General features: G+C 60.0%; 6 protein-coding genes across 15 annotated transcripts; 3 read left to right on the plus strand and 3 right to left on the minus strand.

Annotated features, from left to right (window-relative positions):
- The first annotated feature begins 1419 nt into the window (after positions 1–1419).
- ASPSCR1 (ASPSCR1 tether for SLC2A4, UBX domain containing) lies at positions 1420–31687 on the plus strand. Of its 4 annotated transcripts, none has more exons than XR_014014030.1 (17): positions 1420–1563; positions 2453–2508; positions 5439–5553; positions 6835–6935; positions 14862–14919; positions 15866–15939; positions 16292–16724; positions 25496–25635; positions 25873–25954; positions 26320–26386; positions 26831–26893; positions 27455–27507; positions 28563–28687; positions 30894–30945; positions 31182–31251; positions 31327–31502; positions 31587–31687. XR_014014030.1 is itself a non-coding variant. In XM_081219896.1 (16 exons), exons 1-16 carry the CDS (start codon positions 1462–1464, stop codon positions 31598–31600), a joined length of 1656 nt encoding a protein of 551 aa, XP_081076022.1. In that variant the 5' UTR covers positions 1420–1461; the 3' UTR covers positions 31601–31687. The 4 variants fall into 4 exon arrangements, 1 of the variants encoding a protein (XP_081076022.1); XR_014014031.1 differs by having other exon boundaries at positions 28584–28687; XR_014014032.1 differs by lacking the exon at positions 1420–1563 and adding an exon at positions 1747–2047.
- A 1149-nt stretch (positions 31688–32836) lies between these two features.
- Positions 32837–36843, minus strand: CENPX (centromere protein X). The gene is made up of 5 exons (XM_081219962.1): positions 36778–36843; positions 34109–34160; positions 33839–33892; positions 33451–33539; positions 32837–33352 (listed from the first exon to the last, which is right to left on the minus strand). Exons 1-5 carry the CDS (start codon positions 36805–36807, stop codon positions 33338–33340), a joined length of 240 nt encoding a protein of 79 aa, XP_081076088.1. The 5' UTR covers positions 36808–36843; the 3' UTR covers positions 32837–33337.
- A 125-nt stretch (positions 36844–36968) lies between these two features.
- LRRC45 (leucine rich repeat containing 45) lies at positions 36969–44839 on the plus strand. 3 transcript variants are annotated; one of them, XM_081219884.1, is made up of 17 exons: positions 36970–37719; positions 38201–38262; positions 38637–38707; positions 38983–39161; positions 39436–39564; positions 40405–40517; positions 40888–40946; positions 41238–41315; positions 41587–41722; positions 41825–41902; positions 42000–42111; positions 42198–42268; positions 42692–42784; positions 42894–42986; positions 43545–43715; positions 43798–43945; positions 44214–44839. In XM_081219884.1, the coding sequence occupies exons 1-17, from the start codon at positions 37500–37502 to the stop codon at positions 44408–44410; spliced, it is 2010 nt and encodes a 669-aa protein (XP_081076010.1). In that variant the 5' UTR covers positions 36970–37499; the 3' UTR covers positions 44411–44839. The 3 variants fall into 3 exon arrangements, with proteins under 3 accessions (XP_081076011.1, XP_081076010.1, XP_081076009.1); XM_081219883.1 differs by having other exon boundaries at positions 36972–37719; positions 43542–43715; XM_081219885.1 differs by lacking the exon at positions 43545–43715 and having other exon boundaries at positions 36969–37719.
- Positions 44840–45226: 387 nt separating this feature from the next.
- Positions 45227–47980, plus strand: RAC3 (Rac family small GTPase 3). 5 transcript variants are annotated; one of them, XM_081219933.1, is made up of 6 exons: positions 45227–45538; positions 46102–46211; positions 46377–46494; positions 46674–46736; positions 47173–47332; positions 47461–47980. In XM_081219933.1, exons 1-6 carry the CDS (start codon positions 45347–45349, stop codon positions 47589–47591), a joined length of 774 nt encoding a protein of 257 aa, XP_081076059.1. In that variant the 5' UTR covers positions 45227–45346; the 3' UTR covers positions 47592–47980. The 5 variants fall into 5 exon arrangements, with proteins under 5 accessions (XP_081076059.1, XP_081076058.1, XP_081076061.1 ...); XM_081219935.1 differs by having other exon boundaries at positions 45383–45538; positions 46102–46173; positions 46377–46566; XM_081219936.1 differs by having other exon boundaries at positions 45383–45538; positions 46102–46173; positions 47173–47336.
- A 1397-nt stretch (positions 47981–49377) lies between these two features.
- LOC308607729 (L-xylulose reductase) lies at positions 49378–51354 on the minus strand. Its single transcript, XM_081219942.1, has 8 exons — positions 51237–51354; positions 51057–51154; positions 50383–50537; positions 50239–50281; positions 50063–50162; positions 49907–49971; positions 49697–49814; positions 49378–49577 (listed from the first exon to the last, which is right to left on the minus strand). Exons 1-8 carry the CDS (start codon positions 51286–51288, stop codon positions 49474–49476), a joined length of 735 nt encoding a protein of 244 aa, XP_081076068.1. The 5' UTR covers positions 51289–51354; the 3' UTR covers positions 49378–49473.
- A 2445-nt stretch (positions 51355–53799) lies between these two features.
- On the minus strand, positions 53800–55716 carry LOC308607734 (carbonyl reductase [NADPH] 2-like; the record flags this gene model as incomplete). The annotated part of the gene is given in 9 exon segments (XM_081219947.1): positions 53800–53903; positions 54000–54117; positions 54343–54407; positions 54530–54629; positions 54702–54720; positions 54722–54742; positions 54839–54993; positions 55098–55195; positions 55662–55716. Coding segments are annotated over 9 exon segments (735 nt in total).
- Between the last annotated feature and the right edge of the window lie 8289 nt (positions 55717–64005).

Here is a 64005-nt window from a genome sequence, read left to right on the forward strand (position 1 = left end):
GGGCCCAGCCAGGCCACTAAGGGAGGCGGGTCTGTTCTGCCCCTCCCACCTCCTAGTGCCAGTGCCAGGACACAGACCCCACTGAGCCTGGGGCACCCTGCCCCTGCCAGGTGAGTGGCAGCAGAAGGAGAAGGCACATGTGGGGGGACTGTGCATTCGTTTGTCCCCCCATCGAGAGTCATTCCTCTCACAGATGTCTGCAGAGCACCCACCCCGTGCCAGGCTCCGCTCTGCGTGCCTGCTGGCGGAGGGCCAGACAGACGGGGCTGCGCTGGGACAGCCAGTAAACAAGTGAGCAGGCACGAAAGGCCTGTCCCAGTGCAGATGAGGCTCTGAGGAAACCCCACAGTGCTGAAGAGGCCAGGTTGGGGGCAACTTGGGGCCTGGCTGCCGCAGAACTGCATGTGGGGCCCTGCTGGGCTGAAGGGTGGGTTTGAGAGCTTGCAGGCAGTGGTCACAAATGCCCCACAGGTGTCTGCTCCAAGGCCTCGTTTACTCGGCTACACATAGATGATGAGACCCATGTGAGCAGGTAGGAGGGGGTGGGGTAGGTCAGCAGAAGCTGTCTCTGAGCCAGAAAACTTCTCTGTCCTGTGTCCTGTGGTGTTCCCCGGCCTCAGGAGAGGGGACTGGCCGATGGTGACCAGGAAGTGTGTGTGGCTTGGTGAGGCACTGAGGTTGCAGAGTGCTAGACAGGCCCTCTGGACTGTGAGGCAAACTGTGAGGGGTGGCCGTGGAGCTGTGGCTACCGAGGCTTTCCCGTTTTCTCGCATAAGCATGCAGTCGTCTGTTTGTCAGTATGAAGCTGCTTGTGAGACAGATGTGTCAGCTACACCAAGGCGTGACAGCACCCACACCAGAGAGGTGGCAGGATCCCACATGCCCCTCCTCCCGGCCCTTCCACTGACTTGGGCGGGTGGAATTGGGGGACAAGTTCTGTCACAGAGTTTAGCTGCTGGCAGAGTGAGAGCACGGACAGGCAGAATGCTCGTCACAGACTTTCATTGAATCTGCTCTCTGGTTTGGAGTTTCTGGCGGGCCTTTCCTGGCAGCTGCTCCCTGACCTTGACACCACCCCACGGCCGGCAGGCATTCACGCCGCAGGGGTACCGGGCCTGACCCTACCCCTCGGGACCAGAGGGGGCAGGAAGGGGGTCAGTGGGACCGAGGACGGGCCGGCGGGGACAGGGAGCCGAGGCCTAGGCGCACTCGCTGCCCGCACTGCCGGCCCAGAACCGGGTCCACGTGGCCGCGCTGGAGTGACCGCGCCTATCTAACGTCGGGTGCGCGGGCGCGGGCCCAGCGAAAGCACCGGGGGCGTGGCCAGGCGGGGGCGCGCCCGGAGGCGCGCTGGCCCCGCCCCGCCCCAGGGCCCGCCCCCGAGACCGTAAGGCTGTGCGTCCGGCTGTTGCGGATAAAGTTTGACGCTGGGCGGGCGGCGGGGGGTCACGTGAGCAGAAGATGGCGGCCCCGGCGGGCAGCCGGGGCTCTGCGGTGTCGGTGCTGGCCCCGAACGGGCGGCGCCACACGGTGAAGGTGACGCCGAGCACAGTGCTACTGCAGGTGCGGCCGCGGACGGGCGGCGGACCGCAAGCGGGGACGCGGCGGCGGCGGCGACTCGGCGCCGGCCGCTCCTGCGGTTGCTGCGAGGGCCGCGGGGGCGGGGCCGGGCGGGACCCTCGGGGCGGGGTCTGCGACGGCCAATGATCGGCTTCCTGGCGCAGCGGGCCCGCCCACTTCTGCGCCGGGCTCCGGGTCCATGGGGCGGGGGTGCTGCACTTAGGGGCTGGCGGGGGTCGCGGCCTCTGCCACCCCCACCCGAGCTCGCGGTGCTCCGAGCCCGCCTCCGAGGGCCCCCGAACCTTGTCCCCACCCCGGGGTCGCCCTTCGTCTCGGTGTGCTGTGGCTGGGTGTGCTGAGTCATTCTCAGCACTTCACCGGGCAGCTGGCGGACGTCGATTGCTTTACGTTGGAAATGCTTGTTGGGACCTGATGTGTAGGGGACGGTGCACATACACGGTGGTGCAGGGGGCTGAGACGATGAATGGTAACTCAGTGTGTGTAGGGTAGGGACTGGGGCTCCCGCCCAGCGGGGCACCTAGGACCCACTCGAGCTGACTCTCTGTGGAGTTTAAACTTTATTCTCTGTGGGGGGGGGTCCCCGAGTGTAGGAAGATGTCTGTGGTGACAGGTTTGTTGGGGACCCGGTTTGTTGGGTTGACAAAGCAGGCCCAGTGAGGAGGAGGAGAGTGAGTAGGATTTGCAGGTGAGGCGTGTGGAGCTGTTGAGTGGACAGTCCATCACCTGGCTTGTATTAGGCTTAGTCCTACAGAGCCGACCGGCTCTCCAAGAGGTGGACTCTGTGCCCTTGGCTGCCTCAGTGGCACTTGCCTACCCCCGCCGGGGCCCACCAGGCCAGATACAGTGGCTCATGCCCTCATCTCACCCCTAGGTCCTGGAGGACACGTGCCATCGGCAGGACTTCAACCCCAACGAGTACGACCTGAAGTGAGTTTGCTTTGGCCGGGCCTCGGGCTCCAAATCCATCCACCCTTCCCGCAGGGCCCTGCTGAGGCTTAAACCCACAAGGTTTTTTATTCTCTCACGCTCTGGAGGCTAGAAGCCCCTAATGATGGTGTTGGTGGGGCCGCACTCCCACCAGAGGTCTAGGGGAGGAACCTGTCTTGCTTCTTCCAGCTTTTGGGGGCTCCAGGCGTCCCTGGGCTTGTGGCCGCCTCCCTCCAGTCTCTGCCTCCCTGCTTCCTGTGTGTTTGTGTCTCTCCTCTTTTGTCTCTTATAAGGCTACTTGTCTTTGAATTTAGGGGCTACCATGTAATCCAGGATGATCTCATCTCAAGATCCTTAATTACATCTGCAAAGGCCTTGTTTCCAAATAAGGCACATTCATGAGTTCTGGGTGTTAGGATGTGGATATATCTCTTTAGGGGCCACCATTCTACCCACTGCAGAGGGCTTTTGTGCATTTGGTTGTGTAAGTTCCTGGTGGAGCTCTGAGGGCAAGAGGAGGTGGTCATGGAGAAATGGGAAGAAACCTACAAACTGTAGGTGGGTTCTGGTGGGCTCACAGCCCCTGGAGTTGTGTGCACGGGTCTTTGTGTGCAGGCATTTTTCCAAAGAGAGGGCTTTTACCAGATTCTTGTGGGGTCTAAGGCAATGAAAGGGTCAAAACCCCGCACCGGTGGGTATGGATTTCTGTCCCGTATGGGGAGCTTCCCATCTTAGCAGCAGCGTGTCCTTCACTGTTTGGCTGTCCTCACGTTCAGGGGTAAAGAGGAGCCCAAGGGGTGGGAGCTTGCTCTGCTAGACCTGGCCCATGCTGCCTCTCATGTAGGGCTCTGCAGAGGAGGTGTGAGTGGAGATGCCCTCACGTCATCCCAGAGAATCCCAGGGCTGTCCCCTGGCATCCTGTCACAGAGCTGTGTGCCCTTTCTTTGCTCTCCCTGAACCTGCCTGAGACCTCCATGTGGTGCCTGGTTGGACTGTTACAACATGTATTGATTTTTCTCGTCTCCTTTGTATCCACCGACTGTGTCATTTGTTTAAAAACTGCTGCCACTGCCATGGAAGGCAGCGTTTTGCACACGCATGTGTGTGCACATGTGTGAGACCCCTTCCTCTCATCTCCAGGGCTCTGAGCGCCCCCCTTCTCGGGTTTTCCTTAGGTCTTCTGTCCTGTCTTGCACTTGACGTTGAGGTTGTTATCAGGCAGTTTCCAGTCAGTGTTGAAGATGGGTATCAAAGTTGTTTCTTTCCCAAGTCTTCTAAACGCCCTATTCATGTTCAGAAAGCCATTGTTTCCAAAGGCATCTTGGCATTCATGCCATCGGGTGACCACTTTGTGTGTATTCAAAGCTCACATTCTCTCACTAGTGCTGTAGTTTTCCCCCTAAACTTTCATTGAAAATAGAGCTCACAGTCTGATTTCTGAGAGGCATAAATAAGTTCTCTTTTTCACTCTCCTGGTGATTTATCCTGGCTGCTGTCTGTCTCTTGTAAAATCAAGGCTACACGGCAGAACTATTTTCTGCTGTGAGCAGGAGCTTTTCTGAGACCCAAGTGATCTATAGGGTTAACAGTGGTGGTTCTCCTTCCTGTAGGGTTCCTGGGAGCTAAGGGGGTCAGGAGGAGAGGGCCCAGGGTCACTCAGGCTCCAGGGCCACCTGCCCGCCACCCTCCCTGCCCACGGGTGAGGCAGTGTCCAGGCCTCCAAGGCCCACGCCCCTTCCTCTCTCTCCCCTTCTCAGGAGTGGGTATCTGACTCCCTGTCAGTCCACCAAAGAGGTATGATCTGAGCTGGATATCAGGAGCTGCAGATTGTGGTCCCAGCACTGCCTTTGGGTGGCCTGGGCTACCTACTGGCACTTCTCATCTGAGTTTCCTGTTTGTGAAGTAGGGTGACCACGACCCTGACTGTGCTTCTCGGGAGGGCAGGCTGTCAGTAGAGAGTATCAGGCGTCTCAGAGGTCCCTGGCTTCTCCACCTGCCCTCCTCTCCTGGCTGTGGATATTTCTGCCCTGGATCACCAGTTCACTTTGCTCCCCTGAGTTCCTTCCAAGAACCATCCCTCCTTGGATCCAGGAGCTCTATGCAGAGGGTCAGAGGAGACTGCAGGCCCATGTGGGCCTCTTCCTCATCTGTTGGAAGCTCTAAGCTGCCAGGTCCCTGTGCAGTGGCTAAAACATGCAGGACGTAGGCAGAGAGACTGAAGGGCTGCTCCAGGGTTGGAGGACCTGGCTTTGTGAGCTAGGAATGGTGGTCTCAGCCCTTCACCTGTGAACCTCAGCCACCGTGAGGGCCTGGCTCTCCATGGAGACTTCAGGCCCGGTCATTCCATTTGTGGTTCTCTAGAACTTTTGCCTCTCTCACTGGTCTTTGGGGTTGTGGCCCTGCTTCTAAGGGTAGCAGGAAGCAGGGGTGACAGGAGCGGGTCATTTTGGCTGATAGCCAGCAGCACAGGGAGAGTGGCCGCAGTGGCCAGACTGCTGCAGCTCCGAGCAGTGGCGACAGGGCATCGTTCTGTTAGAACTTTTCTGCGCAGAGCATGGTGCACACCCCTTAGTCATGCCCACGTGCGCTTTTATCTTCTGAGTTTGTACTTGGGCTGGTTGCTGCTTCACAGTCTGAAGGAGCAGGCCCTCGGTTTGCCCCAGGGGTGACCTGTCTGTGTTCTGTCTGTTCTTGCCCGAACCGGATCAATGCTCGCTCTCTCTTTTCCTTTGGAAGACCCACTGCTGGAGTCAGGGACCCACCCTGTCTCCACAGGCTTGCCGGCCGTCACTCTGTTCCTGCAGCCTTGGCGCCATGGGCTGTGGAATTGCTAGCCAGACGTGGGCGTCACTCTGCTTGTACGGTGCTCCCGGCAGGGCTGGGCTGTGTTCGGGTCGGCGGGCAGCCTGTGGCTTTGGTCTGTTTTGCAGGTTTCAGAGGAATGTGCTTGACCTCTCTCTCCAGTGGAGATTCGCCAATCTGCCCAATAACGCCAAGCTGGAGATGGTGCCCATCTCCCGGAGCCGCGAAGGGCCCGAGAACATGGTAGGTGGCTCTCAAGGAGGCACTGGCGGCACTGTTCCTCCCGGCTCTTCCATTCAGACCACTTGGGCCACAGGATGTATCAGCAGGCCGAGCAGATGGGGTGGGGAGCGTGGGCTGTTTCAGAGGGTTGTGCAGGCGAGGCACTTGTCCTCGTCCTTGGGTGAGATTGCCTTCTCTAGGTTAGGCCAGAGCCACTTTTCTACTCCAAAAGCTGATGATTGGAAATGAGACTTCTCATTCTTTGTGCTGAATGTTTTTTGGGGGTGGTGGGTGGAGAGGCGGTTAATTGTGCTGTGTCCATATCAGCGTGCTGGCAGCATTCGCCATACGACCTGATGTTTCTGGTCAGAAAATCACCAAGAGTCTTAGAGCCCACAGGACTCTGTGCGGTGTCCAGTGCAGCCTCACTTCTGGGACGAGGACACCCAGCTCAGGGGCGCAGGCTTCCTCTGACCAGTCTCGGCTAGACCACAGCCTGAGTCTTCTGACTGCAGCCCACTGCTTTCTACCAAATCAGTAACTTTTATGTCCTAGGGATTTAGCGAATGACACTAGGGTTACTGTGGATAGAGACAAGAATCATGGTGATAGCTGCTCTCTTGTGCACAGGCGGCTCCTTTCCATACGAAACTGCAAATTCTCCCAACGCTGCAGGGAAGTGGTTTTCATCCATGTCGAGAGGCAAGGAGGCTCAGGCCCTGGGGTGTTAGTTCTCTGTCCAGAGCCCAGCAGGAGTCAGGCGCCTGGGGCTGAGCTTATTAATACAGCTCTTTTTCCATTACAGTTGTGGTTCTCAGCCTTTCACATGGAAGCACCCTGACTTCCCTTGTGGGTTCCTTGGGTGTGCTGGAGACCCCCTCGCAGTTTCCTACAGAACAGTTCCTCCTTTGTTTGTTATTGGGATTTAATGTAAATAAACGTGCCCTTGAGGAGTCCCTTGGCCAGAAGGGCAGGAGTAGCAATGACCTAGAGAGTCACGCGCTGGGCTGGGACAGGTGGGGCTGTGCAAGGTCCTTACCTAGGGTCTCTGCACTCGTGCTTTAGTGTGTCTGTTGTTCAATAGAGGGACCAGAGGAGAATTTCCCCCCTTGTGGGTTATAGACTTGTGTCACTATTTAGGGAGATAATTGTTAAAATTATCCTGTAAGGCAGTGTGCTCACTTACTAAAATTCAGCAAACACAATGCCCTCTGCCTGTGCCCTAAGGATCAGACCTGGTCTGGGGTCCAGCTGGGATAGCTGCTCCTCTTCCTGACTTGGTTCCCGTATCTCGCCCCTCAGGTGCGCATTGCTCTGCAGTTGGATGATGGCTCCAGGTTGCAAGACACTTTCTGCTCAGGCCAGACACTCTGGGAGCTTCTGTGCCATTTTGCCCAGATCAGGTAAGTGTCGGTGAGCAGGTCTGGGGCTCTGCCTCCCTCTGCCCTGGCGATGCTGCCACGGTCACTGGGGCTAGTCCAGAGCCACAAGCCTGAGCTTTGCTTTGGCCTCATACCAGCAGGTGCTGGTCACCAGTAGCTCATCTTTTTTACTCAGTGTCCTGGTATGACAGCCAGGCCGTGCCCTTCTGGAAGAGCTTGTGGGGAACCCAAGAGGTCCCCACCTGTGTGGTGAGCAGTCAGGGGAGAAGTGGGGTGCTGGGCTTCTCAGCTGACAAATGCTGCAGGTGTAAAACTTCCTTGTCATGAGAATGGGCTGTATTTAAAGAAAACTTCTTGATGACAGTTGACATGTGTCAGTTTCTATCTGGTGATTAATTGTTTAAACTTTTATTTCTGAGTGTGTCAAAATGGTAGTCTTCTAAGTTTTGGTTTTTCATTGTGGGATGGAAGACTTTGTCCACTTTTAAAGGTCTCAACCAACAGAATGGAAGGGACCGTGGGAGGGTGTAGTGGTTGCTGTGTGGCCGTGGGAAAGTTGCTTGCCCTCTCTGGGCCTCCCAGGGGTGATGATGTGAGGATGAGATGAGTTAATGTGTCTCAAGTGCCGAGAACAGGACCTGGCCCACTGTTTGTCTGTGCAGAAGAGGGGACTCTGGGTAGGGCCATCATGGTGACAGGGCCTCTAGGAAAGTCTGCTCTGATCCGATGTGGCACCCAGTGCCCCTGGTGTCCCAGCATCCAGATTCCTGCTCTCCCACCTCAGCCGCTCCCATGGAACTCCTCTCCCCGTATCTGATGTGCTGGTGTCCCCCTGTTGCCAGTTCTTTCTATGACGAGGCCACGGTGCGCTGCTGAGCCAAGACCGGCTGGCCCCTTCCCCTCCTACGAGCCTGGTCCTGGGTAGCCGGGGATGCTGCCCCTGCAGCCAGCTTCTGCTTCCTACCCAGATGCTCTCCTGAGAGAACTCTGTGTGCCCCCACTCAGGTGACCTCTGACAGTATTAGTGCTTCTAAGATGAGTACACAGGCTGCCACCTCACTCTACTGCTCTTGACACCTGTTGTCTGACTGGTTCCTCTGTCAGCTGGGGGGATCAGGCTGCTGTTACCCTTGTTTTCAGAAGAAGAAACAGAGACCCAGGGGAGGAGGGGGCTCCTCAAAGCCCAGGGCCTGCGATGCCAGCACCTACCTTCTCAGCTGCTGAAAAGATGGGGCCTCTGCCTCTGTTTCTACTTCGTTCTTTCATTTATTCAGCACAGGCTGGGCTGGGGCTCTAGTAGGAAGTTGGTCCTGGTCTCCCATAGCTAATAGGCAGGTATACAGAGGTACCAGAAAAAACTATCAGAAGCTGTCACAAAGAAGAAGGGAAGGTGCCTTGGGAGGTGGTGGGGAAGGTCGTGGAGGAGCCAGCTGCACTAGAATCTGAGAAGGAGCCATCTGGGCCAAAGGGGCAGCAAGTGCAAAGGCCCTGGGGCAGGAATAAGGAGAGGAGAAACACATGGAACACAGCGTGTGATTCTTCTCCCTCCCAAAAGGCAACTAAAACGCCATTAAAGGACTTTATAGAGATACAGCCTGGAGGATGGAGAGAGCAGGAGCTGAGGCAGTGACAGCACCTGGATGTGGGTGGGGAGGGTGACAAGGGGCCAGGGGTGGTGGGGGGGGGTGGCCAGGGCAGGTGCTGGATGATGTGGGGTCCTAGATCCCCTCGCACTCCATGCTGCTGGTGCCGGAGGTGGTTCCCTGGATAGGGTGGGGCTCTCTGGACTGGGATGCCCTTGCTGTCCTGAGAACCGGGGTAGGTGAGCGTGAGCCCCCCATGTGGCTCCCAAAATGGTGGAAGCTCCCAATGTTGGGGGCATGGGTGGCTCCCCAGATTACCACCTGGATACTGATAGCCAGCTGCACTGCGGCCAGAGCCCTGGGCATAAACAGGAGCTCACAGCCAAAGGTGCCCAGACATTTGAGCAAGGCTGACGTGAGAGACCAATGCAGACAGACAGGAAGAGATGGCAGCTGTCAGGACGGGTGACAGCATTTGTTCCTGTTCTCCGAGGATGGAGAGGCTGTTGGAACTGGAGCTGGATGCTATTAAAAAGGAACATTCAGGGCTTCCCTGGTGGCGCAGTGGTTGAGAGTCCGCCTGCCGATGCAGGGGACGCGGGTTCGTGCCCCGGTCCGGGAGGATCCCATATGCCACGGAGCGGCTGGGCCCACGAGCCATGGCCGCTGAGCCTGCGCGTCTGGAGCCTGTGCTCTGCAATGGGAGAGGCCACAACGGTGAGAGGCCCGCGTACCGCAAAAAAAAAAAAAAAAAGGAACATTCAAAGATAAGGAAGAGCCCTTGGAAGCGGATCAGAAAGCTGCAGTAGAAGGTGCAGGAGTCAGCCACAGCTGTGGATCAAACGGCACAATCCCTGTCACACATGACAAGGTGCCGCGTGCCTGGGAGTGGCCGGTGGCCTGAGGATATGCCGTTCTACTCACGTGCCTGAGGGTTAGCCGGTGTGACTAGCTGGTCTGCGGCCTGACTGAGCGCATTCTTTCCGAGGTGGCAAATGCCTGAGGGCACGTGGGGTCGGCCACTCGAGGCTTGGGAGCCGATGCTTGGACCTGGGGTGCAGGGTCCCTGCCATCCCTCTTCCTGGGAGGAGCCACAGAGCCAGGCGGCCAAGCACAAGGACGGAGGCCAGAGGAAGGGGACTCGGGACAGGCCAGGCCGCTGGTTCCTGATACTGCATCTCTAGAAGGAAAACAGAAGCACAGGAGGAAGCTGGTGAAGATGGTGGGAAACCGTCCTGGAACCGAAGGGCATGCGTTTCCAGAGCGACAGGCCGGCTATGCCTGTACCAGTGGGGCCTCATCTGGTGGCATCACTGTAACTCCTCAGGAGCTGGAGATGATAGGGTGGCTCCCCATGCTCAGGGAGGGACAGCAGGCCTGCACGAAGGCCTTAGGCTCCCCGTGGCACCACCAGGAAGGTGGCCAAGCAGTGCCGTTAGAATACTGTAGGAAATTCATTTGTTCTAGAATTCTGTATTTTGCTAGATTGTTGAGGGGTGAGGATGAAACAAAGCCATTTTTAGACACAAAGGTCACCCATTTACCACACACACCCTCTGAGCAAGCTGCTAACTGCTCCACCAAAGGGCAGGCAGGCAGGTCCACCCAGGAGCAGGCAGACGAGGGGCGTGGGGGGCTGACGAGGGCCTCCTGAGTGTCAGTGGGCCCCAGACACAGGCGCGGTGGGAGCCCATGTTGCCAGGCCCCCCGCTTAGGCTGTGACCACCAAAAGGAGGAGTAACCTAGAGGGAGGAGATGGGGCTCCGTGGTACGGGGTCCATCCCCCCGGGAAGACTGGGTGGTTCCTCAGCTGTTGGCCTGGGGAGCCAGGGTCGCCCTGTCATGATGAAGCCTGATGCTCCCTTCTGGCCCTCGAGTTGTTGGCTGGGCGGTCTGGGGGCTGCCTCTGTGGAGGGACCGAGGTGCTGGGATCACTGGTTCACACGAGCCTCTCAGGCCTGACTGACTCGGTAACCTGGGTTTAAAATACAAGAAACAGAACGTGGGGACAGCGGCATAAGAAACGAGGTGACATCAGGAGGAGGTGGGCCCTGGGAGGGGTCATCACACAGGGACGAGTTCTTGACTCTCATGCAGCGTTGAGCACGGCGTGGCACGCACCCTCTCTTTCTTGCTGTGACTGTTTCGTGTTTTCTTGGAAACGCCCTCAGCATCGTTTCCATGGCTGTGCAGTCCTGTCCTGTGTGTGTGTGTGCGCGCGTGCGCCCGCATGCATGCCCAGCCCATCCTGTGGACAGCTGGAGGTCTGCGCCCCACTCCGCCCTGAGAATTTACTCTGGAGGCAGAATTGCTGGCCCAGCAAATGGGGACTTGTCTAGGCTTCATTTCCAGAAGTGCAGGTCCGGGCCTTTCCTTGGAAGCTGGCACTCCCTAACCGTGAAGCAAGGGTCAGATGAGGGAGGGAGGGTAGTGTCTTCAGCCCCAAAGTCGTGGCCAGATGCCCAGTGAGCTGGTGAAACCATGCTGGGTCTGTGCAGGGGCTGCAGTCAGCTGCCCACCACTGCAAGGGCCTGCCAACATGGGGGACAGCCGCCTGACAGGTCCGATGAGGCAAGGGAGCCCCGGCTGGCTCACAGCAGCTCCCTTGCTGGCTGGGGGCGGGAAGCTCTGGGAATTCCAAGTGTCCAAGTCCCCACAGAGTGGGACAAGTAGGAAGCTGGTTTTTCTCACTTGATGCTTTTGGGAGTGGTAAGCGTCCCAGAGCAACTGGTGCCGTGCATGGCCAGGAGCTGTGGGAGATGAGCACAGCACCCTGGGTCCACTGTTGGTCAGGTGGCAGGTCCTTTGCATGGGGATCAGGGTGGATGGTGGCCCGGCCCTGACCCTAGCATCTGGAGCAATGAACTGTCCACTGGACATGCCATGTGGGCCACACGTGCGGGACATGGAGGTAATTCAGAATTTTCTGGTAGCCACATCAAAGGAAAGTAAAAACAGGTGTAATTAATTTTAGGAATATAATTAACTTGAGTCAATATATCCAATATATTCTCTGAACATGTAATCAACAGGAAAAAGGAGATATTTTACATTCTTTGTTGGTAGGAGGTCTTTGAAATCCGGTGTGTCTCACACTTGGAGCTGGCCTCCTTCTGGGCCAGCTGCCCTGCGCGTGCTCAGCACCCGTGTGGACGGGTAGCCGCCACGGATGGCACTGGCTCCATGTGGGCTGGCCCGTCCTCCTCTCTGCTTCTTGGGCATCTGCTGCAGGGAGGGCTCCAGGCATGCCATGCCAGGCTGGATTCTTCCCTGAAGCCCGTTGCCCCTCTACACCTGGCCTGATTTCACAGCCAAGCCCACTGGTGTTCATCCCATGGATAGTAAAAGCAGGGAGTCGAGCGTCCCTGGGAAAGGCAGGTGTCTGCCTGTTCTCTCAGGGTTGTAGGGCCCCCGGGGCACAGCGGGCTGCAGGGAGGGGCTGCCCCTGAGGTTGGGGGCCGGCCTGTGGTTACGCTGTGCCCAGACCCAGAGCCTTGTGGGCGGGCAGCCAGAGGCCTAGATTCAGGGCTCTCGGGCAGCACCTTCCCACCCCCCGTCTTGTTTGGGAAGGCCAGAGGCTGTCTTCCCCCTGCAACTCCCCACTCCGTCTGCTCTGGAGGAGGAGTCTCTGTGATTCGGCCCGAGCCTCGGCCTCCTTGCTCCCTCTGGCCACAGCCTCATCTCTCTGTGGGCTGGGCTGCTGGGTGGTGGTGGATGTGAGTCACCTGGCCCCTTGGGAGGTGGCCTCACCCACTCTGGGCTTCCTTGTGGCAGCAGGGACCCCTCTGAGCCTGAAGTCACAGCTCTGTTAGTTTCAGTTGGTTTTTGTCAGTTTTGGTTGTTCTTTTTTTTTTTTGCGGTACGCGGGCCTCTCACTGTTGTGGCCTCTCCCGTTGCGGAGCACAGGCTCTGGACACGCAGGCTCAGTGGCCATGGCTCACGGGCCCAGCCGTGGGATCCTCCCGGACCGGGGCACGAACCCATGTCCCCTACATTGGCAGGCGGACTCTCAACCACTGTGCCACCAGGGAAGCCCTTGGTTGTTCTTGTGTGGGAGCACTGTGGTTTCAGGCTTGTGTCAGTGGCACCTGAGTTTGTACCAGCGCAACTTGGTCAGGCCCAAACAGGTGACAAAAACAGGAGGGGCTCCAGATGCCTGCCTTGCCCCCAGTTCACAGCATCACCTCCCCGCGAGCCCTGCCAGGAGCCATCTGGGTGGGCGGATGGCCCATGTCTGTGGGGTGACACTCTCCATGGTGGTTGAAGAACACAGCAGCAGCAGCGCCTTTGCCCTGCCTGGCTGACCCTGCTGGCCCCAGGCCTGGCCCCGAGAGCAGGTGTGCCGGCCTTAGATAGAGTGAGATCCTGCCACTCCTCCCCAGCATCATCCCTTTGGGCCAAGTGGCGTCCAGTGGCTCTGCCTGGGCTGGGGCGTGGGAGCAGGTCCAGGGGCCCAAGGGTCCCCAGGAGGTCCCCTCTAGGCTCCCTCTGAGACACGTGGAGCTTTAGCAATGTCTGTTGCAGGGAGTGGTGGCTTCGGCTCTCCGTTGAGCTGGAACCTCCTGGTCCACTGTCCTCAGCCGGATGGGAGAGCGCTGTTAATTGGCCAGGAAAGTCTGGAAGTGATCTCGGCTGCCCCTCCCCTCGGCGTGTTTACAGGCCTCTCCTCAGATCCCACACGCGGGAATCCGATCCCTCTGGAGGAGCCGACATCAAAGCTGAGCTGCTGTTTGATGTCCAGGGGCCTCCGAGGGCAGCAGCCAGGCAGGCCTTCCCGGGTGCTGCTGTGCTTTCGTCCCTGTTTGTGATTTGTGGTCCCCACGCTGGCATCAGGTGCCCTGGACAAGGATTTCGAGGGAGGACGCCTGGCCAGAGCCCCTGAGAGCAGAGGGGACTCTGCCTGTCTCGTGGTGGGCAGTCAGCTTGCTTTCTGAGCCCAGGCAGCTGCTGTCTCTGTTGCCGTTGAAAGGAGCAGGACCCCTGTGTCTCCGCACCGCCTTCCTCCTCTCTTGCCCTGGGATCTTGTTTGCTGGAGTATCTTCCCTCACTCTTTCTCTGTTTTGGCTTCAGGATGAAGAGCGTGTAGGCCTGGTCAGGGTTGTCTCTCTGGCACTTTGGGGTCTTGTGTTCTCCTGAGGCCTGGCCACGCTGTGTGCGGGGTCACACCCTCCATGGCCGGTCCCCATGTGGCTCTGGTCGAGGGCTGGAAGCCTTCCCTGGGGAGCAGCTTCTTTGTGAGCACAGCCTTGGGGAGAGCCTGGGGTGAGCTCCATGGGGACTGACAGCCTGTGGGAGGTGGTCAGGGACCTCTTCCAGGGGCCCCCACGGCAAGCTCTGGATTAGCTTGAGTGTCTCAGCCCTGAGGAATATGCAAAAGCATAAACTGAAAGCAAACAAGAGAGATGGGAGAAAACATGCTGAACCTGAGCAGAGGACAGTGTCACGGGTCTCGGGGACGGGCCCAGGGAGCCGAGTGCCCGAGTGTCTGTGTACAGTCACCAGCTCAGCCTCTGTCTCCCATCCCAGCCACCTCCTTGTCTGAGCCCTGGGCTCTGCAGGGCAGCACTGCATGGCCTGAGGGCGCTCCAGGTCTCCTACTCTGGCAGGCACAACGCCTTGTGTCACCCTTCCCGGAGGAGAGGGTCAGGCCTGGGGCACTGCTGATAGGTCTGGGACACGCGTTTATTTGGGGGCTAGTTCTACGGGTATGTGTCAGGAAATGCAGAAATGAACTTCCCTTGGTTGTCACAGGCCTGTGTGGTACAGCTGTCGAGGTACAGGCCTGTGTGAGTGGTGTCGGCCATCCTGAGGGTGTGTGTGCGATTGTGCGCCCGCATGCCTGCCATCCTCCAGCCTGCCCAGCTGTGCTTCCTGGGGGCCCTTCCCTCCCATCTCAGGGTCTGGTTTATAGGGGAGGGGCGTTGGTGGCTGGGCCCGCTGCCCACCTCCCTGTTTGTCCTGGCATTGCCCCACTCTCTCCTCGGAGTCAGTGTGATAGATCCGTGCCAAGTGCTCCTGGTGCTTCTGGGGGCAGCAGCCTTCTCAGGGGACAGCTTCAGCTAAAAGCCCAGATCATGCCCTCCCAGGTCTTTCTCATCGCTGACCCTGGGCACAGTTGACAGCAACCCAAGGCACGTCCAGGAGGTGGCTGGTGCTGCCCGGCCCCGTGTTCTGTGTCCTCCCTTTGCTCTGAGCCGGGAGGCCGTGGGCAGGTGGGAGACTCCCCCAGGCCATGGGCTGATGGCCAGCCGTGGGGTGGCCAGGGTGGGCGGGTCCCCCACAGTGGCTGGCCAGGTTGCTGTCCCCAGGGCAGCAGTGTCCCCAGGCAGTGGCTACCTTTGATGCTTTTTCCCTCCCCTCTCAGGGAGTGTCTGGACCGGCCGTGTGAGGCCAGCCCCGTCTGCGTGTACATGAGAGATGAGGTAGGTGAGCTGTGGGCCCACCCGCCTGGCCCGCGCCCTGCCGCCCACTCCCAGCCGCCACACGGGCCCAGCCCCACTTTCCAATCTGGAAAATTCACTCCTTTAGACCTTTCAAAGCAGCGATGGGCAGACTTGGGCCCTGAAAGCATGATGTGTTTCATGGAAAAAAGACAGGACGCCGGCTCCGCTGGAACCAACTGCGGGCCGCCCGGGCTGCTCCCAAACCTCCCTCAGAGCCCTGTTTGTTTTCTCAGCTTCTCTCAAAGCCCAAGAGTCACAAAAGTGGTTTCATTTTAATAAATATTTGCTTTGCTCAAAGTTTTGATCTTTTTCAAAACCGAGTGTGGCGTGGTGCAGGCTTGGCCTGGCACTGAGGCCCCGCCTGTCCCCGCCTGCCCGCCCGTGACGGGGGACCCTCTTGGCGCTTGTCCCCTGGCTCACAGGGGCTTTTTGTTTCAACCCTGGCCAAGCGCCCTTTCCTGGCCTGGGGTGGCCACTGTCCCCGAGGGGCCCCTGGTGTAGACAGGACACACCCACCTATTTATCCCAGTTTGAGGTTCCTGACCCAGGGCTCAGCGGGGCAGGGGTTCCAGGGCTGTGAGTGGGAGGGACCTGGGGGGATGGGTCCTCCCCTGGAGGAGACAGACCACTGGGCCTCAGGCACCTGGGCCTGGATCAGCTCTAGCCCTCAGAGGGCTGGTCAGCTGGCCAGATGTGCCTAACCCAGGCCTGAGCCCTGCCCACCCAGACCTCGGATGGGGTGGGGTTGGGGAGACAGACATGGACCAGCGAACAAATGCTCGGGTGTAGGTTGGGGTGCAGGGGGCTGGACCCAGGCCTTTTGGGAGCTGTGGCTGGCTGGGGGACCCCACGGTGCTGGTGACACAGTGCCCAGGCTGGGGGAGGCAGCGAGGGGTCAGCAGGATGTCCTGTTCCCTCCTCACAGGTGACCGGCAGAGCCGCCTTGCAGAGCACGACGCTGCAGTCACTGGGCCTCACTGGGGGCAGTGCCATCATCAGGTGGGGGGTCTCTGAATCTGGTTTAGTGAAGAAAACTGCGGTCTCAAGGGAAAGGAAACAGGAAACGTGGGGAAGCCCAGACCCTTGCCGGTCGCTTCTCCCACCTGCAGTCTGTGGGGGCTGGGCACCGTGGGGCGCAGCGTCAGGTGGGGGATCTGCCCTCAGCCGGGCTGGCGTGGCGGCCCCATGCACTCTCCTTCCCCCGTGAGCTGAGGCGGGTCGGGAAGGGCTGTGGGGTGCTTTCAGGGGATTGGATTTGGTTTGGTAGTCACCAGAAGACACGATGCTGGCACTGTGAGACCCGGGGTTCTGTGTATGGAGTTTCATTTTCTTTCTGGGCCTACCCACTCAGGTTTTCCATGAAGAGACATGATTCCACTGGCAAGCAGGAGCCTGGGGTCTCCTGGAGCAAAAGCCCAGGAAGCCCGACCCCTTCCTTGTCGGCCGACCAGGCAGCCAGCAGCCCTCTGTTTCCACTGAATTCAGCGGAGCTCAGCCAGGGCAACGTGAGCCATCAGGATGAGGCAGCGAGCCCGGGGGCCGGCCGCGTGGATGGCCTGGGCCCGAAGCCGGTGGATGCTCAGGCGAAGCAGATCTCGAAGGAGCCCACACCAGCCCCCTTTGTTCCCTTCTCGGGTGGGGGACAGCGACTGGGGGGCCCCTCCGGATCCGTGAGGCCTCTGATGTCATCTTCAGCCAAACTGCCAAAGTCCTCCAGCCCTGCAGGCCCCTCCCAGCCAAAGAAAGCGAGGCCTGGCCAGAAGCCCCAGCCGGAGCCGGAGCTGGTAAGGGGCGAGCTGGGCGCTGGGGTCCTTTCTCTTTACTGCACCTGACCTCGTGCTGGTCAGCGCAGGGTACAGCAGGGTCGCTGGGTGCGGTTCATCTTCCCAGGGAAGCGATTTTTTGGTTTTGCTTTGCCTAAAATCAGCTTTCTTGAGGCACCATTTTAGATGTACAGTGATGGGTTTTGACAAACCTGTGTGTCTTGGCTGGCCATGTCACAGCCAAGAGAGCCATCCTTCCCAGGGCCTTGGACCCGGCGCCTCCACCTTCTCCTGGGCTGGCGGGTTTGACTGGCTTTTGACATGAAGATGGTTTGGCCTTGATTGTCCCACGCCACATTGACTCCTGAGCCAGGCGTGCCGCAGCTCACGTGCTACGTCCCACCGCTGGCCAGTGGGCATGTGGGGCACGCGCCAAACACGCAGAAGAGGGTGAGTTTGCTCACTCTTCACAAGCTTGTGGGTGGGGCCTTGGGCGTCTCTGGTGGGGACTTCTTGGAAGTTCCTGGCAGCTGTCTGAGCCACGGCTGGGAGGAGGGCGTGCAGCCTTCACGGAGCTGTGATGAAACGGCCCAGGCCCTGGGTTGTCTCTGTGACGCTGTCTTCTAGTCTGATCAGCTCTATCGAGGTATGACTTACTATATAGACACCTACCATCAGGGCAATGTTAGGCTTTTTTTTTTTTTTTTTTTTTTTTACTGTACGTGGGCCTCTCACTGTTGTGGCCTCTCCCGTTGCAGAGCACAGGCTCCGGATGTGCAGGCTCAGCGGCCATGGCTCACGGGCCCAGCCTCTCCGTGGCACGTGGGATCTTCCCGGACCGGGACACGAACCCGTGTCCCCTGCATCGGCAGGCGGACTCTCAACCACTGCACCACCAGGGAAGCCCCCATAGGCTTCTTTGTGTCCCTCTGTGTGACTGCTCCCTCAGCAGCGCTCACAGACTGTTTTCAGGAAAGGCGTGTTGTAGATTTCCCAACATCTTGGGCTCCTGGGCTGTGCTGGGCCCCCTGCCTCTTGGGGTTGGCCCCTGGGGAGGCTCAGGCATTCATCCAGAGTCCAGCTTAGGTCTCTGGCTTGTGGCCGGAGAGGGTCTTTCCAAATACAGAGACCTTACGGTGGGGCCAGCCTGGGTTTCCAGCCTGGGCTGCACGTTGTCACCTGTGGAGCCCTTGAGGCTGTGCAGGTGCATGTGGACGTTACTCGAGACGCAGCTGCGCCTCCTGAGTGAGGCTCCAGGTTCTCCGCTCTCTTCTGCCCTTCCAGCCAGAGCGGCTCCACGTGCCAGCACTCAGGGTCCACTTGAGGTTTTATGTGACGAGAAGGATGCCACCGCTGAAACGAATTCCTTTTTACAAATCACCTTTCCAGACGATGGAGAGCCATTGCAGGATTACCTGCCTGGAGCAGGAGCTTGTGGAGTGAGGATGGTGAGGCTCCACCCGGGCAGTGGATGCTGCTGGTTTTTATACCCAGCAGCCTTGCTCACTTGCTTTACTGGTTCCAACAGTTTCTCATTTTCAACTGGAGTCTGCAAATAATGTCAGTTTATCTTTTTCCTTGATGTCCTTACTTCTCTCATTTTTTTTTCTTGTCGTATTGCAGTGATTGGGTCTCTGGTATCTGTTGGATAGCAGCAAATTTAGTGGGCATCCTTGTCTTGACCTTGATCTCACACGGAGTAATCTTAGTTTATCTGTGAAAGATGCTGCGGGCTGTGAAAAGTCTTTATCAAATCAAGAGTTTCTATTCGTAATTCTCTGAGAATTTTTCTTTATCAAAAGTAAGAGTGGTGCTTTATGAACTGCTTTTCCCGCATTAAGGTGATTCCATGCCTTCGCTCTCATTTAGTTCGTTTGCATGCTGAGGTTTTGGATAGATTTCCCCCATGAAGCTATCCTTGCATTCCAGGGGTCAGTCCAGTTACAGTGATGTGTTTAGCTATACTCTGAGTTGCTGTTAACTAATATTTTAGTGCTGGAGCCTGCATCCTGTCTCTTCTAGAGCATCCTCCTCACTCTTGCTTTCAGGTCACATACCTGAAGGGGAGGGTGGAGGGGCAGGGGCACCTGCGCCTGCGCGGGGTGGGCCATGCCGGAGGCTCAGTGGTGGGACAGAGCCCAAGTTCCTGCAGAGGGGCAGGCGGCGGGGGCTTCCTCCTGCTTCCTGAACCACGCTTTGTGTGTCCTTGCTGAATGGATGGGGGAGGGGAGGGGAGGGGAACTGAGCCAGTCCCAAGCCCTGTGAATGTCCATCCTGGGGAGGTGGTGGTGGTGCCCTGGCTCTTCAGGGACCCCACTGGCTTCTACGCTGATGTCTGGGCTGCATTAGACACTAGTACGAAGCCCCCAGTCTCACAGGCTCGTCACCTGGGCCCAGAATCAGCTTTCGAAAGCAGAGCCTTGTGGTTGGGGTGAGCCAGGGCTAGGGGCCTGACTCCCTTCGGGCCTGCTCTTTCTGGGGACCCCTAGGTTTGGGGGCCAGAAAACTAGTACCGGGGCTGGCTGTCTCCTTCTCCCACCCTAAAGGCTGTGGCTGGCTCTCTGCATCTCTTGGGAACCTGCTGACTCCCCAGGGCTGTGTGGGGAGTGGCCTGGTCTGGTGCCAGCCTGATAGGTGGTTGCTGTCAGGCGCAGGATCCCAGTGCGTCCCCGAGCGCTGACCCCAGGGGCCCCAGGAAGGAGGAGTCCTGGGGAGGGTCCGCCTGGCCGCCAGCAGTGTGTGTCTTTGATCTGGGAGCCCCAGCAGCTGGTTGATTGTGGAGCGTCCCCCGCCCGCCTGCCTCGCGCCTCCTGTCACACTGACAGCCGAGCACCCGGAGGCCCGGCTGGCCACATGCTGTCTGCTTTGTGTCCCCTCGAGTCCTGGGGGAGGGGAGAAGGGAACAAATCAGAACTTTTGGGGGAACTTCAAAGGTACACTTTAGTAATCAAAAAGAGTTTCCAAGTTTCCCATTAATGTTTTGCCTGTGTGTGGTTTTGGATTTGAATGAAGAGTCAGAAGAGACAGGATGAAATACAGGCAGGTCCTCGGCTGAGGCCCAGGATGGTTTACAGACCCGGGCGGCTCCTGCCTTTGATGTCAGAACATTAATTATTAGAAGGTAGTTTTACTGGCCGTCAGAACCGAGTGCGGAGAGAGGCTGGGGCTGCCCGGCGGCCCCTGGCCTGTCCTTTGAAGTCCTTCCGCTGGCCCAGGAGGCTGCCCCGCAGCTCTTTGTGCTGCTGGGCCATGCTCCCAGCCGGCGTCCCCCCACGCAGCTGGCACAGGGGTTCGTGATCAAAGGCCCCAACCCCCTGGGAAGGGCGGGCTGACTGCAGTCTCCCCTGCCTGCCCCTCACCCTCCAGGGGATGGTCTCACCTCCTGAAGACATGGCCTCGGGGGCTTACTCCGCACCTTGCACCCATGTCTCAGGGCAGGCGTCAGCTTCGCCTCTGGCTGTCCCCGGTTTACGGGAAGGTTTAGAACACGCAGGGCTGCGAGGAGCCTGGCCAGGACCTGGGGCCTGGGGTGGACCGAGAGCAGTGCCCCTTGCTGCCCTGCCACCCTCCTCCTCTTGGCCCGGGGTGCTTGTCCATGACATGCCCCCAAGAGCACAGCCCACTGTCCCCCCGTGTGTGGGCCCAGGGCGTGGTGTGAGCCTGTCCCTGCCCTGCCAGTGTTTGTGGACAGTCCTGGGGCTCTGGCCTTGGCCTTAACTTGGGATGCCCTTTGGGGTTTGCTGGCAGGTGGGTCAGCAACTTTGAAGGCCCCAACTGTGTCTTGAGGCGTTTTTTTTTTTTTGCGGTACGCGGGCCTCTCACTGTTGTGGCCTCTCCCGTTGAGGAGCACAGGCTCCGGACGCGCAGGCCCAGCAGCCACGGCTCACGGGCCCAAGGCGCTCCGCGGCATGCGGGATCCTCCCGGACCGGGGCACGAACCCGTGTCCCCTGCATCGGCAGGCGGACCCTCAACCACTGCGCCACCAGGGAAGCCCTTGAGGCGGTTTTTAAAGCCTGGTGACAGGCAGGTGCCCTCCAGCTGTCCTTGTCATGCTGTGTCTCAACCATTACTGGACTTGCGGGAGAGACAGATGCCCAGCCTGAGAAGCCATGGAGAACCAGTGGGCAGGGCGCCCCAGCTGCCAGAGTACCCCCTGGAACTCCAGAGCTGCCCGCAGGGCCAGGCAGCCTCGTTTGCAGGCCCCCATCCTGATCGGGCTCAAGGGGCTCCCTCTGCGGCGTTTCTCCTGGCCCTTTGGTCTGCTGTGTGCGTCCACCCCGGGTTTGCTGGCCTGGAGCAGGCGTCTTCCCCTGTGCATGAGGAGAGCCACCCCATGCCTTACATTTGCTTATTTCAGTCCTTTGGGGGTTCATGCACTGCGTGCACAGACAGGTGGGGCCACGCCAGGGCACTGGAGCCACCGGGTTTCAAAGTGTGCCTGCGTCACTGTCGCAGCCCAGCGTTTCTCTTCTTCTTAAAGATGCTCTCATTTTTCCTGTTGGAAGGCGGGCAGGCCCAGGTGTGGACGTTGGCCCAGGGCTGGGGCAGGCGCGGCCTCCGCCTGTGCCGCTGGCAGGCCCAGCGAATGAGGGGCTGGAGTTCAGTGCAGCCTTGCCGGTCAGGCCCGGCCTCGTGCTGGCACGTTGCTCCCTCCAGAGGGCGGCCGGCTCGGAGAGTGACGGAGGCTTGGCCTGCGTTCCTCCCGCGTAGTGTTTCATTTCAGCTCCAAGCCTCAAGGGGAAACGCTTCACATTCCCTGTTACCAAAAACCATTGTCAGAGGACAGTCTGGGTAAGAGGGAGGCGGGAGGGTGGGAGGAAAACAAGAGCCCTCACAGGGAAGCTGGAAAATCTGGGGTTGAGGTCACCTCCAAATAGTTTTTACATTTTTTCTCCCTGTGTCATCACGTCCTGGAAAATTACTGTCAAGAAAATGAAACCTCAGCAGGCAGTGAGGCTGCTTTTGACATGAGGAGACCCCTGTGTGCCCAAGTGGGTTCTCAGCCACTCGTGTGGCGGCCACTGGAGCATATCCACTGGCTGTTGGGGGAAGCCGTGGGCCTACATCTCAGCCCAGAGCCCCGTCCCCTGGTCCCCTCCAGGCCTGGCCTCTGACTGCCTGTGGCATGGGGCTGAGGTTAGGCAGTGCCCTCACACCTTCCTCCCCTCGGGTCTCCCTCGAAGGGTCCATCCTGGTGCGACAGAGGCTCTTTCCGAAGGCACTGGTGGCCGTCCACAGCTGGTGGCTGGTCCCCAGGTCCCCGTGGCTGAGTGGCCCAGGTGTCAGTCCAGTGTCTTTGCAGCCTCAGGCCGTCACCCAGGGCCTCCTCTGAACATCACCCGCAGAGGGTGCTCCTGTTCCCCCACCTCTGGAGGGTCCTTTCCCTCCCAGGTGCCCTCTGGGCCCCTCGCCCATATCCTGCAGTTCGCAGACAGCCTGACTCGTCTGCTCTCTCCATCCACCTCCCTCCTTTCTGGTCTTCTGGGTGTTCTCTTGTCTTAATACCCTCGGTGGAGGCTGGGACCGGGGAGTCTTTGCTAGGGTCGTGTGCTTGCAGGAAATGAGAGACCCCTGCTGGGCGTTCCACCAGAAGGACCGGGTCTCTTGTGGCCCCGCCCTTGGAGCCTGCAGACCCCTGCCGTTCCTCCCCTCGGGATCATGCCCGCGCCTTTTTCTCATCTGTCATGCGCTGTCATGTAGGCCCCCCCACCCAGTGGGCTCAGACCCCAGGCTCTGGCTGCCTCCTCATCATTCTGCCCTTCTAGCCGACAGTGAGATGCCCGCAGCGTCGGGGCCACCGGGGGAGGGACCGGCTCCTCTGGCTTTCCTGGGGTTAAGGGGTGGGGGCGGTGGGAGACGGGGCCGGTGCTGTGCTCTGGACACTGACAGCGTTCATGAGCTGGACCTTGAGCTGATGATGGAAAACCTGCGACTTTGGCAGGATGACCCAAGCCTGGTGACATTGGGTTCTTAGTGGAGGCGCGTCCTCTGAGTGGCTCCCTGGTAGGATCTGGAGGAGCAGACCTGGAGATTCGGGCCGTCAGGTGGGCCAGCTGTCAGGCGCGCTGGGAAGGTTCTAGGCCTGCCACCCCACCAGCATCCTCGGGCACCAACTGGGAGGTTCATCTTGGAGGCCCATCCTGGACCCTGGGGCTGTGTCCCTCCCTCGGCCAGCACACAGGAACCCAGTCCCCGTGGTGAGGGCGCTGAGGCCCTCTGACAGTGGCCACTGTGTGCGTTTTTTTTTTTTTTTCCTTAATGGTGTCTCATCCTAAATCTCTATTCTCCATCCAAAAACATCTCCATAAATCCACCTAGGATCGGAGCTGTGCATGATAACTGCCCATGAGCAAGGAGTGGCGGGTAAAGGAACAGCAAATGGGGGCTAGATTGCCGGCAGAGCATTGGAAGTGAGCAGGGCCAGGCCTTGGCCTCCGCTGGCGCCGTGTCTGCCCTGCCTCCTCCCACGTGGAGTGGTCAGACCCACCCCTCCTTTCCTGGTCTCTCTCCTCTTTGCAGTGGAAAATCTGCTGGGCAGGCTACGTGGAGGTGTTTGAAGCCCCGTGGCTTCTCCCTCGGTCATTTGGTAGGACAGGGTGGTCCGTCCTACCAGCCCAGCCATGGACATCCACTGTTCTCATGGGACAGGGACCGCCTGGGATCCAGTCTGGCGGCAGCTCTGGGACTTGGGTGGTCTGGCCCCTGGGCTCTGATGGGCAGCAGAGGCTGCTTGGAACCCTGGCTCCTCTGCCCAGGAGCAGGGAGGTCCCCAAGACGCAGCAGAGAGTGGGATCTCGAGGTGGCTCTCTCCCAGTGCTCTGGTTCCCGTGTGGGACCCCGGCTCCTGGCTGCTCTTGGACAGAGAAACGGGCTCTGGAGCAGAGCTGAGGCATGGGAGGAGGGGTGTGAACCGAGGGTAGATCCAACGCGGAGAGAGATCTTTGTCTGCTCACTTTCTGACCGAAAGTCAGTGGTCCCTGAGCAGCACGAAGCCAGCAGCTGGTGTCACCTGCGTCCCTGTTCTGGAAGTTGTGGGAGGGTTGCAGTCTGCAGTCCTCCAGGTTACCCCTGGGCTGTGCACTGGAAGTACCCAGGAGGACAAGGAGGCTGGAGTGGCCCCGTGCACTCAGGGTCGGGCTTCCCCAGCTGTGCCTCCCGGGGATCAGGGGGCCTGTCTGATGGTCAGGCTCAGCTCCAGGCCATGGATCACAAGTCACCCAATTGCTGGATTCTCGGGGTGACTCGTGTGACCTGAACTGGGTCCTCGGAGGGCGGGACTGGGACAGGGAGGTCCCAGAGCTTGCTCGTTGGCTTGTGGGCTTTGTGCTCGAGCGCCGGCGGGGGGGGGGCCTGGCACTCATGGACACGGCGGTGCCCAGCTCAGCCACGTCCACATCTGCCCTCCCCCTCCCCCTCCCTTAGGAGCCCAGGCGAGTGCTCGGCCCTTCTGGAATGCAGGCGCTGTGGCTATGGGGGGCAGCCTGGCATCTTGTTATAAAAAGCTCTGGCGTGGACTGCCTGTGGGCTGCAGGAGGGTTGTGGCTTTGAGGGGGCGGCCCCCAGGGGCCTCGATCAGCCACCTACAGACCCCACTGCCCGGGCCTCAGCCAGCCCTTCCTGGCCACCCTGCCACAGTGCCTTGAGATCAGTGGGGCTTCCTGGCGAGAACCCACCTCCCTTCATTACGAGGAGTGATGCAGCTGTGCACTCAGGAATGGCAGAGACCTGCTGGCCTGGGCAGTCAAGGCCTCGGGTGTGGCTGGGGGAGCAGCCCTGGGACACCTGGCAGGTGCACTGGGCAGCTTCAGCCCTCGACCAGCCCCAGGTTGGTGAGTCTGACCTCTAGAATGGGTGGGGCTGTAGTCAGGCCGGAGCGCAGGAAGGGATGATGGGAGAAGCCTGCTGAGCCCGGCTCCGGGTGTGGAAGGCAGGAGGTGGGATTTCGGTGCCAGGCTGGGGCAGGGAGGCGGGGGCAGGCGGGAGCAGAAGGCAGAGAAGTGACCTCACCCCAGATGGCTTGTGGATGTTCTGTGCGAGGGAGGGCAGGACCTGGCATGGACCCTGCCGGCCCAGCTGGACACCTCTGTCAGGCTCGGCTCCATGGGCGGCCTCAGCGCCGCGAAGGTGTCTCCCCACATAGTCACTTGGGCTACACGCGCTACAGTTACCCGCCCGGAGGCACTGCGAGCAGAGCAGGCCCTGCCTTATGATCTCCCTCTCCGTTGCTGCCAATTAGGAGAGACGCTGTCCCTTCCTGTGTCCCCGCAGTGGGCAGAGGGTGGGGCTGGCAGCTGTGGCAGGTCTTTGCCGAATCTCTAAGTCGGGGGCTGTCGCTTCTCCTGCGCTTCCCGTGGAACCCCTGACATGACCGTGACCAGGGCACTGCTCCCCAAGTTTGTTCCCCACTTGGGAGACCCTGATAACAGGTAGCTCCCTGGGGCTCGTGGGGAGCCCCCACAGAGACAGGAAGTGAGCAGAGATGCTCCTGTTCACCCACTGCCCAAGTACCCCCCTCAGCAGTCAGGGCGCCAGCTGACCCGGCTAAGCCAAGACCCCAGGGCCACGTGCCCTGTTGGTGAGTGAGGGTCTCAGTGTTGGTGTTGCTAAGCAGGCAGGCATGGTGGGAGGGGCTCCAGTCCTGGACAGGCTCGGCTGTCCCATGCACCATCCTGGAGACCTGGCCCTGGCCGTGGGCTGACAGGCGGGGCCGGCACGGCCACCCCAGCCCCCTGGGGTCGGGAGCCTGGGCCCTTCCTGGGACCTGTATCAGCCAAGCCCTCTGCCTGCGCAGCCAGTGGACCGAGACCCTGTGGTGTGCCACCCTGACCTGGAGGTGCTGCTCCAGGCCTGGCCTGCGGAGCTGCCTGACGAGTTCTTCGAAGTGACCGTGGATGATGTCAGAAGACGTTTGGCCCAGCTCAAGAGTGAACGGTGGGTGTGCACCTGGCCCCTTCAGAGACACCCGTGCCCTCGGCAGCACCTTGGAGGGTGAGGGGTCCCAGGCAGGGGGCTCCTAGTCCTGTCTGGCCCTATGTTGGAGAGCAGCTCACGAAGTCCAGGGGGACGAGGGAGAAACCCAGAGTCCAGCTGGTGTGGGGCCTCTGCTCTGGTTGGGGAGACCTGGGACCTTCACCACTGCCACCCCCAACCCCACCCCCCCTGCCCCAGGAAGCGCCTGGAAGAAGCCCCCTTGGTGACCAAGGCCTTCAGAGAGGCTCAGATGAAGGAGAAGCTGCAGCGCTACCCTAAGGTACCCTGGGGCGGGAGGTGGTCTGCACATGGCTCTGCACTGGGGCCTCCCGTGGCTCCTGCAGCCCACAAGCCACTGGCCATGGTCTCCTGTACTTCAGCCCAGGCCTACACGGCCGCGGTTCATTAATGAGCCAGGCAGCCGCATTCTAAGATGAAAAACATCAGTGTGTTTTCACAAGTGCACGTGGGTACTTGACTGGTCCTTGTGTGCAGCCCATGGGACCAGGAGCATCAGGGGGCAGCCAAGGTGAGGGGGTGCTGGCCTGGTGTGGCCGGGGGACCTAGCCATCGTGGGCCCAGGGGTGTGGACGCCTGGATTGGACTCCAGCTGTCCTGTTGACAAGCTGGCTTGTCCTGGCCTAGGTGGTCTTGAGGGTCCTGTTTCCTGACCGCTACATCCTGCAGGGCTTCTTCCGCCCCAGCGAGACCGGTGAGCAGCCCCATCTGGGCGTCCAGGGGGGCGGGGCGCCCTATGAGCTCCTCCAGGCTCCTTCCCTCCGGGCCATGGGGCAGGCAGCGGGTGCAGGGCTGGGGGCCGGCTCACATTGGAGGCTTGGCAGACCAGCCGGGCAGTACCCGTGGGACTGGGTGGCCCCATGCACCTATCTGTTCTGAGCGTGGGTGGGACAGAGGGGCACCCAGAGAAGGGCGGACCCAGGGCTCCCCCACACCCGGTAGCGGGGTCTTTGGCCTGGGGCTGCAGCTCACCTGGAAGGAAGGCAGCAATGCCACCAGTTCTGAGTGGGGTTCTTGGTGACCTTGGGGAGCGGGTCTGCACACAGGTTGGACCTGGCTCGTCCCATTGCAGAGGGGCCCCGGCCCTGGAGTGGGTCTGAGTGTGGGATCCCTGCTCACCCCACCCTTCCTCCTGCAGTGGGGGATTTGCGGGACTTCGTGAGGAGCCACCTGGGCAACCCCAAGCTGCCGTTCTACCTGTGTAAGTGCTTTTCTGGGACCTCCTGCTCAGCAGCCCTGGCACCTCCCAGTTGGGGCTTGAAGCAGCTTTTCCCACAGAAACAGCATCATAGGGCAGGCGGGTCCTGTGCTGGTGTCTGAGCATGAGTCCGGGACTGGGGAAGTTGGGGAGGGAGGTTGACCCTGCTCAGCGTCCCTGTGCCCTTTGCTTCCCACCTGGCCAGGAGCTGTAGGGGCTGGGGGTACAGGGGCGAGCTGCTGGCCTCCTTTGGAGGGCGTCTGGGTAGTGAAGGGTCAGGCCGCAGGGCTGCACAGGAACTGTGCAGGGCAGGTGTCCCCTCGCAGGTGAGTCTGCCCGAGGCCCTCTTCCCTACTTCTTGCTGGGTTTTTGCAGCAGTAGAGTGATGGACAGGGGGACGTGAGCTGAGGGGTACTTCAGAAATCCCTCAGCTGAGGCCTATGGCCCAGGCCTCCTGCTCACTCTCAGGCCTGTCCTGGGGCGGGGGGTGCATGGGCAAGGGATGGGGGGGTGGTGATGGGGGTGGCGAGGCGTTTCTTGGTGCAGACAACCATCTTTCCGCAGTCATCACTCCTCCAAAAACCATCCTGGACGACCACACGCTGACCCTCTTTCAGGTACTGCCTGGCTGGCTGGCTGGCTGGCTGGTGGGTGCTGCCAGGGCTGGCCCGGGAGGGGCACCTGCCCAGAAGGGAGCGTGAGGCCACAGTCGGGAGTATGACAAGGCCTTTTAGAGGGGTGGACTAGGATGGAGCAGAGTTCCTCTGGAGTCAGTTTTGGGGCTTTCCAGCCTCCTCTGCCTCCTGCCCCAGTGGGGATGGGCCTGCCCGGCTGGCTGCCACCGTCCTGAGCCAGGACTGCCCGTGGGTCTGGATGAGAAGGGGCTGGCAGGTGGGGCTGCTTAGGGGAACCCCTTAAGGGCCAAGGGTCAGAGGCCTCGGCTGCAGGTGGCCAGCTGCCCAGACTGGAGGGGCTGCTGCCCTGCCCCTGCCTTTCCCCTGGGCCCTGTGGCCTCCTCTGGGAATGCTGTGGTGGGCCCTCCCTGCTAGCTGGAGGCCCCTAGAGCTCCCAGGGTGAGGAGCGTTGATCCGGTGCCCTGCTGGGACACAGTCCAGAGCAAGAAGGAATGTCCTGTCCCTTCACCCCAGGAGAGCAGCCTGAGGCCTCCCCAGCCCTCTAGCCTAATGGTTTCCTCTTAAAGTGTCTTCAGATATTTTAATTAGTAACAGAGGCTGGCCTTTGTTAAGTGGCCAGCAGGCCCTGCAGAGGTCTGAGTTGGGGCAAGGGGGTCTGCTTGCTGCTCAGGGTTGCCACCGTCATGGGGGGATGGGGCCAGACCAGCAGAGAGGCTGGAAGCCCACCAAGGAAAGGAGTCAAGGTTGGTGGGAGCAGGGTGCTTCCCCCGCCCCCACTCCCCCTTCTCAGCCCCCTTCTGCTGCCCCCCGGGAGCCCCAGAGGCACTGGGCCTCCTTCCTCTATCCCCACCCACCCTCCCTCCCTCCCCACTCTCCCTCGCTGGCCAGCCTGTTGATAAACATTGAATTTGGAAGATGCTTTGGGATGGAGAGGGGCCAGCGTCCAGGCACCCTCCTCCAATTAGGAACCCTGGGGTGCTGCCTGTCCCGCCCACGTGGCCTGATTCCTGGTGACACTCTGCCCCCGCTACCAGCAGCCGTCTCCTTTCATCCGTCAGCTCGCCCTGGAGCCGTGGGGCCTCTGCTCGGAGTGGCGTCCCTGCCCGCCCGCGATCAGAGAGCTGGCAGGGCTCAGGGAAGGAAGGCTTCCTCCCTCCTGCGGGTGAGCAGGCGCGGGCGCGGAAGCTGCTGGCTTTCATGTCCCTGGCAGGGCCGCGTTTTGGCTGCCGGCTGCCCTGGAGGCTGCCCGGGGGCTGGTCCTGCGCCCCAGAAAGTGACAGCTCAGGGTGGGTGTGGGGGATGGCAGCCCAGTGCCCTTTTTGGCCACTGGATCAGGAGAGTGACTGTTCGTTGGGAGAGGCCAAGGGTGAGGCCAAGGATGGGAGGATGCAGAGGACCCAGTCCGGGGACACAAAGGTCCCCAACACCCCACGTCATACCTGCTTCCTGGGACTGAGCCCCCTTAGTGCTGGTGCTGCCCCAAGCCTCGGGGACCTCACTCGGCTCCCGTCTCAGCCACCCCCACCACTGCCTCGCCCAGAGCCCCTCCGTCACCCTTAGTGATGCCCTTAGTGGGCCCTGAAGACCACCACGATCCATGTAGACCTCGTCAGCCTGAGCAGGGGGGTACACCCTCCCTCCTGGCGGTCATGGTGGTCTTCTGTGCTCTCCACTCACTCCTTTTCCAGTGGGATTCCCTGAGACACAAGCTGGCAGGTAGGGGGCTTCCAGCAGGTGCTGAGGAAAGGCAGGGAGGCCAGGTTCAAGAGGAGCTGCCTCGAGGGGCCCAAATGGGTACTTCAAGACTTCAAGCTCTGCATCCCCCAGACGGCCCAGCTGGGTGGGTGGCCCCAGTGCCTGGCGGGTTGGCCGGGTCAGGGTCTGGCTTCACTGCGCTACCCTAGAAAGGTTGAGGCATTGTCCTACTTGTGTTTCTCCCCCCACCCGCCCAGCTTCCGGTGCCTCCAGGGCCCTGGGGCTGCCCTCCACCCTGCAGCCCATCTCTCCGCACCAGGCTGTGATCCCAGGCATCACAGTGGGATTTCAGAACGTTCACGGCCCTTCTCTGTCCCTTGGCTTCAACTGCAATCTCAGCGTTCCTAGGCCTGGCCTTTGAAGCTGCTTCTTATTAATACTCCCCACCCAGACACCAAGAGCTCAGAGCTGGACAGAGAGGATGTGTTCAGCTGGCAGCAGCGGCCCTTCCGCCAGGGCTAGGGACACAGCCTTGGGCGGGGGCTTCCCTGCTGCCTCAGGCCAGCCTTGGGGCTTACAGCCGTGGTCTTCCTCGGGTGCAGAGGCGGGAATAGAGGCAGGTTATGACACTGGAGGGCTTCGGGATCCTCTGCAACAGCCCTAACTCTGCACCATGGTCCAGCCCCCTACCTGTGAGGCCTACGGGGGTGTTTCGGGGGCCACGTGATGTGTCCTTGTCCCACACCTGTGCAGGTGGAGCCAGTCCTGAGCAGAAATCTTGCACCATCTCCCCCATGGACAGGCCTCCAGGAAGGGTGTGGGGACCCCAGTGCAATGCCCACCCTGCAGGACAGGCTTGATGCTGGCTGGCACTGGCCTTTGCTTATCAAGCAAGACTCAGTGCCGAGTCAGGGAACCCACCTGTGGGCTTTTGGGTCAAGGCAGTAGGCCTGGAGGCACCTCTCAGCCTGGGGCTCCCAAAGCAGCTTGGCTCCCAGAGCCCCCCCCCCACCTTCCCCTTGTGCCGGGGCCCACTGAGGGTCCCTCCCCTGGTGCTCCTGTCTCCCGTCCAGCTGCTCCCAGTGGATCTGGGCTCATACATCAGTCCCTACAAAGTGCCCCCGACTCCCGCACTCTGTTCTTTGGGCAGCACAGGTGAGGGAGGGGAGTGGGGGGCATGGCGGGCTGTGCCCCGTGCCCCTACCCATGCAGTTCTGTGTGGTGCGGTTCTGTGTGAGTCTGCATCTCCTCTGACCTCTTGACCTCCTGCAGTCTCTGCTGAGGGCGGGGGCTTCCAAGCTTAGTTCCCACCTTCAGAATGTCAGCTGTTAACCCCGGGAGCTGGGCAGGAAGGGGAGGTGGTTAAAAATGCCAGAGCGCACACGCCACGAGAACTTCCTGTTCAGCTGGTGCTTGGGGCTGGCCCTAGGATTCTATGGTCTGATGCCCTGGCCTGGCTTGCAGTGGGGTTGGTGCCAGAGGAGGAATAGGTGAAGCTAGGCAGCGGACTGTGCGGTGGGAGGGGCCTGGTAGGGCCGTAGCCCTCCTGAGCAGAGCCCTGGGCCTTATGGGTGCAGCACCCATGAGGCCAGGATGGAAGTGCAGTGCAGCCCTCTCTGCCACCCTCCACGGTGCCCACTTGGCCCCTGAGCTCTCCTCTGCTGTCCCTGCAGGCAAACCTCTTCCCTGCTGCCCTTGTGCACTTTGGACCTGAGGAGCCAACAGGTGGGTGGGGCCCCCCTCTGCCCACCGCTGCTGACCAGCCCTGGGCCGTGCATCCCAGCTCATCAGACGCCCCAGAGCAGGGGACTTCGGGTCTGGGAGGGAGACTGGTGGCCCCGATACCCCCATACCCTTCTCCTGGGGGCTTCAGGCCGGGCCACGCCCCCCCCAGAGCAGAGCAGCAGTAGGCAGGGGTACCCCCTTCTCTGTGGCCTGAGGGTAGGCTGGGCCTCCTGCAGGCATCTACCTGGAGCCCACGCTGCTGGAACACACCATTTCCCCGTCAGCAGCTGACGTGCTGGTGGCCAGGTGAGTGTCCACAGAGGGTGGGGAGAGCCCGCTGCCGCAGTGCCCACCATCTGGCACCTCGACCTTCGTTCTCAGGTCCATGTCCAGGGCCGCTGGAACCCCACCCCCGCCGCCAGCCCCTGACCCTGCGCCCGTTGAGTTAGAGCCAACTGCTGAAGAAGGGGCAGTGGGCCCCCCTGAGCCCAGCCCTGGGACGGCCCAGCCAGTGAGGAGGGGTCTGGGCAAGGTGCCCAAGTGGCTGAAGCTGCCAGGTACTATGGGGGTTGGTCGGGCAGGGAGGGGGTGCTGGGCGGGAGCCCCGGGCCCAGAGGTCATCCCATGTGTTTGTGCTGCAGCCAGCAAGAGGTGAGAGCCGCCAGCCCAGAGGTGCCACTCTGCCAGCCGCAGGACCCCTGCCCACCCTGAGTGGGAATAAACACGCAAGCCTCTCTTGAGACCCTCCTGTCGTCCTTTCCAGGGCAGGGGCCCTCGGTCTTCTGACCCACTGCCCTCCTCCTGCTGCTGCCCCTGCACGGAGTTCCCAGCAGTGGGCCTCCAGCCTGGCTGGACGGTGATGTGGGCCTGGGAGGCTGCTTGCTGGGGCTTCTTCTCGTTAACGAGGGCACAGGTGTCCTCCCTGAACCGCCTGCCCCTTGGTTTTTACTCCACTGACGCTCCTGACTCCTCCTCTAGGGAGGACACAAGTTCGGGGAGAAGGACCTCCAGGCATCGCCTGCCTGGCTGCATCTCAGGCTGGGCCCCCAGCCCTTGGCAGGAGAGGGGCGGACGCAGCCCCCACCCTGCGGTGGGACCGGGCAGGGCTGGCCTGGGGTTTCCCGGTGCCCCGCCCGCCCCACCATCTGAGCGCACTTCAAAGTGGCTGTGGGGCACGGGCTCTGGCACTTGTCGCCAGCCTCTCCCCTCAGGTCTAATGACTTCCACATGCGCCCAGAGCTTTGAAGCCCTGAGACTCCCTGCAGGAGGGGGGAGAGGGAAGTGAGGGGCAGAGGCGGGGAACGGGTGCAAGGGGCCAGCGGGGCTAAACTGGGGAGGGAGGGCTGGGCATGGGGGCGGGGTTCCGGGGTGCCCGTGGCAGCAGGGGCAGACGTCCCTCCCCAGTGGACTAGGTCCTCCAGCTCTGTGAGAGTCCTGACCCCATGATCACTGGGCCCAGGGCCCTCTGGGTGTTTCTGTCATGGGCTGATGAGTCCCAGCAACTTTCAGAACTGATGGGAGGTGGGTGCTGTGTTGGGGGGGAGGGTAGCTGGGCCCCAGAGGGCAGCCAGGCCTCCCGACTGGGCTTCTAGCAGTTCCCAAGCAGCTCTGAGCTGCCTGGCCCTGGCCCTGGGACCGGTGGTCCTTCCCGCTGGCATGACTCCCCCTCTCCCACCAGCACCCCTGCTGGGCCGGTGGCACACCACACTCCCAGCAGCCCTGTGGCAGAGGCACTGTCCCAGGCGAGCAGCCACACGTGCGAGGGCTCCGATTTCACAGCCTCTTGAGCCTGGCCCACAGCAGGGCACTCACACATGCTGTCTGTTATTTTGTCCTCTCCCAGCTTTGAAGCAACTTGACTTTGGGTGATGAATGGCAACAGGAGGCTGTGCCTGGGGAGGCGGCTCTGATTTACTGATACGGCTTTGTGAGGACAAATACGTAGCTCAGGCGGGCATCTTTTGAGGGGAATATCAGATGGCTAGAAGGTGACACACAAGCTTTGATGTCGGTGGCAGAACCACACCGTTCTGCTTGCTTGTGGAGGACACACAGGCTACCTGCTCAGGCGGGCGGGTCTCCCGCACCTGCTTCCCAGTGACCAAGTGCTTCTCCCACACCGGTGGGTGCTCGGTTGTCCTGAGGGCGGGGGGCATGAGGGGAGGGCACCAACCCGGGTGCCAGGACCCTCATCCTGTCAGCGACCCCTCTATCTGCTGCATCCCGGCCATCAGCAGCAGGCAGAGGGGACGATGGGGAAGAGAGTGGTGGTTTGCTGGCACCTGGCCATTCCTGGGAGCTGGAGGAGAATGTTGGGGGATCAGCAGCTCCTGTCCCGTCTGAAGCCAGAGGCCGTGACTTGGACCGGTGGCCACAGTGAGGGTGGAAACCCCTAGAAGTCCAGAAGCTGTCGGGGAGAGGAGCGCTCAGAGCCTTGTGGGTGTAGCCCCCACGCCCCCCACCCCCGTCTCCTGGGCCAGGCCCTGTTCCTGGAGGCCCACCTACCAGCTGAGGCAGCACTTTCTCCAGCTGCTCCACGTCCACTTGGGCCAGGTCCTCTGCCTGGGCCTGCCGGATGCTGCGGATGGCCGCTTCTGCCGTGATGCAGGAGGGAAGTGAGGCAGAGAAGGCTTGGGGGGCCTTGAACCCCAAACCCCGTGGGCCTCAGCCCTGGCTGCTGGCCCACCCCCGTGCCAGCCAACAGCTCAGAAGGCTGAGGTTGGGGCCTCTGAAACACGGAGCTTTTCAGGGACAGGGAGCTTAGGTGCTTGTGGAAAAACAGGAAAAATGTGTCTTGGTTACCCCGCTGAAAAATAAAATGCAAAGGGATCGTGAATGGTCTGGACGGGCCTGGGTGGGATACTAGAGAACACTGCTGGGTCCCTGTGCTCACCCACAACGAAGATCTTGAGCAGCTCGGCCGTGAGCTGCAGCGCGTCCCCGCTGACTGCAAGGTGAAGGGAGAAGGTTACAGACACACCCCCTCTCCCTGCCGCCCCACTCTGCCCTCACTGCTTCTGACCTCACTCACACTCGTGCCAGTGACCTCAGCCCTCCGTCTGGCCCAGTCCTCCCTGAGGCTCTGGCCCCTGCTGAGGTGCAGTACAGGGTCCCGGGTGCCCAGCAGGCCCCAGCCCTCGCTCCCTGCCCCCCATTCACACACCTTTGGTCTTGTCGTCTTTAAAATGCAAGTGCAGCAGCTTGCTCACCAGCTCCTGAGGGACAGAGGGGGCGTCAGTGAGCCACCGCCCCCGCCCCTCTGCTGCAGACCCCTTAGGCATCTAGTTCTGGATGGGATGGGGTTGTAATTTCTGGCTGGAAATGCTGTCTGTGGGGCTCTCCCAGGGTGGGGGATTAGGCAGTGGGGAGTAACCTCCCTGTGAGGGCCTCCAGGAGGGCCAGAAATTAGATGGAAGTGGCAGGCCTGGCAGACCGGTGGGAGTAGCCCAGGTGCCTGCCTGCCGCTCTCTGGGACTCCAGTCCTCATGGTATCCAGAGCAGTCCTGTGCTCCTGCCCCCAGGGACGAGGTGCTCTCCCCACACTGGGCCCCTTTACAGGCCTGTCCACACCAGCAATGCCGCCCGGCTTTGCCAGACCCTGCTCTGGGCACTGGGTCAGCTCCATCCCAGGTCCCTCCCTCCCTGGAGCCGACGACACGACACGTGGAAAGGGATCTTCCTGTAATGCGGAAGGGCACTGTGGGAACCGCAGAGCTGGGAAGGGGCCAGGCTCCTCGGTCAATGGGCAGTCAAGGTAGGGGACAGAGCCCAGACTATCTGCAGGACTTCCTGACCAATGAGGATGGGACAAGGGCGGGTCCAGGCCAAGACTCCTCAAGGGAGAGGCTTGAGCCCCAAAGTATGGCACCACTAAGCGGAGATAGATTCTGGGGATCAGCATCTCGGGAGCTCAGCTTGGAACATGTTGCATGAGGGACACGTGTGAGGTGCCCAAGCAGAGCAGCCAGTAGGCGGCTGGAACTGAGATGGTCGAAGCTGGCGATGAGGATCTGGGAGGTGGCAGCACGTGGGTGGGCTAAGGGAGGTTGCTGAGGGCAGGGACCAGCCAGAAGAGGCTGCGAATGAGGAGCCAGCAGAGCGCCAGGGGAGGCGGGAGGACAGCAGCAGTGGGTGCCCAGGAGCCCAGAAACTGGGTGTCGTGCAGGGAAGGTGAGCTGGGGACCCACCAGGCCTCTAGCCTTAGCCACGGAGATGGTACTGCCTCGCCCAGCGCAGCTCAGCAAAGCTGGAGAGCAGAGTGGAGGGAGCGGACCCTGACGGAGCCCCGGCTCAGGAGGGTAAGAGCTCGCCACCAGTCACTTGGGGCAGCACCAAAGAAGCAGCCTCATCCTCCCAGCAGTGACCACGTGAGCTTGGCGCCACCTGCTGGCCCTTCTTGCTGTGTACCTGAAAGGTACCAGAAAAGGCACAGAAGGCTGTACGGCTCCGCCAGCTCCCAGACCCTGGGGAAGAGCTAAATCAGCCAGGCTGCTGCTGGGGGGCAGCTGCATGGGGTTGCCGTGATAACTAAAGTAGCCAGCACCAGCTGGGAGCGGAGGTTCCCTAAACTTGCAGAGGGTAGGAAGGGACCTGGGATGTGGTCAGCCTTTGCCCCACTGTGGGAGGCACCACGACCCCTCCCCCTCCTCGGGGACAGCCCTGCTCATGGGTAACGACCATAACCCCAGCTCTGGCCAGAGCTCTCTGAGAGGGAGGACTCCAGAGCTGCCCAGGACCGCGTGAAGGAGGCCCAGCCCAGTGCTCCCCTCTGCAGCTATTACAGTGGAGGGTTCCTACAACCCCCTGCCTCGGTGGTTTTCCCTTTGACACAATTTACCCTTTGTAGGCCAGGGCAGAGTGACGATTCTGGGTGATAGAGCACCCACTGGGGACTGGCTGGACAAGTACTCATGAGGGGCTGAGACTCTCCCTCCTGCCCACAAAGGCCTGATACCAAGGGCTCAATGTCACCTAACCTTAAGGCAGAGCAACAATGCGAGACTCAGACCACTTACAGCCTGCGGGGTGTGGGAGGCAGCAGACCTCACTACCCACCCACCCACCCAGAGCCCCATTCGCCAGGTGCAGAGCAAAGGGGCTGACTCTGGAGGCGGATGGCCTGGGTTTGACCCTAGTTCTGCCTGTTTCCCACTGGCAAGTGGGGGTAGTACCAGTACCCATCTCCTATGGTGTTGAGCATTACACGGGCTAATCCATTTCAAGTGCATGTAACAGTGCCTGACTGTGCTGGGTGTACTGCTAAGAAAAGCACTGTAGAGCCACGTACACAACAGGCAACGGAGACAGCCTGGCTCAAGTGAGACGCAAAGCACAGGGCTGGCCGTGATAGGGAACAGGCCAAAAGGAAGCTTTAGAATACGCAGGCGCCGAGACTACCCGCGAGCTGGGCCGCACTGTGCTCTACGCTAAACTCTTTAGGGTGAGTCCTGCGGATCCTGGAGCCACGGGGCGGGAGCCCAGGCTCCTCTCTGAGCCTCCCTTCATTTGTGCTGGCACTTACCCCTGCCCGATTTCTGCAGACCCTCTCCCTCTTGCCGCAGATTAGGCTGCCTACCCAACCTTCCGCTACCCGGCCGCGGGATCCCATCCACGGAGGACGAAAGGTGTGCGGGACGAGGGTCTTTGCCAGATTCTGGGAATGGGCTCACCCTATAAGCCACCCGACGGCAGCGCGGGGGCTGGCTCAGGATCCGCACGTGGGTCACTCAGGGGACCGGGCCGCAGCGTCCCCACAGGATCCACGCGCGCCCCCCCGCCCCGGCGGCCTCGCCCCGCGCCCCTAGCCCGCCCCGCCATCAGGCCCTCTCTCACTTTCCGGAAGCCGGCGCCGATTTCCTCCATGACCGCCACCAAGGTGCGCGCCCTCCGGAGCCCCGCCCCCGCGTCCCCAGCCAATGAACTTTGAACGCGCCCTCCGGAGACCCTCCCTCGCGACTCCAGCCAATCGACAAAGAGCGCGCCTTCTGGAGCCCCGCCCCCCACCTCCAGCCAATGGACCCTCCGCGCGCTCCCGCTCCTTCGCCTTCACTGGCCCGCGGTGAGCGCCCCTCCTCCGCAAAGCCTCCTGGGAGTCGTAGTTTCCGCCAGGTCTTCCCGGCGCTCCCCGCTCTTCCTGGATACTGAGGCGCGCGGCGGCCGCGACGAGCGAGCGGGGCTCAGCGGCGCGAGGGCTGGGGTATCGGGCCCGGAGGCCAGGGGTACGGGCAACGTCCGGACGGACCGGCCCCGCCGCTGGAGGCCCCGCCCCCGAGGACGCCCCACCTCCTCGGTCCCAGGCTTCAGCGGTCCGCTGAGAATCACCCGCCCCTGCCCTCCTGGGGCCTCGCGCCTGTTGGACCAACTCAGTTTGCGCCTCGTTCCTTGGCTGCTGAAGACAGAGTCTTTGTGCCCCCACTGAGCTGCCGGGGGCTCTCTGAAGGCCCCCAGGGGAGAGGCCCTGCCGTACTGCCCTTCCCCGGCTTCCTGGTCCCAGCTGGCTCCTGGTGAGGCCTGTCTAGGCGCTTTCCGGGAAGCCCTTCCTGCACCCCAGGGACATGGAGGAGTTCCGGCGCACCTACAGCCGGCTGTGCAAGGAGAGTGGGGCCGAGCCCCAGGAGACTGTTCTGCAGCAAATGCACCAGCTGCCGCAGGGCCGGCTGGACCTGGCCACACAGAGCCTGACAGTGGACACCTGCAGGGCTCTGGGCAAGCTGCTACAGAAGGAGGCACTGCTGACGGAGCTCATCCTGAGTGACTGCATGCTGAGTGAGGAAGGTGGGCACCAAGGGCCGGCGGCCCAGGGCAGCCCTTCCAACTTCAGAGTTGGGGCCGGGCTCCCCTGGCTTCTTTTTGCTCTGCTGCTCATTAGCTGCACATGCCGCAGTCCTTGGTGCTTAGCATCTCTAGCAGAGAACTCTGTCCCACCTGATCTCTTCTTTGTGAGATTACTTCCTTTTACTGTCATAAAGCAACCAGCAGCATCCTCTCTGGAAACCCGGGAGCAGAAGGCAATTTCTCTTTGTAATGGGAAAGGCTTAGTGTCCCCTGGCTTAGGAGAGTCCCGCTGTGCTGGTGAGCCACCTGACTCCACACCTGGCGGATTTTTCAAACCTGACACAGGAGTGGAGTGACTCTCTTTTGGCATGAACCTTGGCTGGTGGGGGCCACTGGGACAGCCATCTCTCCCCTACGTGTGGGGAGGTGACCCAAGATGGAGCCACCAGGGGTGGAGAGTGACTGCCCTGCTCTCTTACAGGGGCCGTGCTGCTGCTGCAGGGGCTGTGTGTCAACACCATCGTGCGGTTTCTGGATCTCAAGGTGGGTGGATCTGCACTCAGGGGCGTGCCATCTGAGAGCAGGAGTAGAGAAGATGCAGGTGTCCTGGCAACTAGGGGTCTGCATGGTGGCCGGGGACTGTGTCTGTAAGCGCTCTTGGCACACAGGCTCCGCACCATTTGCTCATGGTCTCACACACGCGTGTCGGTGTTCTGAGGGCAGGAACATGAGTTCCAGAATGTTCTCTCAAGCAAACTGAAATAGCCTGCATTAGGAGGCCACTGCGGACAGGGAAAGCAGAATTTGAAAGCAGCCACACCTTCCGTTCGCCATGGCCTCGCCCACCGCCTGACCAGGGTATTCAGAGCCCAGCTCAGGATGCCGGGGAGTGACTGGCTGGCCTCTTCCTGTCCTAGGGCAATAACCTTCGCGCCTCAGGGGCCGAGGCACTGGCAAAACTCCTCCGACAGAACAAGTCCATTCAGAGGTAGGGTGGCGGTCCCAGCCCCCGCTCTCCCCCGAGCCCCCGCTCTCTCTCTGCGTGGCTCTGGGTTGGCTCCAGAGGACACAGTTCTGCAACATGAGAGTTCACACCTTCATGCCGGTCTTCCGTGGTGGGGAGTAGGCGGGTATGAGTTACTCACGCGCCTCCAGCCTTTCTGCCAGAGCCCCCCAAGCCTGTGCCCCTCCTCAAGCCCGCTGGACCCCATGGGAGCAGGACGCCCTTCGGGGCCACGCACCTCCTGTCCACCCTTCCTGCAGCCTCACCCTGGAGTGGAACAGCCTGGGCACGTGGGAAGAAGCCTTCGCAGCCTTCTGCGGGGCCCTGGCAGCCAATGGCGCCCTGCGGCAGCTGGACCTCCGCAACAACCAGATCACCCACAAGGGTGCCGAGGAGCTGGCTCTGGCCCTGAAGAGCAACACCAGCCTCCAGCAGCTTGGTGAGGCCACCAGCACTGGCCCTCTTCGTCCTCAGACCAGGCCAGGAGGTCTTGGTCTGGGGGGAAGGGGGAGGGGTTGCATCTCATCGCTTCCTCAGCCCTCCCACTGCTTCCTTTGTCCTCTCCCAGAGGGGTGGGGGTGGGAGAGGAGGGGCACGCTGAGCTGGGCTCCTGATCGGTGGCCGATCACAGGGAGTACCAGTGTTCCAGGCTGGGCCAGCCCTCCCACCCCCGCCCCATGCTTTCCATCTGGCAACATCAGATTTCCTTCCAGACCTGCGCTGGAATCACATCGGCCTCCTGGGGGGCCGCGCCCTGGTAAACTGTCTCCCCAGCAACAGAACCCTGTGGAAGCTGGAGCTGGCTGGGAACAGCATCCCCGGCGACATCCTCAGAGCCGTGGGTACGGGCACACGGGGCCGCTGGTGGCTTGCACTGTTTGGAGCAGGGCATAGAGCTGATTCCCTGTGACAGAGACTCAGCCACTGAGGGAGGGGTGGCTTGGGCCAGAACAAGTAAACATGGCATCACGATGGAAGCATGTTAAAAACAGGAAGTGAGAGCAGGCGCCAGGGAAGAAAAGGCAGCGGCCGGAGCCTGCAGAGCACTGACTGCCTGGTGCTGCGCCTCACCCTCCTCACACCATGGTCTCTGCCTGTCATGACCCTGACTCCTCAGCCCCAAACCCACTGAGCACTCTGCCGCTCCCCATGGCTTGTCGTCCCACCGGCAGCGCCAGCCACCCAAGGGCCCGAGCCTGGGTTGCAATCTAGTGTGGCGTCACCACCTGCTGGGTCTGCCCAACACATGTCCTCTCCCACTTCTTGGTTCTTGGACCTGCCTCTGAGTCACCCCAGTTGGCACCATGGCCGCTTCGGGCTGGCCTCTCTCCAAATGCTGCCTGGATCTTTCCAGAGCCTGGGAGCTGAGCACACCATTCACCTCTTAAAAGTCACACGCTGGCCTTTGGCCTTTGGGGCGGAGCCCAAATGCCCACCTTTTTTGGCAGTTGAGCAGCCTCCCCACCTCTCCCCGTGTGCCTGTTCCCCCTCCCAGGCTCCTGGCTTCACTGTTGTCCCTACCCCCACCCCCTCTGTGCCCCTCACCTGCTAGTGCATTGAGGGGTCTGATTTGTGGGGTGAGATACCACCTCGTGCAGTGTCTTCTGGGCACGGTGCTGGGCTGGCCGTTGGCCACTCCTGAGGCTTGGCCTCCCGGTAGACAACTTGGCTCTTTCCAACAGAGCAAGCCATGGATCACAACCAGGACCGGCAGACTGCCTTCCGGGAAAGCCAGGCCCGTGCCCACGTGCTCAGCAAGGAGGTGCGGCACCTCCGGGAAGAGAAGTCCAAACAGGTGAGGACAGTGCTGCCTCTGACTGCAGGGCCTCGCCCCAGCCCCAGCCCCGCCCTGGCTGTATGGACAAAGGGCCCCCCTCAGCCCCCGTGCCATGGCCTTGTTCCTTCCTTCTGGGCCCTGGAGCCTCTCCAAGCAGCTAATACCCAGGCCTGGGAGGCAGCCTCTTGTTCTGATGCCCTCTGGCTGGGTGGGCGGGTAGGTGGGCTTCCCCTCTGGGCCTCCCTGCGTGGGAGCCGCTCTCCCTTTGGATGAGGCCGAGCCCTTTCGTGTCCCGCCGCCTCAGTGGATGTCTGCCCTCCTGTCCGCTGACTCTGGGGAGTGGGCGGGCTCTGGGCCCTGACAGGGCTCTGGCTGGCTCTGCCCCCAGTTTCTGGACTTGATGGAGACGATCGACAGACAGAGAGAAGAGATGGTCAGGAGCAGCAAGTGAGTGTGGCCCCAGGGCCGGGGGGCAGGGAGGTGGTGCGCTGGGGTTACCCAGGGTTCGGGTCCTCACTCTGGCCTTGGAATGACCTAACGTGAGCCTCGTTGCCTGCCCGTGGACAAGGTTGTGGGGTGTGTTTACTGAGGGAGTTGGCTGGAGGGTTAGAGGCTGCACCGTGACTTCCTCAGCCCACACCTGGAGGTGGCGTGAGTGTGAGGAGCAGCAGCTGCTGCAGGGAGGGGCCCAGAGGGCGCCAGGGTTTGGGTTTCTTGAACCCTCCTCTCTGCCCACAGGGCATCGGCAGCACGCGTGGGGCAGCTTCAGGAAGCCCTGAACGAGAGGCATTCCATCATCAATGCTCTCAAGGCCAAGTAAGGAGGAGCAGAGGGTAGGACGGGATTGTGCGGAGGCTTCAAAACACTTGAGAGACCTGCCCACAGGGCAGAGGAGGACTGTCCAGACAAGGACTCGAGCCCCCAGTGTACAAAGGAGGTGGAGGGACTGCTGGGGTGGTAACCTGGGAACGCTTCTTGGAGGAGGTGGGCGCTAGCTGGGGTAATAGTCTGGCAAGAGTGAGAACAGCAAGGCCTTAGCAGAGGCTAGAGGTGGGATGGGGTGGGGCTGGCTCTTCCCTCCTTGCAGGCTGCAGATGGCTGAGGCCGCCCTGGCTCTGTCAGAGCAGAAGGCCCAGGACTTGGGGGAGCTCCTGGCCACCGCAGAGCAGGAACAGCGGAGCCTGGCGCAGAGGCAGGCAAAGGAGCACAGGCTGGAGCAGCAGGTGGGCAGGGAGGGCTGGATGGGCAGGTGGTTGGGCGAGGGGTAGGCAGGCGGTGCGTGGTGGCAGGTGTCCAGTGGTGCCCTCTCCCCATCTGACCCCCAGGAAGCTGCAGAGCGGGAGTCTAAGCTCCTCAGAGACTTGTCTGCTGCCAGTGAAAAGAACTTGCTTTTGCAAAACCAGGTATGGGGGCAGGGTGTGGGGGCAGGTCCCTGGAAGGCCTGGGGCAGGGCTTCAGGGAAGGGGCCAAAGCTTCCCTCCCTCAGTGCCGGTTTTCCAGGTGGACGAGTTGGAACGGAAGGTGAAATCTCAGCAGGATCAGCTATTCCTGACCAGGCAGGAGCTGACCAGCACGGCAGCTGAGCTGAAGATGCGGGCTGTCCAGGCTGAAGGTGGGCACACACAGGCCTGCCACTGGGTCCTGAGAACCAAGGGCCCCCAGAGGAGTCCTACCCACGCTCTTCCCCTGTGCTTCCAGAACGCCTGGAACTGGAGAAGAAGAGGTCCCGGCAGAGCTTGGAGGACGCGGAACACCTGCGCTTCAAGGAGGTGCCTCATTAGTTGTGTCGTCTGGCCTTTGCTCTCCCCGCTTCATCGGGGCCTGCAGACACCTCGGTGTGGCATGGTGTCCCCAAGGCGCACTCCTGGCCGGGCTTCCCTCGACAACCTTGGGGTGCTGGTGGCATTTCTCTGACAGCCCTGGCAGATGTCAGACCCAGAACCTCCCCACCAGTTTCTAGAAGGGACCTTGACTGCTGGGGCCACAGCACAGGCTGCCACGTGCTCTGTGCCACCTGGGTGCAGCACTGGGACGTGCCCTCCGTCCTCACTTCCTGTGAGGCCACTTGGGGCAGCCCTCACTCGGAAGTAACAGAGTCCCCAAGATTCACCTGCCCCCCAGGGTGGGGATCCCATGAGGGGAAGGCTGGAGAGTCAGTGTGCCAGCCCTGTCCCCACCCCACACCTGGGCAGGTGGAGCACATGACTCGCCACCTGGAGGAGAGCGAGAGGGCCATGCAGGAGAGGGTGCAGAGGCTGGAGGCTGCGCGGCTGTCCCTGGAGGAGGTGAGCTGGGCGCCAGGCTCTGCCCTCACCTAGGGAGGCTGGGTGTGGCCAGAAGGGGTCCCTGGGCAGGAGCAGAGGACAGGCCCAGCGGTCACTGTCTGCGGTGTAGGAGCTGAGCCGGACAAAGGCCGCGGCACTCAGTGAGCGCAGCCAAGCTGAGGAGGAGCTCATCAAGGCCAAGAACCAAGTCCGTCTGGAGGAGGTGAGCCCAGGGCCACGGTCCGCTGCTTGCAGCACCCACTGGGGAGAGAGGTCTGAGGGGTTGGCGTGAGCTGCCTGGGTTGCACAGCCCTTTGGGCTTAAGTGGGCCAGACCGAGGCTGTCTTCTGGCTCTGTAGGGAGGGACAAGGGAACAGGAGGTCCAGGGGTGCAGAAAACTTAGACAAGGACACTCATCCCATCAGCACCATATCCAGCCCCACCCCCCACCCACGCAAAGAGCCAATGTCCTCCAGCCCCAAGGTGGGGAAGGAGTTTGGCCCAAATGTGCAGCCTGTGACCCCATGGTGGAAGTAGGGGACCGGGGACCAGAGGCCAGAGGGCAGGATGGTGTCAGCCTGGGACATGGGGGAGGCTCCTCATTCAAGTTGAGCCCATTCAGAGCAACATATGCAATAACTTAAGTGACAAGGCAGTTTCCACATTGCAAATACACGCTCCTCTCTGTCTGAAGGTGGGGCTGGGGGGTTCACTCCTCCTGTGAACTCAGGGCCACAGGCCAGAAAGCAGCTCACCAGCCCCTCTCCCGGGCCCGCAGCAGCAGCACCTGGCTCACCTGGAGGAGAAGCTGCGGCTGCTGGCGCAGGCTCGGGACGAGGCTCAAAGCGCCTGCCTGCAGCAGAAGCAGGTGGTAGCCGATGCCCAGGCGCGGGCCAGCCAGCTTGGCCGGCAGGTGGAGAGCCTGAGGCGGCGCCTGGAGGAGCTGCAGCAGGTAGCCGAGATGTCGAGGGCTCCCAGGCGTGCCCCTGGTGCACCCAGCTGCCACCTCACCCCCCCACCCCCTTGCCTGGCAGGAGCTGAGCAACAAGGACCAAGAAAAGGTGGCTGAGGTGACAAGGGTGCGGCTGGAGCTGCAGGAGCAGAACGGCCGCCTGCAAGCCGAGCTGACAGCCCAGGAGGCGCTGAAGGAGAAGGCAGCGGCCCTGGAACGCCAGCTGAAAGGCGAGCGGAGCCCCCCCCGCCCCCCTGTGGCTTCTCTGCAGGGCCTTTCTTACTGGGTCATCCCACAGGAGAAGGAGGAGGCTGGCCTGGAGAGCTGAGCTTGGCCTAGGTCTCAGCTCCAGGAGGTGCTGGTAGGGGAGGCTGGGTATGTGTGCACCCAGGGGGCCCCGAGCAAACCCCACCCTGCCGGCCCCCTGCGGACCTCTGGATTGGCAGGAGCCCAGGCAGTCCCCAGAGCCCCTTCCTCACTGAGCTTCCTCCCTTGCAGTGATCGCAAGTGACCACCGGGAGGCACTGCTGGACAGGGAGAGCGAGAATGCCTCTCTCCGTGAAAAGCTTCGCCTTAAGCAGGCCGAGATTGCCCGGATCCGGGATGAGGAGGCCCAAAGGGCCAGCTTCCTGCAAAATGCTGTTCTGGCTTATGTGCAGGGGTCCCCCCTGAGGGCCTTGAGCCCCCAAAAGTGAGGGGAGGCAGGGAAAGTCTGAAAGTGGTCGGAAGGTGGCATCTGTTGGACATCTTTGTCTCATGCCTGCTCCTCCCTTCCTTACGAGGGACAGGCCGTCGGTAGGTCCGGGCTCTTTAGGCAGGGTCTACAGCCGGTGACTTGGAAAGTCAGTGCTGGACGACCAGAGTGCCTGCCTGCGGGGGGTCCAGAACCTGGCTGGCCAAGAGGGCTGGAGAGGGCCCCAGCCCCAGCCCCACTCCTTCATCCCAATCACAAGGAATGATGCGCCTGAGAACACAGACCCATGTTGGAAGGAGATCTGGGGGAGCAGGCCCAAGCTCTCCTGGCCCCACCCACCGCAGTTCAGTCACCTTTCACAACCATGAGCTCCGCAGGCCCCAGCGCTCACTCCAGGGTGTTCTGAAATACAGACTTGCAATTTGTGATACGTTTTGGCCCCAGTGCCTTTATCCAGTATCAGCCTTTTCTCCAAAGCTTGGGCCCTTCAGGACAGGCCCTCCAGGTGTGGCTGGGTCACCCCTTCTAACTGCAACCAGGTAGGGATTGGCCCAGCTACTGCAGCAGACAGGTGGGGATGGGGGCAGCCCGGCGGGGGGCTGCCTGCCTCGTGGATCTTTAGTGACTGCAAACACCTGAGTTTTCACCAACTGTCTCGTGGTTAGAGGGTGGGTGGGCCTTAGCCCCTCCCTCGGTGGGCCCTGGGAATCCTCTCCCTAGAAGAAACCCTGTGTGCACCGACCACAACCTGTTCAGGTGGGTGGGAGCAGCCTGTCTGCACTGCCCTCGCCCCTTGGCGTGGGTCACAGGGGCTCCGGGGAGGGCCTGCCCAAGCTCGACACGGGTTGCGGGGTGCCCTGTGACCCCGCCCCCCACCAGATTTCTCTGGAAGGCGCGTCGGCCCGGGTTTGGGGCGGGTCCGCGCCCCCCGCCCTCCATGCCGGCCGTGTTCGGCTGTCTCCGCTCCCGGCGCTCGGCGGCGCTCGGCTGTCTCCGGCCGCTCGGCTCGGCGCTCGGCTCGGGTCCGCGGCCGCTGCGGCGCCGGGCATTTCTCCGCAGCTCGGCTCGCGGCCGCGCCCGCCCGGCCCGCGCCCATGCAGGCCATCAAGTGCGTGGTGGTCGGCGACGGGTGAGTGCGCGAGGCGGAGGCCGCTCGGCCTGGCGCGCCAGGCGCGCCGGGAGGGCTTGGCCCCGGGGACCCTCCTGGGCAGGGCGCGGGGCTCCGGGGCGCGGCCGACGCGCGGTCCCGGGGGTCCCGGCTTGGGGTCCAGGCGGGGCGGCCCCGACCGGCCCGTGGGCGTCGGGGGACCGGGCAGGGGAGGGAGGACGCGGTGGGGCGGGGTCCCGGCTGGTCGCGGGGCGCAGGCCTCCAGCCCAGGCCCACCTGATGCTGCCGGCAGCCAGCGGCCCCGCCTGGCCTCCCGGTGGGTGGGGCTAGGCCTCTCACCTGGGCTGAACCCTCAGCCGGTGCCACCATCCCGGCACCTGCCTGGGGCTCTGAGGCAGCTCGCCCCGGCCCTCACCCACCACTCTGCCACCCCGGAGGCCCTCCTGCCCTGGTCCTCTATCGCTGCGGATCTGCTGGGCAGGCACCCCTGTTCCCACCCTGGGCACCGTGGGAGGGGGCTGCCCTTGCTGGGCAGAGGGCTGAGGTGGGTCTGGGAGCAGCATGGGCTTGCCCTCTCTCCGCAGCGCCGTGGGGAAGACCTGCTTGCTGATCAGTTACACGACCAACGCCTTCCCTGGAGAGTACATCCCCACCGTGTGAGCAGGCGGGCGGGTCCAGAGCTGGCAAGGGGAGGGTATGGACGCCTGTGCGCGGGGCTCCCCTGGGCTTCGAGGTCGGGCCCAAGTGGCCCTGGTCCGGGCTCCGGGGTGAGGCGAGGTGCTGACAGAGCTCCAGGTCTATGCAGGCCTGAGAACCCAGACACGGGGTGGGGGGATCTCTCTCACTCTGTTTTCTGCAGTTTTGACAACTATTCTGCGAATGTGATGGTGGACGGGAAGCCTGTCAACCTGGGGCTGTGGGACACCGCTGGGCAGGAGGACTACGACCGGCTTCGGCCACTCTCCTACCCCCAAACTGTAGGGCACCACAGGGCTGCTTGCAGGGGCCGGGTGGCTCGGGTGGAGGCCCAGAGGGCCTGGTGTGTGTGCGTGTGTGTGTGTGTCTTGGGGGAGTGAGCAGAGGCCATTCGGAGCCTCTTTGACCATTCCTACATGGTACCCTCCCTTCTTCCCTTCTTCCCTCCCTTTCCCCCAAGGACGTCTTTCTCATCTGCTTCTCCCTGGTGAGCCCAGCCTCCTTTGAGAATGTTCGAGCCAAGGTAGGACAGGGCCAGAAGCAGAGTTGTCTTCCTGGGAGGGGAGGAAGCTGCCCAGAGGACTTGCCCTTAGAGGGCAGGGGTCTCTTGCTTGAGGGCCTCACAGAGACAAATTGTCCTTTGGAGATTGCCGGGTGTGAGGTCTTAAGGTGGCCCAGAGGGTGATGAGGGGCCAGGGGTGGGGTAGGGGTGGTGAGTGAGGCTCTCAGAGAAGGAAGGGCCCTGACTGAGAGGACCTGACGGGCCTGGAAGCGTCTTGGCTAGGTATTTTTGTTCTTGGTCATTTCCCTACCAGACCCAGTGGTCGCCCCGTGAAACAGGAAGGGCTAAGTGTGGGTCTGGGCACAAGGAAGGGGCCCTTGGGAGCCATGGCCTGCTCTGGGCCAGGCTGAGGGTAAAGCTCCCAAGGGGTAGGGGTCAGAGCCTCCCATCCCCACAGTGGTACCCAGAGGTTCGGCACCACTGCCCCCACACGCCCATCCTCCTGGTGGGCACCAAGCTGGACCTTCGTGACGATAAGGACACCATCGAGCGGCTACGGGATAAGAAGCTAGCACCCATCACTTACCCCCAGGGCCTGGCCATGGCCCGGGAGATCGGTGAGTGGGCACGGACAGGCCTGCCGGTGCAGGGAGGAGAGGTTCGCTCTGGGGGGCACAGTGCTGCCCCCCGCTGCCCGCCTGTGCTGCCCCCCACCCTCACTGTTCCCTTTCTTTGCTGCCCCCAGGCTCTGTCAAGTACCTGGAGTGCTCGGCCCTGACCCAGCGGGGCCTGAAGACTGTGTTTGATGAGGCCATCCGGGCTGTGCTCTGCCCGCCTCCTGTGAAGAAGCCGGGGAAGAAGTGCACGGTCTTCTAGAGCCCTCACTTCTGGAGGAGCAGCCCCCAGCCGCCCACGCCTGTATCTGTTGTGTTGAGATGTCTGGTGTCCCTGAGTCTGCTGTGGGCAAAGTTGTGTCGGTGGGGAGGGGGAAGAATCACGGGGACGAGGCTGCTGCGCTCGGGGTGGTGCTGGGGCCATGGGGTCCTGTCCACTCTGCCTCCGCTATCTGGGGGTACAGCTCCAGCCTCCCCTGGCCCCCAGGGAGTCCGGAAGGGAGCAGGGTCTCCCTCAGGCTGCAGGGGCAGGTCCAGGGCAGCCCCAGGATGGGCTTCCCTGATGGGGGAGTTTGTGGGGTGGGTTCTGTCCTTGTGCCCCAAGATGGGGCAGCCCCTTTTTATTTTATACAATAAACGTTCTTCATCATCTCCTGCTGTCTTGCTACCTGCCCTGTTCCCGTCTCCCCCTGCCTGCTCCTGCACCCTGAGGGTGCCAGGCCCCCAACCCCCACCATCCACGGGTACAGAGCGGGTGAGCTTCACACACAAACACACACACACACACACACACGCACGCACGCACGCCAGAGGAGAGGAGGAAAAGCTTGCTGAGCCCTCTCAGTCTCCAAAGGAGGGACCCAGATCAAAGTGGGGGCAAGTGCATTTGGCCCCTTCTGAAGAAAGCCCTTCTCATTCTGACTTCAGGCCTCTGGGAGGGCACTGCCAGGGGAGCGAGGGGCAGGATCATCTGCAAGTCAGGCCCCATGGGGCCCTGTGGAGCCCAGGGCAAGGCCAGGGGACACTCGGCTGAGTGTTTAGGAAGACAGGCTGTCAAGAGGAAGGACGTCCAGGCAGAGGCACCCTGCAGCCGTGGAGGTAGAACAAACATGGTGTGGAGAGGACAGGAAGGGTTGCAGGGGGGCCAACAGCCTGGCATCGCTGGGCAGACAACGGCGGGAGGTGAGGGGCGGGCCTGGCCTGGAGCTAGGACTTCACCCCTGAGGCCACAAGGCACTACTCTGGCGTGATGAGAAGCCACACTGCTCCCCCGCCATGGTGTGCAGAGGGTGGACTGCTGAAGTTCAGGAATTTTGCTAGCCAGTTTTTAAACAGCTATTGTTAATAATTATATAAACTTACATTAGTTGTATTTAAAAAAATGAAATTAACAAATACTCAAAATACATCACTTCCTAAATATTTTTGTACATATTACTATTTGTGCTATCGGGTGTAAGGCTTTTGTATCCGTGGTGGGGACACCACACAAAAGTGGGGGACACGCATCTCTCCCCAGCTCCATCTGAAGGACAGTAAACAGGCGGGAGTATTACCATGGAAGTTGGCAAATTCTACAGCTGGAGCTTGTGCTCAGTACGTGGTGAATAACTCACAAAGTTGAGGGAATGAAAATTGAAAACCGTCATCTGATTCAGCAAAGAAGTCGCTCAAGTCATCAACAAAGTAATGAAGTCCCAACACACAGCATCCTCAGTTCACTTTTGTCTTATGCATGGACTTCAGGAATGCCAACATTCATGTTAAAAACACCACTGCTTCCACACCAGAGACCTCTGGACAGGGCCAAAGGCCATCCTCGGTCAAATTCACCACCCTCATTAGGAGCTGGCCTTCTGGAAGGTTCTACCTCCCAGTCCTGCCAGGGACCTAGCCAGGCCTGAAAATCTCTCGCAGGAGGGACAGGCTGCCACTGGCCCAGGATGTGAGTTGAATGGTTGCCTCTACCTGGGACTCATCCCCACACCCAGCCCTGAGCGCTACATTTTCCAGCCACTTGACTGCAGCCTAGGAATGAGTGTGCAGGCTGGGCAGAAGAATCATGTTTATTGGAGGGATGGGGAAGGGGGGTGGGGGTAAAAGTGGGCTCAGCACGGAACACGGGTGTGTGTGGGTGGAGGGGCTCAGGTAGCCAGGAAGCCTCCATCCACCGGCACAGTGGAGCCTGTGGTCATGCTGCTGCGGTCACTCAGCAGGAAGAGGATGGTGTCTACCACATTCTCCACCTCTGTGGGTGGGGTGGGGTTCAGGACGTGGTTGAAAGGAGCTGCCCTTCATCCTTCCCTCCCACCCCTCACCTGAGCAAGCCACTGACGCAACTCCCAGCTGGGCTCCCACCCGACTCACCGGCAAACTTGCCAAGCGGGATGCGATCCAGCATGGCCTTGGCCTTCTGGGGGTCGCTCCAGTTGGCCTGGCCCATGGGTGTCATCACCACTGTGGGGTTGAGTGCATTCACACGGATCTGCACTGGGACAGGAAGGGGGTCAGCTGGGTGGGCTGAGGCTCTCTGGGCATGTGGGCTGGGTGATGGGAAGGCATCCCAGTGGGGCTCACCTGGTGTGGCCCAAGCTCCAGAGCCATCACCTTGGTCAGCATGTCCAAGGCACCCTTGGTGGAGCCTGTGAGGAGAGACAGCCTGTGTGGAGCCTGAGCTGGCTGCTCAGGCTGGGGGGTGGGGGGCTGGGCAGGGCACAGCCGGGGCTTGCTCACAGTAGACGCTGTGGTTAGTCAGTGCGCGCTGGGAGGCCTGGCTAGAGACATTCACGATGGACCCCGGGGCTCCCCGAGCTACTAAGCCTCGGGCCACGATCTGGAATTGCAGAGGAAGCATGAAGCAGAACTGGTGTCACCCCCCAGTTCCCACTCCTGCCCTGAAGGCAGCTCACCTGGGACACCTGAATGACAGCCCGAAGGTTCACGTCGAAAGACCTGGAAGCAGATGGATAGACCGTGGTCAGGGACTGGGAGGGACTGCTGCAGCAGGAGACAGCCCTTCCCCCCGGGAGTTCATCCACCCCACCCTGGCTCACGTGTCACACGCCTCCTTGGTGATCTCCAGGAAGGGCTGCAGCAGCGCCACGGCGGCATTGTTCACCAGCAGGTCCACAGGGCCCACGCCGCCCAGCGCTCGCTCCGTGGCCTCCCAGTCACCCAGGTCCACACACACAGGCTCTACCCCAGGGCACTGTGTGTATTAGGTGGTAAGGGGGGACATCTACCAGAGAATCCATGCCCAAGAAAGGGTACAGCTGGGCCTCTGGCATGCGAGGGAGAAGGGCTGGGTTTGCATGGCCTTTCAGTTCGACAGGGGGAGGGGTTAGGGGTTCCAGAGGAGCCAGTCACCTTCTTGGGGCTCAGAATCCCAGGCTGCTGCAGGGGGAGGGTAGTTAACTCGGCCTCTGGGCCACTGGGCAACTCGGGGCTTGGGGAACGGGAGCCTGGCCCCGCCTCCGGCCAGTCTACTTCCTCCCAGCGCCCGAACGCCTCTGGCCCCGGGCCTGCAAGGCAGCCATTTCTGCCTCCTCCTAAGCCCAGGGGGAGTCGTTGTTCTCCCGACCCGTCGGCCCCCAACAGAGGCCGTGCGCCCGGCGTGGGGGAGGGTGTGCAAAAATCCTTGGCGAACCCTAGCGCCCGGCGGCCACGTGTCCCGGCCCGCCCTCAGCCTCGCCCGCCGCCCGCTGGGCTGGGACAAGGCGACGCCTACCTCGCGGACCAGGCTGTCCAGGTCGGCCTGGGTCCGGCTCACAGCCACCACTTGTGCACCCGCCGCGTGCAGCGCCTGGACAGTGCTGCGCCCGATGCCTGCGAGGAGCGCGGCTCAGTGCGGGCGCCCCTCCCCGGCCGCCCCCTCCCAGGCCCACCTTTGGCCGCCGCCCCGGCCCACCTTTGCCCGCCCCAGTGACGAGCGCCCGGCGCCCCGCGAAGCTCAGCTCCATGACGCTCGGTGAGGCCCTGTACACGGCTGAGGCCCAGCTGCGTGCCTGGGTCCAGCTGCGCGCGACGGTCCGGGAGGGCGCGGGGCGGGGCGGGACGCGGTGGGCCAATCGCAGGGCGGTGTCCTGGTGAGGGAGGGAATATTCAAATAGCGGCTTCCCCGCGGGGGCGATTGGCCGAAAGGAGTGGGCGAGGCCGGGGCTGGGCAGGCTGGGTCCCCGCTGGACTCTTGGGCGGGGTTTTTCAAACTGCCCTGTGGTGATCCTTCGACCCGGAGTGAAATAGGTTTAGCGGGCCCCGCTAGCATATTTCCCCTGCCAAGATGATTATTACAAAAAAACAGATGTGGTAATTAATACGTGAAATTAATACGTGGTAATTAATACGTAATTATACGTAGCTGTACGTGAAAGAGATCTCAGGGCTAACATTTTTTTCTTTTGTTTCTGAGAAGAAAAGTTTGGCAAAAAGGATCACATGCTCCTCTCCCCCAGACCTGGGAGTAGCTCACGCAGGCTCACTTGTGCTTAGAGGGAAAGGTTTTGGACAACCTAATAAGCCTGAAGAAGAGGCCAAGGCCAACAAAGGTGCCCTTTAGCCTCAAAGGGAGTTGAAACGCTGACTCACCAGACCAACCCACAGAAGGCCACCAGGACTTTAAAAACTTGGATAGGATGGGAAGGGATAGGCTTAGGGTCATGGGGTACCCAGTGGCCAGCAAGGGCAAGCATTGCTTCCTGCAGCTTTAGGGTCAGAGATATATGTGTGCTCACGTGTCCATGTGTGCATTGGCTCCTCCTGTAAAAGCTACTTTGTTCTGTGGGTCATGGTGGGAAAGTCTAGAAACACTGCCCTTGAGGACCTTCTGTGGACAGGAGTAAGGAAGTGGTGATTGCAGGGCCTCTGGGTCACTGTGGCTTTGGGCCCAGAGAGGTGGACAGTCTGGAGGAGAGGGTGGCTGGGGACAGCAGGAGGCACAGGTTTGGGAAGGCCCTGGAGGATAGCCAAGTGAGTCCTCCCTACCAGATCTGGCACTGTGGTGCAGCCGACACCCTCTAGGCACTGGGCAAACCCTGCCTTCTGCTCCTAACCTTGGACCCTGCCGTCTGCCTGCCAGAAGCCAAGGGGAGAGGGGGAACAGCCCCCAGCCTGTCCTTACTGAAAGGGACATCTGTTTAGGTCCCTTCACTGGCTTTACCTGGCCCCCAGAATGGTGTCCAAATCCTTTCACTTGCCCCATGATCCTCAGTGGACCAGCTGGACTGAGCCAAGCCTGCTTTGGCACAAAACTTGCTCTGGGAGGCCCTGAGGCTGCTAGAAGTGCCCTCAGCACTCCCCATCCCTGCAACGTGCCCTTTGCTCTCTCAGCCCAGTGGTACCATTGCCTGGAGGGCCCCACCCCAGCCCCTCATCCCTTGCCCCCTTGCCCAGAGTTGGACACTGCACCAGTCCAGCTGACTGACCACCTCAGGCCTCATCACACCCACACTCAGAAGGCATGGGTCATGTGGAACCTGACCCAGGTAGCACAGCTGAATCCCAGCAGGGCCTGCAAAACCCTCTAGCTGCCCCAGCTGCAGGGCTGTTTTGTCTGGAGTCAGGCTAGGGACAGTAGGTAGAGCAGCAGCTGTGGACCCTTCCCCAGCTGGGGCTGCCCTCTCATGGGTGGTCTTGTGGGGGAAGGTGTGCCCCAAGGCAGAGCTGGTTGCTCAGGGTTGGATAAGCTATAATGGTCCAGCACGCGGCCCCTCACGCCGGGGGCTGAGCGTTCAGTCCCATCTTTCCTAGGGATAGCCTATGGTCCAGAGCATCTCCCCGCAGCTCCTCAGACCCTCTACCCTCTCCGGCCGGCGGTAGTGGGGGCTGGGGGGGGGGCATGCTGGGCTGAAGGGCGGAGCCAGAGCCTCAGGGAAGGAAAGGTGGCTGCACGCTGCCCTCTGCCCTCGGCCCAGAGAAGGTTGGGTGTTGCGGTAAGGGCGTGGACACGAGGAATCTTCTTGCAAGGAATCTCGGCCCTTCAGCTCAAGGGCAGGGTCGGCGGTGGAATCCGGCGGGCTTCGGATCTGCCCTCTCTTTACTTCATCGAAGGTTAACCGGTGCCCCCCAGTCCCTGATCCTCCCCTCCCCAGCCTCGCGGCGTGCCCAGCCAGAGCCCTGGCACGGCTAGCTGCAGGAGAAAGGCCTCCATTTAATTAGGCAAATCCACTCCAGCACAGCTGAGGACACAGTGGGTGGGGACGACAGGGGCGGGGTCTCCTGGCACGTGGGTGTGGATGCGGGATGGGCTGGTGGGGCGGAGCCGCGGCGTGGCGTGGAGGTGGAGCCAAGCCGCGGGGCGGGGGCAGCAGGCCGGGCCGTGGGAGATGCGGGGAGGGTCGGGGCGTGGGCGTGGATGGGGCCAGGGGCGTGGTGGGCTGGTGGCCTTGGCGGTCTGGGGGCGGGGCGGTGGGGCGTGGAAGCGGGGCCGGGCGGAGCCGAGCACCATCCCTCTGGCCGCCCAGAGCACTGCGCTCTTAGGAGGCCAGGTACCCGGCATCCACAAAGATTCCCGAGCCGCTGGTGGAGGCGCTGTGGTCGCTGAGCAGGACGAGGATGCTGTGGACCACGTCTTCCACCTCTGCGGCGGGTGGCGGGCGGGGTCAGCACGGCTCGGCCCGGCTGTCTGGGCCCGGCTGCCCCAGCCGCGCCCGCCACTCCACGAAGCCCAGCTGACCTGCAAACTGCCTCAGCGGGTGGCGCTCCTTCAGCTTCCGGACGAACTCGGGGTAAGACGAGGCTTGCTGGCCCATGGCGGTCAGCACCACCGTGGGGTTTACCGAGTTAACCCGGAGCTGGGGCCGAGGGGCCGGCGGGGCGGTCTCAGCCGGCGCACAAACCCCGCCCTCACAGACCCCACTGAGCTTGCTTACTCACCCCCTGGCGGCCCCTACCCCCGTTTTCATCCCCAGCCGCCGCCTTGCCCACCACCCGCCAGCCCCCACCTCACCCCCACCCTGTGCCTACCTCGTGCCTTCCCAGGCCGGGGCCCCTGGCGCCCCCAGCTCCCCCATGCCTACCTTGTGCGGCCCCAGCTCCATGGCCATGGCTTTGGTCAGGATGGTCATTGCACCCTTGGTGGAGCCTGTGGGAAGAAGGCAGCACTGAGGACCCTTAAGGATTCAGCCCACTTTGCATGAGGCCCAGCCCGGGAGCCCAGCTGCTCCTGCATGGAATGGGGGCTCAAGGCTGGGCAGAGGGACTCACTGTAGGCAGCTAGGTTGGGAAGGGTGACATGGGCCGCCATGCTGGAGACATTCACGCTGGAGCCAGGCACTCCGTGGCTGATCATGCCCCGGGCCACAATCTGGAAGCCAAGAGAGGGGGCAGCCTGACCCCACTGCACCCCCGCTTGGGCCACATCCTCCCACTGGCTCACCTGAGACACCTGGAACACAGCGCAGTTTCACACTGAAGGACCTGGGGGTAGAGGGGACAGTCAGACAGACCATGGCCACGCCCAGTCCACTTCCTCAGCAGCCCTCTCCCCAGTCCACCTCCTCTCCTACTCCTCAGCTGTCGAAGGCCTCCTTGGTGGTCTCCAGGAAAGGCTGCAGCAGCGCCATGGTGGCATTGTTCACCAGCACGTCCACAGGGCCCACGCCGCCCAGCGCCCGCTCCGTGGCCTCCCAGTCACCCAGGTCCACGCACACGGACTCTACCCCAGGGCCCTGTGGGAAGGCATTGGCCAGTGACCAAAGGGGGCGCCCTGGCAGGCTGGTGAGGCATCCCGGAGGGTCACAGGCCTGGCCCATGGTGGGGCTGCACACCTCACCTCCTTGGAGAGGCTGACCAGGTCGGCATTGGCACAGCTCACAGCCACCACTCTGGCTCCTGAGACGTGCAGGGCCTTCATGGTGTCCCACCCAATCCCTGCAGGGGTGCACAGGGCAGCCAGATGGCGCAATATGTCTGGGCCAAGGCCACGGGTGGGGGCAGCAGATTTGCTGCTCAGGAAAGAGCGGTGAGACAGTACTGGCCAGGGGGTGGTGGCCCAGGGGTCAGGGGTCCAGCCAGCCAGGATCCGGCCAAGGGAGGCCCAGAGGGCAGCCCCTTCCTGCTGGGCTGAGGGAAGAGGCCTTGGCTGTGTCCCCCCATCTGCCCAGACTGATTCTGAGAGCCTCCCTCACAGTAGGGCTCTTGCATTGACCAATGCAAGAGAGGCTAGCATCCTGTCCCAATGGGGCCTGCTGGGTGGTAGGGAGCAGTCCAGGCCCAGATCAGCCGGCTCAGGCACAAAGGGACTTGCAGGCCCCAGCATGGGCCTGTGAGCCTCTGGGTCTGGCCACCTTGCTCTCTAACCTCGGCCCCTCACACACCCCACCTGCCTCGCTCACACCCATCTTTCCCTGCCCCATCACCAGGGCCCGAAGGCCACTGAAATTCAGCAGCATGGTGCCAACTCCCAGCCTCTGTACAACAGGAGGCGAGGGCGTGGGGGGTTTATAGGCCTAGGATGGGGCAGGCTGGGTGGCTAGGCAAGTTTGTGTGTGATGGGGGGGCGGGGGCTGGCTGGAGGAGGGAAGACTGGGGGCACTAGGCGGGGCCAGGCATCAGTGCAGCTTCTGCTTCCTTGTTCGCAGAAACCTGTCTCTTTAGAAGGGGCCACCGTCCTCACCCACAACCCAAAGGTTCCAGCCAGAAGCGCCATCCTGGGTTTTGGAAAGGAAACTAAAAATAAACCCTGGGGTGGGGAACATGCCCCTTCCTGGCTGGCTGGGGGCAGATGGCCTGGAACTGGTCCCTGCGAGCACTGGGCCTGATGCCCCTGGGTGATGGCCAAGGCCACACAGAGGTCCCTCTGGGGAGTATTCTCCCAAACATCCACAGCTTAAAAAATCTCCTTACCTCCATCAACCCTCACCCAAATCAAAACCCAGCAGCACTTGCTTCACTCAGTGAAGGCCATCACTACACTCCAGACACATTTTCAAATGCCAAAGATAATTTTTATTTTGAAATAAAAGTTTCACAGTTGCAACGATAGTAAGAATTCTTTTCCCCTGAACCATTTGAGAGTAATTTGCAAAACGAACACTCCATCACCCCTAAACAGCTTAGTGTCTGTTTCCTTGGAATAAAGACATTGTCCTATGCAACCACAAAAACACACAATACATACAACACAACCACAACGTAATACACACCATCACAACACAGCACAACTGTCAGAGTCAGAAGAGTAACACCATGCGTCCCTACCACGTGATCCTTAGCTCCCATTCAACTTTCATAAGTTGTCCCAATGATGTTCTTTAAAAAAAAAAAAGAGGGCTTCCCTGGTGGTGCAGTGGTTGAGAGTCCGCCTGCCAATGCAGGGGGCATGGGTTCGTGCCCCGGTCCGGGAGGATCCCGCATGCCGCGGAGCGGCTGGGCCCGTGCCCCATGGCCACTGAGCCTGCGCATCCGGAGCCTGTGCTCTGCAATGGGAGAGGCCACAACAGTGAGAGGCCCGCGTACCGCAAAAAAAAAAAAAAGAAAGAAAAAAAAGGAAAAAGCTATATCAAGGTTTAATTGATGTATATGACTATGCATATTTAATGTATACAGTTTGATGAGTTTGGACATATGCAAACACCTGTGTGAAACCATCACCATAGTCAAGGTCATGAGCATATCCATCACCCCCAAGTCTCCTCATACCCATTGGTTTTGTGTTTGTGGTGAGGGCACCTCACACAGAGTCCCAGTGCTCAGTACCAACTGTGAACTACAGGTCTCTACAACCCGCTTGTCTGGCATAGCTGAGACTTCCACTCTAGTTCTTTATGGCCAAAGGGTCCAGTCCAGGGTCACATGTTGCCGTCTCTCTGTCTCCCTCACTCTGGAACACTCCTTAGTCTTTCCTTGACCTTTATGGCCTTGATACTTTTGAAGAACGTACATCAGTTATTTGATAGAAAGTCCCTCAATTTGGCTTTCCCAGTGTTTCCTTGTAATTAGATGCAGGCTGTACATCTCTGTCTCGAGCACCATGGAAGTGACACTGCATCCTCACAGCATCCCCATCAGCTGGCACCATTTTGCTCGGTCCCATCACTGGTGATGTTAACTCTCATCATGGGATGGAAGCGGACAGCACTAGGACACCACTTCAATCGCTGCATCGCCCTTCCAGGTGCAAAAAGAACACGGCTGCAAATCCTGGGCAAAATGTCCCCTGTGTTCCACACCAACTCAGAACTGTGTGGGGAAAGGAGTCTGGGACCCTAGGTTCAGCCTTGCACAATTTACATTGACCAATACAAATCTAAGTCCACTCTAACATTTGATCTCTCTGCACCTTAGGACCCCCTGCTCTACCATCTGCCATGGACGTTCTGGCATTTTCAGTTTTGAGTTGCCATCATGGGGTCCAGGTTTGCCAACCAACCAAGCACACCAGCAGAGCCCCCCAACTGCTTGCAGTCACCCACGGACCCAAGAGCCCTGCTAAGTGAGCCCACATCTACCTTCACCTTCATGCAACTTCCTATTCCTACCCACACCCTGAGGGTACATTCTCCTCATTTCTGTGGATATAAATCAGCTCAGCTGTCCAGTTCTTCTCGTGTGCCTCACAGACCTTCACGGGTCACACTTTCTACATTACCATTACCCTCTAGGCCCCCCTGAGACTTGCATCTGGTTGAGGGTCTGGAGAGGGACAGGCAGTGGGCTGTGTGCTCGAAAGGACCATCAGTTCCCTGCAAGACAGCAACCTCAGGGTGGGCGGTTTCCGGTTCCTCAGGCGAAGGGCCACTGAGCGCCAGGGAAGGTGGCTGGAAGGGCTGCTTTCACCAGGAAAGGGAAACCACAACTACTGAAGCCCGTGCACCTAGAGCCCGTGCTCAGCAACAAAGAGAAGCCCTAGAGAAAGCCCGTGCAGCAATGAAGACCCAACACAGCCAAAAAAAATAAATGTATAAAAAAAGAATGATGACTTTCCCTTATAACTGTGTGCAGCACCCAGGAGCTGTAATAGGGAAGAGCCTTGTATTCTATGACAAGGTAATTACAAAAGGGCTGTTGCCTATTAGCTTAAATTACACATAATGGCCCATCACTGGGAACCCTGCCTCCCAGGTAAAGAGCGTGAAGCTAAAATACCTTTGTTTAGCTGACATGAAATATCCCAACCAGGCCCACCTGTGAATGGCTGTAGGCAGGAAGAAATTAACACATCGCTTCCAGAGTCTGGCCAGAACCAGAACTTTCCCCCCTCCCCCTTTAGTATAAGAAGACTGAATTCTAACTCGGGGAAGATGGCTTTTTGGGACACTAGCCCACCATCTTCTTGATCTGCTGGCTTTCTGAATAGTCGCTGTTCCTTTGCCCCAACACCTCGTCTCTCGAGTTATTGGCCTGTCGTGCAGTGAGCAGTTCGAGCTTGGACTCAGTAACTGAGCTGCCCTCTCAAGCTGAGGGGCCTTCTTTCCATATCTCCTCTATTTTTTATAGTCCTCCTGTGTGGTCAGGACACTCAAGATGGCTGTCCTCTTGCTCTCTGTACATCCCCTGCAGGACCAGTGCCTGCTTCACTTACACCCTACTCACATGACTGACCTTCCTACATACTTGTGCTATCCCCCAGCTAGAGATCGTTCTTACCAAAGGGGTGGTGAGGGGCGTGCCCCTCTAATGGTTTCCCTGGTAACTAATGAGCCCACCTGATGTCAATTCCCCCTATAACTGGTAATCTCCCAGCCCTGTCCGGTCACCACCCCCCACACACACCGGCCTGGGAGTGAAGGCTGCTGCCATGTCCTGCTTGCTGCCCCGCCGCACACGGTGGGTTGTCGTTCTAGGACGTTGTCTCGGACACGTAAGCTCCCCCACCCACTAAACCACTGATGTCTCTGTTGCTGACACCGGGCTCTTTCTTTTTCTTTCTTTTTTTTTTTTTTGCGGTACGCGGGCCTCTCACTGTTGTGGCCTCTCCCGTTGTGGAGCACAGGCTCCAGACGCGCAGGCTCAGCGGCCATGGCTCACGGGCCCAGCCGCTCTGCGGCATGTGAGATCTTCCCGGACCAAGGCACGAACCCGTGTCCCCTGCATCGGCAGACGGACTCTCAACCACTGCGCCACCAGGGAAGCCCCAGGCTCTTTCTTTGATCTTGAAGCTGGGCAAGCACAGGCCTTGTAGGCCTGTGGGGTGCAGCCCAGCACCTCTTTTATTTCAATTTCTTCCCCTTACTACTACTTCCAAAAACGATTTGTACTTATGGACTTTGCTTCACATTCCATATGAGTTAGGAGTGCTTCTAGCTGCAAACGAGGTGATTAACACTGGCTGAAATGTTTCTCTCATGATAACAAATGCATGATGAGAACGTGGCACCAGCAACATCAGAGACCCAGGATCTTTCCCTCTGTCCACTCAGTGAAACGGAGCAGGACCCTGAGGGCCCTCCCGAGTACAAATCCTTTCCCTGTCCCCTGTTTCTTGTTTGTAGGAAATAGGTTTCGTTCAGCCTCCTTGGCCTTCCCTGAGTTCCAAAGGGCAGATTCAAAGAGTTGCTAATCTGGGAAGGGAGGGAATGCAGAAACAAAGGAGGAGCAGTCAAGAAACAATAGTGCAGCCTTGGGGCAGGGTCCTGGTTCCTCCTCAAGGAATCTACGTAACAATATCTTTGAGCTCTTCTGCAGTAACTAAGGCCCCCACCGAGGCAGAGGATTGTCACCTCAGGCTGAGCCAAGAGTCCTGGAACACCGCCCTGCTTGCTACCTCACCACCAACCAATCAGAAGAAAGTCACACCCTGCAGCCTTCACCCCAAATTTCACCTATTAAAATCTCCTGGAAATCCATCGGGGAGTTCAGGTATTTTTGAGCATGAGCCACCCTTTCTTGTTCTCCTTGCTTGGCCCTGCAATCAACCTTTCTCTGCTCCAAACTCTGTTTCGGTATGTTTGGCCTCACACATCAGTCACATGAATTCGCATTCAGTAACATCGATGCCACAGCACTCTACCTGTTCCAGCTTCCCTGGCTGTTATGGTGGCCGTGTGACTTCTTCAAGCCAGTGACATATGGGATATTAACATCACTACTGGGCTCAGATGGTGTGTATCTAGTATGCCTTCATCCCGCTTTCTCCTCCATTCCACCTGGATGATCCAAGGATGCTGGGCCCCAAGGATATAAGCAGCCTGAGTTCCTGACTCACCATCCATGCATGTCACAGTGTGATGTGAACAAATATGCTTCCAGGGTTTGGTGGTTTCTGCAGCACAGCCTAGCGCATCCTGGCATACATTCTCCAGGTTGGCTTCTTTTTTTTTTTTTTAAGTATAAAAAATTAATTAGTAAACTAATTCTGGCATCATTTGTTGAAAAGACTTTCCCCCCTTGAATTGCTCTGGTGACACTGTTGGGAACTCTATGATAGTAGAAGTGTGTATCTGTGGCTGGGCTCTGCTGTGTGTCCCATGGATCCATCTGTTGGTCCCAGTGCCAGCGTCACAGTCTCCATACTGTAGTTTTGTGAAATGGAAGTCATATTTTTATGGCAAGACAAGAGATATTCAAACAAAAAATCTCTGCTCTTTGACCTCCCTTCTCCCCTTACTGTGCATCGTATATCTGCATTAGGCATCAGGCAAACCTCCCCCATCAGCAGGAATACCTGCTCAACTGTAAAGACCAACATTCTCCCAGCATCAACAAGACAACTCTTTAAGGGATAGCATTTTTTAAACTGTTTTTTAAATTTTATTTTATTTAATTTATTTTTGGCTGTGTTGGGTCTTTGTTGCCACACGCGGGCTTTCTCTAGTTGTGACGAGTGGGAGCTACTATTCGTTGCGTTGCGCGGGCTTCTCATTGCAGTGGCTTCTCTTGTTGCGGAGCATGGACTCTAGGCGCGTGGGCTTCAGTAGTTGTAGTTTACGAGCTCTAGAGTGCAGGCTCAGGAGTTGTGGCTCACGGGCTTAGTTGCTCCGTGGCATTTGGGATCTTCCCGGACCAGGGCTCGAACCCATGTCCCTGCATTGGCAGGCGGATTCTTAACCACTGTGCCACCAGGGAAGCCCAGGGATAACATTTCTTCCTGATCTTGTATGGGGTCACGTGACCCACCAGGATGACACTTAGATCTGGATCATGTAAATTGTCTATAATACGTCATTTGATGTACAGCCTTCTGTCTCTTAAAACTGTGCCTTGACTTCTAATGGGTGGAACAGTTCTCAGAGCTTTCTGAGATGCTCTTCCTGGGTTATAATCCTCAAATTTGGCTCAAATAAAATTTTCCATTTCTTTCTTAGATCGACAGATTTTTAATTTTTTTTTAATATTTAAAAAAAATTTTGGCTGCCTTGGGTCTTGGCTGCCTTGGCTGCCTTGCTGCACACGGGCTTTCTCTAGCTGTGGCGAGCGGGGACTACTCTTCACTGTGATGTGAGGGCTTCTCCTTGCACTGGCTTCTCTTGCTGCGGAGCAGGGGCTCTAGGAGCGTGGGCTTCAGTAGTTGTGGCACGAAGGCTCAGTAGTTGTGGCTCTTGGGCTCTAGAGTGCAGGCTCAGTAGTTACAGCACACAGGCTTGGTTGCTCCATGGCATGTGGGATCTCCCTGGACCAGGGCTCGAACCCATGTCCCCTGCACTGGCAGGCGGGTTCTTAACCACTGCACCACTAGGGAAGTCCCTACAGATTAATTTTTCGGCACTTCATAGTAGGTCTTGAAGTCAGGCTGTGTAAGTCCTTCAACTTTGTTCCTTTTCAAGGTTGCTTTTTATATTCTATGTGTTTAGCATTTCCATGTAAAGTTTAGATTCACCTGGTCAGTTTTTTTGGTAATGTGTTTGCTGATTTTGGTACCAGAGTAATGCTGGACTCATAAAACAAATTGGAAAATGTCCTCATCTATTTTCTGGAAGATTGTGTGTAAGATTGATGTTATTCCTTCCCTACATGTTTGATAGAATTCACCAATGAAACCGTCTGATCCTGGAGATTTCTTTATGGGAATGTTTTTGTTCAATTCAAATTATGTAATAAATATAGGGCTACTTCAATTTTTAATTTCATCTTGGCTACTTTTTAAATAACATCTTTATTGAGACATCACTCACACATCAAAAAGTGTACAGTTTTGGGGCTTCCCTGGTGGCGCAGTGGTTGAGAGTCCGCCTGCCAATGCAGGGGACACGGGTTCGTGCCCCGATCCAGGAAGATCCCACGTGCCGCGGAGCGGCTGGGCCCGTGAACCATGGCTGCTGAGCCTGCGCGTCCGGAGCCTGTGCTCCGCAACGGGAGAGGCCACAGCAGTGCGAGGCCCGCGTACCACAAAAAAAAAAAAAAAGAAAAAAGTGTACAGTTTTGAAGTGTATAATTCACTAGTTTTTTTTTTTTTTATTACATTCACGGAATTGTGAAACCATCACCATAATCTAATTCCAGAATGAAGTTAATTCCCACTGGGTTTCTTGCTTTACTCTGCACTGCCCCCTACTGTTTCCATGTTCTCGGAGTCTCTGGGGCCAAGCCTCACCTAGTTAAGCCTCAGCTGGGGATGGGCACGTCGGGCAACTCAATTTTTTTCACTGTTGTTTGCGTGTCTGAGAATGACCAGGAAAGTAGGTGTTGATTTTGGGGTTACAAATAAGTTTTTTCATGTGGGTGAATTTGGAAACACAGAATCTGCAAATAACGAGGATTGACTTTTGATCCCCTCAAAGTAAGCCCATACCCATCAGTGGTTATGCCCCATACACCCCAACTCTCCCCAGCCCTGGGGAGCTGGTCCATTTTGCAGGTCACCATTCCTCTGTGCTTGCTCAGTGCCTGGCATGCAATGACATGGGATGGACTGATGCTGAGTAAATAGTTGTCCAAAAAAATGTTAGATGGAGGGCCAAGTACACACAATTTAATTTTGAACCTTAATTAACAAAAATTTTAACTTTGATTATACATCTATTATATGTCTACTATACGACATATTTTGTTATTTGTAAAATAACAAAAAGTGGGAAGAGAAAAAAATTTTTTATCAATTTTTGCACTTTTCAGGGACAATCACATAAACATTTTGGTGTGTTTCCTTCCAGGCTTTTTTCTCTCAGAACAATAAATGGACCGCCCACTTGGGCAGATCATGCAGCCTCAGGGTGCTAGCCAGTCCCACCTCCCCTTAGATGGTGCTGGGGGGATGGGGGTGACTATTCCTCTGGACCTGGTGAGGGAGGAGTCTGTGCCTCCGAGGTGGTCGAGCCTGGAGATCCAGACCTGAGGCGGCTCCAGCTGGGGGAGGGGCAATTTGGTCCAACTGATGCTGTCCTGGGTCTGTGCTGTGTGGATGCCCCAGTGGGCTGCGGTCTGGGAGGCTCAGTGTGTGTCTAGGTCTCAGGGGCTGTTACACATTCACTTCTGGGAATGTGAGGGGAGGTGACTGCTGAGCACGGACAGTTCCCGGTGACCTGCCATAAACCTCTCTCCAAGGGACCTTGGTTCGACCACTCAGCCCATGCTGACTCCAACCTGCTTACTGGGAATTACTGGCCTGCCCTACACACACACACCACACACACACCCCTGCCCACACATACACAGCCACACACGTTCGTACCCACATGCATACGTTTACACAGAAATTCCCACATACACGCATGCACACGTGCTCACCCATGCACATGCACACATACATGTACACGTCTGTGCATGCAAGCACACACGCTAGTTCCACAGTGTGCTGAAAAAGC

This window comes from Mesoplodon bidens, assembly GCF_964165515.1.
Source record: "Mesoplodon bidens genome assembly, chromosome: 19".
In the NCBI taxonomy this organism is placed as follows: domain Eukaryota; kingdom Metazoa; phylum Chordata; class Mammalia; order Artiodactyla; family Ziphiidae; genus Mesoplodon; species Mesoplodon bidens.

Excerpts from the sequence above, each read along its gene's own strand:
- RAC3 (XM_081219932.1), top strand. The coding sequence starts at position 45,347 with ATGCCGGCCGTGTTCGGCTGTCTCCGCTCCCGGCGCTCGGCGGCGCTC. Across the intron at positions 46,495-46,673 it reads CACTCTCCTACCCCCAAACT|GACGTCTTTCTCATCTGCTT; the intron begins GTAGGGCACCAC and ends CTTTCCCCCAAG. Across the intron at positions 46,737-47,172 it reads TTGAGAATGTTCGAGCCAAG|TGGTACCCAGAGGTTCGGCA; the intron begins GTAGGACAGGGC and ends CCATCCCCACAG.
- LOC308607729 (XM_081219942.1), bottom strand. The coding sequence starts at position 51,288 with ATGGAGCTGAGCTTCGCGGGGCGCCGGGCGCTCGTCACTGGGGCGGGC. Across the intron at positions 50,538-51,056 it reads TGGACAGCCTGGTCCGCGAG|TGCCCTGGGGTAGAGCCTGT; the intron begins GTAGGCGTCGCC and ends TAATACACACAG. Across the intron at positions 49,815-49,906 it reads TGGAGCTTGGGCCACACCAG|ATCCGTGTGAATGCACTCAA; the intron begins GTGAGCCCCACT and ends GTCCCAGTGCAG.
- LRRC45 (XM_081219883.1), top strand. The coding sequence starts at position 37,500 with ATGGAGGAGTTCCGGCGCACCTACAGCCGGCTGTGCAAGGAGAGTGGG. Across the intron at positions 39,565-40,404 it reads CGACATCCTCAGAGCCGTGG|AGCAAGCCATGGATCACAAC; the intron begins GTACGGGCACAC and ends TCTTTCCAACAG. Across the intron at positions 40,947-41,237 it reads GAGATGGTCAGGAGCAGCAA|GGCATCGGCAGCACGCGTGG; the intron begins GTGAGTGTGGCC and ends CTCTGCCCACAG.
- CENPX (XM_081219962.1), bottom strand. The coding sequence starts at position 36,807 with ATGGAGGAAATCGGCGCCGGCTTCCGGAAA. Across the intron at positions 34,161-36,777 it reads TCGGCGCCGGCTTCCGGAAA|GAGCTGGTGAGCAAGCTGCT; the intron begins GTGAGAGAGGGC and ends TCTGTCCCTCAG. Across the intron at positions 33,540-33,838 it reads GCTCAAGATCTTCGTTGTGG|AAGCGGCCATCCGCAGCATC; the intron begins GTGAGCACAGGG and ends GCATCACGGCAG.
- ASPSCR1 (XM_081219896.1), top strand. The coding sequence starts at position 1,462 with ATGGCGGCCCCGGCGGGCAGCCGGGGCTCTGCGGTGTCGGTGCTGGCC. Across the intron at positions 1,564-2,452 it reads CGAGCACAGTGCTACTGCAG|GTCCTGGAGGACACGTGCCA; the intron begins GTGCGGCCGCGG and ends TCTCACCCCTAG. Across the intron at positions 25,955-26,319 it reads AGCTGCAGCGCTACCCTAAG|GTGGTCTTGAGGGTCCTGTT; the intron begins GTACCCTGGGGC and ends GTCCTGGCCTAG.